General features: G+C 44.6%; 5 protein-coding genes across 7 annotated transcripts in view; 3 read left to right on the top strand and 2 right to left on the bottom strand.

Annotated features, from left to right (window-relative positions):
* The window catches only part of LOC109754662 (uncharacterized), a 4,848-nt gene extending 1,608 nt beyond the window's left edge, over positions 1–3,240 (top strand). Inside the window, exons 1-4 of one of the 2 annotated variants that reach the window (XM_040392867.3) lie at positions 210–986; positions 1,512–1,997; positions 2,446–2,607; positions 2,724–3,240. In XM_040392867.3, coding sequence (XP_040248801.1) covers positions 741–986; positions 1,512–1,997; positions 2,446–2,607; positions 2,724–2,819 — 990 coding nt within the window. In that variant the 5' untranslated portion in view covers positions 210–740 and the 3' untranslated portion in view covers positions 2,820–3,240. Of the gene's footprint in view, positions 1–209; positions 987–1,511; positions 1,998–2,445; positions 2,608–2,723 lie in introns of those variants that run through there. The other variant, XM_020313574.3, reaches the window with a different exon arrangement.
* Positions 3,241–27,229: 23,989 nt separating this feature from the next.
* On the top strand, positions 27,230–32,712 carry LOC109754661 (heat shock 70 kDa protein BIP4-like). The gene is made up of 4 exons (XM_073499839.1): positions 27,230–27,365; positions 27,658–27,929; positions 28,062–28,967; positions 31,535–32,712. Exons 1-4 carry the CDS (start codon positions 27,230–27,232, stop codon positions 31,772–31,774), a joined length of 1,554 nt encoding a protein of 517 aa, XP_073355940.1. The 3' UTR covers positions 31,775–32,712.
* Positions 32,713–35,000: 2,288 nt separating this feature from the next.
* On the bottom strand, positions 35,001–35,585 carry LOC109754657 (endo-1,4-beta-xylanase 2-like). Its single transcript, XM_020313572.1, has one exon. The coding sequence runs from the start codon at positions 35,583–35,585 to the stop codon at positions 35,001–35,003; it is 585 nt and encodes a 194-aa protein (XP_020169161.1).
* Positions 35,586–42,800: 7,215 nt separating this feature from the next.
* LOC109754656 (uncharacterized) lies at positions 42,801–51,459 on the top strand. Its single transcript, XM_073506565.1, has 15 exons — positions 42,801–43,041; positions 43,728–43,880; positions 43,981–44,092; positions 44,181–44,263; positions 44,392–44,455; positions 44,559–44,676; positions 45,132–45,286; positions 45,405–45,491; positions 47,147–47,426; positions 47,546–47,680; positions 47,800–47,837; positions 47,984–48,034; positions 50,417–50,584; positions 50,676–50,788; positions 51,049–51,459. Exons 2-15 carry the CDS (start codon positions 43,762–43,764, stop codon positions 51,170–51,172), a joined length of 1,647 nt encoding a protein of 548 aa, XP_073362666.1. The 5' UTR covers positions 42,801–43,041; positions 43,728–43,761; the 3' UTR covers positions 51,173–51,459.
* An 800-nt stretch (positions 51,460–52,259) lies between these two features.
* LOC109754650 (uncharacterized) lies at positions 52,260–56,500 on the bottom strand. 2 transcript variants are annotated; one of them, XM_020313564.4, is made up of 4 exons: positions 55,740–56,500; positions 53,626–54,132; positions 52,856–53,017; positions 52,260–52,730 (listed from the first exon to the last, which is right to left on the bottom strand). In XM_020313564.4, exons 1-4 carry the CDS (start codon positions 56,037–56,039, stop codon positions 52,635–52,637), a joined length of 1,065 nt encoding a protein of 354 aa, XP_020169153.1. In that variant the 5' UTR covers positions 56,040–56,500; the 3' UTR covers positions 52,260–52,634. The 2 variants fall into 2 exon arrangements, with proteins under 2 accessions (XP_020169153.1, XP_020169154.1); XM_020313565.4 differs by having other exon boundaries at positions 52,856–53,014; positions 55,740–56,489.
* Positions 56,501–70,739: the final 14,239 nt, after the last annotated feature.

The following is a 70,739-nucleotide window of genomic DNA, read 5'->3' as shown; positions in this document are numbered from 1 at the left end:
TTAGCGGCGTATAAACAGCCAACTAGTTAGGTGGAAGGCAGCGGGGTTGTGATTTTCTTTAAACATTGCTTATATATAATATATATATGGAAAATAAGAGAGGGCTAAGGTAATTTACTCGAGATTAATCGAGGATGAATTACAATTGATATTAGTGGATGGAATAGATAGATAAACATCATGGGTGTATGCCAGTATTATATATAAGAGTGTGTTCTCTTATTTCTTTTTATTTGACCATAATGAGAGTGTATGCCTGGTTGGCTGAAATGCACTCAGAAACAATCGAGTGCTTCTTGTCCTTCTAGTATCATGCTATAAGAGGAATTACCAAGGGCATGATCGTAATGGGATGCGATATTGCTAGCTGCTGACGGTAAGTTTTTTTTTTTTGAGTGGCAGAAGAGTGAGTGAATGTGAAATGTAGAACCGGAGGGGCCCATATGGTTGCTTCCTCTTGCTTGTTGTCTACCAGCCCAGCCCAGCCCAGCCCAGCACCAAGATAGAGACACCAGCGTGGCTTTTCTTTCCTTTTTGTCTCTTTCTTCCTCCTCCCTCCCCCCGCCGCTCTTTCTTCTTCTCCTCCTCGTATATAGCAAGAAATCCTTCCTGCGGCGGCCTTTCCAATCTCTCCCTCCTCCAACAAGCCAAGAAGCAGAAGAAGAGATCCTTCCATCCCTTGTTCCTCCTCCAACAAGCCAAGAAGCAGAGATCCAGCAGAGAAGAAGAAGAAGAAGAAGATGCTTGCCCACGCGGGCGCGGGCTTGAGCTTCTCCGCCTACTCTTCTCCGCTGCCGGGGCCGGGCTACTCATACTCCCCCACACTCTTCTCCCACCCCCACCCAGACCACTCCTCCACCTCTGTCTCCGCTGCTCCGGCGCAACCGCCGCCAGCACTGCCGCTCCTGCTGCATCAACAACATCAAGCCGCCGCTGCTGTTGCTGCACCCGACGACGCCGCCAACATCTGCCACCACCTCGTGATCGTGAGTACCACTACCTTTTCGCCTGCTATCTTTGCACCAATAAGCTAATTAAGCTAGCTAGCTCCTCTAAGCAATCTCCTGCATCAGAATCAGATCACACCAACCCACTGCAGCTGGGTCTTGCTTCTTGTTGCTGCAATTCAGTTTTCGAGATCAAATAAAAGGTGCTCGCTTTCTTTCCCCCTTCTTGTTTCCGAGCCCCTCCTCCGATATCGATCGACGGCCTCGGCTCTGCTGTCAGGGGTCACTGCTTTCCCAGATAGCAGTTGGTCATGTTGCCTCCCAACTTTGAATCTTCTTCTTCTCACACAAAGGCCAGCCAGGTCACTGCTTTCTTTAGCTGCCAATTTGGTAGGAGTCACTTCTTCCTTTCTACTGAATGAATGGATGAATCAGAATTCAGAAATAACTAGTTACCCAGTTCAGTTTCCCTAATAATTAAGTGTTTGTAGTAGGATTAAATAATTAAGTTGACTTCTCTGCTCTAATATTTTGTTTCATGTATGGACAAAAAATAATCAACAGGGAGACATGGGGCAGCCATCCCTGATATCAGAGTATGACCTGGGAGCAGAAGGCGACCTGTTCAAGGCTCCGGAGCCCATACTCGAGGAACCGCTGCTCGCCCTCGACCCGGTCGCCGCCGCCATCTCGATCATGTCCGGCAGCGACAACGCCATGAACAACACCGTCAAGGCCTCGGACATGAGCCTGAGTGAGGCGCTGTACAAGTGCGAGAAGGAGCTCATGGAGGAGTCGGCCATCGAGGAGACGATATCCGAACTGCTGGACGTCAAGATCCCCATGCTGCAGGTCGAGGACGTCCTCGGGGAGCTCAGGGCCTCTGCCGATGGATGCTTGCTCCAGAAGAGCGTCAGCCTTGACTCGGCCGACTGGATGAACGGGTCGGCGGTGACGCCCAACTTCTTCGACTTCCAAGGGCTTGACTTCGAAGCGGCGTTCGGGCTCCGGCGAGTCTACAGCGAGGGTGACATTCACCTTTGTGACATGGTGATGATAATTTCCTTTCTCTCCCTGTTCCACTGCACAACACAACACAACACAACACATCACCTAAGTGAGCACAGCTGTCATAAAAAGAGACGGCATTGGACAAAAACCTCACTGATATAGTAGTGTAGTGCTTTGCTCAACATGAAAAGGCCGTTCCGTTCCATTATATAAATAAAAGCTATGAAAGCTATAAATAACAGCTAGCTAGTGATGTGATCCCAGAGGTTGCTAATTCTGCTCAAAGCCACCTTTCCCTTAACTAGATCATCATGTAACTAGATCAACTTTTATCAGGTAGGATCATCATGTAACTAGATCCCAGCTTGCCATGTTATCCCGATATAATATATAGGTAGGATCATCATGTAACTAGATCAACTTTTTAATAGGGGGACTGCAAGCCTAAGATTACTTATTAGGATCTTTTTACCTCTTTTTTTGACAGAGGCTTGGTGCCAATACCCCTGGAGCTGGGATCGCGGCAAATGTGCAGGCATCTGGTGAGAGGCTTGTGACCATCAGTGACCTGAAAAGGGAGCAAAGGAGACAGAAGCTCAACAGGTACAGGGAGAAGAAGATCCAGAGGAACTTTGGCAGAAAGATCAAGGTACGTACACAAACTAATCTCTCTTCCTTTTCTTCCTGTACTAATACACAAGTAAAATAAACAAGAAGGGTGGTAGATCAGAGAGTGATACATGTTTTCGATTCTGTGTGTTGCAGTATGCTTGCAGGAAGGCTCTGGCAGACAGCCAGCCGAGGGTGCGAGGGAGGTTCGCCAAGATGGACGATGGCTACATGCTCAAGCCAAGGAAGTAGACAGCCACCGAGGTTGTTGCGAAGCTGATGAGGAAGTTAGACAAGGTTGTTGCAGGAAGCTGATGAGCGCGTTGAGGTGCAGGGCGTAGGCTTCAAGCATGTTATGTTTGGTGTTCCTTCTCCCCCAACAGCGGCAGCGAACCATTCAGTTGCAAGGTCGCCTTCGCTGTTATACTCGAGAGCTCTGCAAGTACTAAGAGGCGTCTCTCTGATGGCCAAGATCTTGTCTTCAACATGAACAAGACTAGTACTTAGACTCTGAGAGTATAGAGTTTCCTAGTGTTGAGGATAGGAGTGTCTCGTAAAAGAGTTTGCACTGAGAAAGGCGAGCCAAAGTACTTTACTTTTTCCGTATCCCGAAACTGTCGTTCTCTAGCCTCTTTGGAACAGAGCTTTACTTAATACATGAAATTTATCCTCATCTCCGTTGCCATATATAGGAGTCTCCATTGCCATCTTACTAAATATCTCTAGTAAGCCTTCTTTCCTAGGGATCCATTCATCTCTTTGGATTTCGATCTTTTTTTTTTGTTACCAATTCTCCAATTGAGGCCTCTCTTTAAAAGTTGGAGCCCAAATTCAATACCTCTCCAAAGTAGGGAGGCGTCGGCTTGATGCCCTACAAGTGCATAGAGTTTAGTTGTAGCTTTTTCTAATTAAGAGTATTGATCCCATAGAGAGCACATGAATCAGTCTTTGTCTCTTAGAGGGTTTAAATAGCAATACCTGCAAGTTAAAAGCAATCCAAAGTAAAGTGGAAACAGATAGAAGTATTCGTTGATTGTAGTGAACATCAAAGTAAACTTGCAAAACTAAAGCGAAGTAACGCAGGACATGAGTGAAGGTTGTTGAAATCGATAGGACTAAAGCGTTCCTCGGGAGTCCCAATTCCTCACTAGTATGTGTCTACAAGACTGTTTTTTTCTTTCAAAAAGGGGGTTTGCCCCGGCCTCTACATCAGAACGATGCATACAGCCATATTATTGATAATCAAAAGGGCCAACATAAGTCTTGAGGTCTCAAACAAAAGGAAAAAATGCTCACAAAGAGCATGAATGCAAAAACAGGATTTTCACAACCGGCAGGCAAAACATAAGATAGGAAACTAAACACCTATCCTATTACATGACCGCCATCCAAACCGGTTGAAGATAGCCCGTGCTACCGTCTCCCATCGGATAGATCCAGTAACCATATGCTCCCTGGCCTCCGTCGGAGTGAGTAGCGACCACATACGGATGAGTGTAGTGGCCCGGAAAATAACCTGCAAGAAATGAATATTTGTTGTTCTGTTAAAAACCAAGTCGTTTCTGTAGTTCCAAACTGCCCATAATAAAGCACATACTCCTACACGGATATGTCTCGCTGTTTCTGCATCAATCCCATCTAGCCACGTCTCAAATAACATGTTGATAGAATTCGGAGGAGTAATATTAAAAGCTATGTGGACCGACCTTCACAATTTTTTTGCCAATGGATAGTCAAGAAAGAGGTGTTTGATTGATTCATCACTATCACAGAAACTACATCTTTTAGATCCAGTCCAGTTGTGTTTCGCCAAATTGTCCTTAGTTAGAATGACTTCTTTGTGGACAAACCACATCAACACTTTGATTTTGAAAGGCACTTTGACTTTCCAAACATGTTTCGAATGAGGAATAGCGCTAGTGTTGATAATATCCAAATACATGGATTTAACCGAAAACTCACCATTCTTAGCTAGTTTCCAGCGCAACTGATCAGGCTGTTGAAAAAGGTGGACATCCATCGATCTTCTCACAAGATGCAGCCATGCTTCCCAACGGTTTCCCGCTAGCGTCCTCCTGAATTGAATATTAAGAGGATTGGACTGTAATACTGTTGCAACGTAAGCGTCTCTTCGCTGAACAATATTATAGAGAGAAGGATATTGGAGTGCAAGGGGCGTCTCCCCTAGCCATGTATCCTCCCAGAATTATGTAGCCGTGGGTGAGCTCACGGAAGGGTGGAAGACGCTAGGAGAGTACACGCCAACGCTTAAATCATCCGAAACTCAATTTTGCAAGCCATTTTTGGCCTCCAAAATGTTGCCGAAACAGACGAAGTGGGTCACAAAGGGATACGAATTTTCATTACGGTTGTTTTGGCAGGTTGTGGACCTCAAACGGAGTTCGTATGACCAGATTGTGGCCGTTTTACTGATAAAACTCAACTGGATTTCAGCACCGGGGGAACACCGTGAGTCCAGCTTCCAAGGTAAGTTGATCGCGCGGGACAGCCATCTTTACCCACTCGGAATGGCCTATTATTTTCCGTGTATACGAATATAGCGCAGAAGAGCTGCTATGCACATTTTCGTCCAAGAACGAGGCATCTTCTTGCCCAAACATGCGGGTGGAAGCGGGATCGGTGATGGTGCATGTAAAACTTCATTTTTTGGGGTTTTGGTGCGCTGAAGAGCCTCCTCCTTCTATCCAGACTGACATGTAGGCCTTTTGGCGCGTAAATGCAATCATGTCGCACTGTTCTGTACGTTATTGTCCCAATATGTGTCCGTGGGTGAGCTCACGGAAGGGTGGAAGACGCTAGGAGAGTACACGCCAACGCTTAAATCATCCGAAACTCAATTTTGCAAGCCATTTTTGGCCTCCAAAATGTTGCCGAAGCAAACGAAGTGGGTCACATAGGGATATGACTTTTCGTTGCGGTTGTTTTGGCAGGTTGTGGACCTCAAACGGAGTTCGTATGACCAGATTGTGGCCGTTTTACTGATAAAACTCAACTGGATTTCAGCACCGGGGGAACACCGTGAGTCCAGCTTCCAAGGTAAGTTGATCGCGCGGGACAGCCATCTTTACCCACTCGGAATGGCCTATTATTTTCCGTGTATACGAATATAGCGCGGAAGAGCTGCTGTGCACATTTTCGTCCAAGAACGAGGCATCTTCTTGCCCAAACATGCGGGTGGAAGCGGGATCGGTGATGGTGCATGTAAAACTTCATTTTTGGGGGTTTTGGTGTGCCGAAGAGCCTCCTCTTTCTATCCAGACTGACATGTAGGCCTTTTGGCGCGCAAATGCGATCATGTAGCATTGTTCTGTATGTTATTTTCCAAATATGTATCCGTGGGTGAGCTCACGGAAGGGTGGAAGACGCTAGTAGAGTACACGCCAACGCTTAAATCATCCGAAACTCAATTTTGCAAGCCGTTTTTGGCCTCCAAAATGTTGACGAAGTGGGTCACGGAGGGATACATGACATGCATGTAAGGGCCTGGGCGAGGTGCTGTACGAGTGCGAGGGGGAAGGAGGTCATGGACCTGGACGTCCCCGGAGAGGTCAGGGCGTCTCCGGCAGGTGCTGCCGGTGCCGGCGAATGCTCGCTGCAGAAGAGCGTCAGCTCGGCTCCGGGTGCTTCAACTTGGCGGACCCGGACCACACACCACGAAGCACGCAGCACACACCGGAGCACATATCCGGCGCCTTGACACCACACAACTAGGCACGAGCACCGTCCGGTCCTGCCCAGACACGGGCGCGAGGGGACGGTGCTTGGTGGTGGTGACAGTCGACCTGAAAGCGTGCAAGGTAGCGGAATCTGTCTCCGACGATGGCATGGCCCGCGGCTCTGTCTTCCTTCCTTGTTTGATTTTTGTGCCAGTTTCCGGATCAGGGCGGCACCAATTCTTGGCTTACGTGTACAACCTAGAGCAAAAGCCGGCTACCTGGCTGATTTTGCTCTGCAGTTTAACGGTGGTGAGCGGCAGAGGGTAGAGGAAGCTCGCCAGTGAGTTTCGGTCGGTAGGAGATCAACGAACGACATCGGCAGGCCGCGTCGAGATCCTCCAAGGACATGACATGCCCTCTCAAACGACGTCCACCAGGAGGTGGAGCGCATTAGCTGAAACCTGAAACTGCAGACTGTAGGTAGGTAGGTTGGTTCAATTAGGATTGAGGCAAGCAGCTGAATTAACTAGACAAGGTTGGTTCCTGTCAACTCGCCGGTGTCCGGTGATGTCCTTCTTGGCCGGCCGTCAGCAGGCGCATACTCCGGCTCCGGGCCTACTGACGTGAGTACGTGCTGTTAACACCCAGGCACGCTGTTAATTCAACTTACAGCTTCTGCTTGGTTCAGGTTTCCAAAGTGAATGCATGCGTTCAATCATGCATGAATGATTGATTTATATGCTTGCAGTTGGTTCAAATACGTACTTGGGACGGAGATCTTGGGCATGGAGCCGTCGCGGGGCTGCAGCAAGACCCTGCTGGCCAAGAGCTGCACTGACTAAAATGGGATCCGGGAATAGGAGATTACTCCCTCAGTAAACTGACTAATATAAGAGCGTCCCGTTTAGATTACTATTTTTAGTTATCTAAACACTCTTATATTAGTTTACAGAGGGACTACTTGTTATATTAATGGCCAGCCTAGAAGGCTAGAACACATCTCAACGGACAATGTATGTCGTGTGTGCACAATAGAACAGGTGAACATATCTACACACATAGCACAAGTGTCAGGCATAAGCTGTTGCACATTCAGTAAACACTGTCGTATCTTACATTCTTAAGAAGTTGATCCCCACTACTACCAATTCTCTTAACGTGCACACTGTCCACATCAGCTTCATGGCACGTCAGCGTTCAGTTTCCTATTTTGCGCGTCCACCTCAGCAAAGTTACCACGTCACTGCCTTTTTTTTCTTCAAAACAACCTTTCAGTAGCTTACCTTATGAAAAGAAGAAGAAACGTTGTAGCTCCCCACTACTGCAGCCCCGTCTCCTCAATTCCCTGCATGGCCCACCAACTAATTTCGTGCCTCTCTTAATCGTAGACAACAGATCCTCTATTCCTCTTCGTCTTCATCTTATCCACCGAAAACTGATGGAAGAGGTAACAGATAGATCTGATCCTCCTTTTAAGAAACCAATCTCCTCTATTCCTGTAGCCTTCACCACAGCTACCGCCCCTGCCAGAATTTATTCCTGAATAGGACCGCAAGATGATGCAACCATGCCGCCGGCATCGGTGGGCATGAAGTTCATAGCTCCCGCGAGTTCATCAGGTCAGGTCAGGTCATACTCTGATATGTTTTGATGAGTGGGCAGACGTGTAAATAAGAGGTGGCACGTATATATCTTATCGACTATCGCTGCATCCATGTCCAATTTATTCTTCTATTCTACCACCCGATGTCAACCAATTTAGCTACTTTTCAGTCAGCTGATTTTTCATTTTTGGGTCAGTCGATTTTTCGCCCGTTGATTTTGTTATGTGATTCGTTCTGTACCATGAGTTGTTTCGGTTGTGTAAAAATTGACCGAACCTTGAAGTTGGTCAGTCGTATCGTTATTGGGCCGAGGCCTCGACCCCGATATCCTATTCCTTCGCTTGTTTAGCTGCAGCCCAGTCCGTAGAGAAAAGTCGCTCTCTCTGTCGTCTCTTCTTCTGCTTCACTCCTCTTCTCCTCTCTTATCCACTCTCTTCGCTGCTCTTTGCCCCCATTGCCCCCCACCTTTGACCGTGGAGGCTTTGTGCTTCATTGCCCCCCCCCCCCAATTCATTTCTTTTTTCTGTATGTTTCAGTTGCTATTTTAAGTCATTCATTTGTTGTTTCTGTTGATATCTATTTTGCAGGGATTTCGAGGTGTCACTGGTTAGGGTTTTCTATGCTTGCTGTGAGGTGTGCTAGGGGAGGCTTTAGGTATGTGTTCTTCCATTTCTTTTTTGCTTTTGATTTCTCCCTATGATTTATAGATCTTGGTTAGGTATACAAGAAGCTTTGAGAACAGTCGTTGAAATCACTAGCCTGAAGACTGAACCAACATTGATTTTGTTTAAGGAATAAAACTGCAGTCCCTTCTCTTAATCAAGTGTGTTCTGATGCATGGTTCAGTTCTCTTTTGTCAATTTCTATCTGACTTAAGGCGTTTAGCTTTTGAATTGACATATTCTGCAACTTTGTAACCGATTGTCTGAAGCTAGCATTGGCTGCAACTAGGATACTGACATGTACAATTGTCAGCCTCGTCAATGTTAAACTGTTTGCACTTGACAGATTTCAACCAAATGGTTGTACAACTAGATTCATAGTTAAGCCTGAATTTAGGTGGGTTTTGTTTGACTCTGAAAGTGCCATTTGGTCACTTGGTGTGGTATCTCAACTCTTCTATTTGAGGATAAATACCATTATTCATCTCAAAATGATATAAACTTGGTGTGGCGTCTTTTTTTTGTTAGTTGTGTTGGTGTGCAATTTTCATGTCATTTGATTAGTTTTATGTTTAGTTTTCCCAAGGGTTTATGTCCCAAGGTCTTGAAGATATCAACAGTGACAAGAGCCCAGCTTCGAGTTCCTTTTGTTCATCGGACATCGTGGTGTTCTATGTAGTCCCCACTACACTCCTGGTGGTGATGCTAGTGGATCTGCTGGTGATGCTGGTGGATTTGGTGATGCTGGTGCTGCTGCGGCTTCCTGCTCTGTTTGAAGCGTATGGTTCAAGCTCGGTCTTAAGACATATTGGGTCTGCTTTTGGAACTGTATGCCTTATAGGCAGCTAGTACGATGTCGTCTTTAGATTTTGTAGTAGTTTGTCCCATGTTGTCAAGTTGAACTGTCACCTCTTAGTTACCTAGGTTGAATTTGCTTTTGCAATCTAGTTGTGTAATGTTTGCGACCACTACTGAATATCATTGAAATTAGTGGCAAAACTTTGGTCTGTCATTTTATTATTTGGCTATTATAAATTTTTTTTGTAGGCTATGTAGTGGTCATCTTCTTTGTTTTTAATTTGAAAAGTTGGGGTACTCTGTCCCTATCTTTGTCAATTTGAACTTGTGATATTTCCTTGTGTTTATTTCAAACTTCTACAACTGTGATTTTGAGCTTGCTGATATTGTTTTGTTGCAGGTCACAGTGCCTTCTTCCAATCTTTGAAGATAAGTTGGAATTCAAGGTAGAAAATATTTTGTGGAATGCCACTTCCTATAGGTATTTTGGTCGTTTATAGTTTCTTAAAATTCATATTTTTTGCAATGCTCATTACTGATTGTCTTCATAGTTACTTCCCATAGTAATGTTAACGTTCCTTCTTTGTTTTCTCCCATGTCTCTTTTCTGACATCTGTGCAACATGTAATGTTATGATAGTGCCACAACCTGAGCAAGTGATTTTCCCTTGGCGACAACTTTCTCCACTAATCCTTTTCGCTAGTTATCTATTTGTACAACTCTTTGGACCTGCAAATGCAATATTCAGACTTCTTAGTTTTATAATTTTGTTTTTCAAAATTATTATATTCCAACCATAGCAATGGTTTTTCATGTTGATAGCAACTTTAGCATGCAAATCTAATTCCTTACATTATAGTCATTGTTGATGCTTACCTTGTGTTTTTGTTGGTTGTATCATGAGAATGAACTTGCTGATATTCCTGTTGTGTAATTTTTGGCACCTACATAAGCAATTTCAGATTATTAGTTAATTTTTGGGTAATTTAAACTAGAGTTTTCAAACTTCTGCCTCTGCATCCATTTTTATTCAGTGTTCCTCACCTTGTTGACAGTATGGTCTGCTCCACCATGAAGTTGTTGTTGCTCATAATGAAGTTGTGCAACTTCTGTAGGTTGCATATGCAATTATCTTTTTAATATCTTGATAGACATGAAAGCATAGTACTAATTGATGCAATGATAGCATAATGACTTCCATGGTGTCGCGGCGGCGCTGTTCCTTCTGATTTTGAATCTCTGTATCCTGCAAATGCAATTTCGATATAATTAGTGTCATCATGTGGAAGTTAATCGTAATGCTAATGGCTGGCAGCCATGACAACCAAAACAGTGGCTATTGCAATTGTCTGCTGACGCAACAGTGGTGTCTGTCAGCAAGATTTTATACCCTGTTCATCTCCTTGTTGATAATATGTTTTGCTACTTCATGTTGGTGTTGTTGCTGATACTTATTCTGTGCAACTTCTTTATCGTGCATCAGCAATTAATATAACCAGATTCATTAGCAATATGTTTTTCCATAGTTATAATAGCTGGATACTGTAATAGGAATGGTTGCTACGGCAACAAAATTTGTGTCTACACTTATGTTTATGATTTCGATTTTTATCTTCAGGAAGGGTAATAGGCTTCCCAAAATTCATTCATCTATAGAAAAACTTCATTCTATTCTTTCTTTTGCATTTGGAAGGGTAATAGGCTTCCCAAAATTCATTCAACTATAGAAAAACTTCATTCTATTCTATCTTTTGCATTGGGAAGGGTAACATGCTTCCCAAAATTAATTCCTCTATAAAAACTTAATTCTATTATGTCATTTGCTTTTGCATTTTATCTTTATCTATTGATTTTAGTTTATGTTTTGTTTATGCTTAGTTTCTTCAAACTACGTAGTAGGTTCCGACTTTGATGAAGTACCTGTTATGTTGTCCTTGATGAGGAATGCTTCAGGAGGATGGTGAGTTGTATTAATCATTTCTTTTATAGTTTGACTTATTTTGTAGATATTAATCTATGTGTATGTGTTTACTTAGCCACTACATTTTTTCATGGCTAATATGAAACCTGTGTATTTTAGGTGTTGTTCCCCATCCTATGTCTCGATTGTCTTTGTAATTAGTTATATAGATGGAACTACAATTTGTCTTTCCATGATCTAAATCCAGTTGATATTGATCAATTATGCAAGTATAATTATAATCGTGAATACAGTGAGGTACTCTGTATTACATATAGCTTGAATTCTTTTGTACATATCAATGTATCTACTTCCAATAAAACCTAAATCAGCATATCAACAAGGCTAATATGAATCTTGCTGTTGTAAAATGTGTGCAAGTTTAGTATGATGAACATGCAATTTTTAATTGTAGTCTTTGAATTTATGAATTAGGCTTTTGCTGTAATTATAGTTGTACTCATAGTCATGCTCATGCATTTTATTACTTGCAGTAATGAGAATGCAATAATTAGGTTTAGGTAGATTTTTGCAAGTACATCGATCCTTTCTCTTTTGAAGTTGTTTTCTATATTTCTTGGGTTTTTTTTTTTGCGTTGACTTGTTCTTGTTATGGTTATCTCTCTGAATATGCAAATTTAATTCCAACATAGACAACTTCTTTAGGGAGCTGTACTGCTGTGACAACTTCTTTAGCCCTAGATGTGATAGTTATATTTATGTATGTATGTATGCATGCTTGTATTTATAGTTCTTGCGTGTTGCTGTTGAAGAACAAGTGGAAGTTTAGTTCTCTGAATATGCAAATTTAAAATTCTGCCATGAGGGTGTTGTTCTGATTTTACTTGTAGTTAAATAATTTCTAGCACAAGCAGGTCAAGATGTTGTAGTATGCATGCTCATAGTATAGTTCTTCTATATTGCTACTCAATAACAACTGCAAGCTTAGTTTTCTGAATATGTAAATTTAGTCAGTTCATGGATATTTTAGATTCTGGCTTCAGGGAGGTGTTCAGCCTTAACTGTAGTTTAACAATTTTTCTAGTATAACTAGGTGATTTTTATACATATCTATGCATGCTCACACTACACTTCTTTGTATGTTGCTTTTGATCAACAACTGCAAGTTTCCCCGCAAAAAAAAACAACTGCAAGTTTAGTTTTCTGATTGTGCAAATTCAGTATGTGCATGCAATTTTTAGATTATGCCTGCAGGTAGGTGTTCTGCCTTGACTATAGTTAAACATTTTGTAGTACAAATAGGTGAAAATGGTCAAAATGTTGTGGTTATCTTTTTGTACATATGTATGTGTGCTAGCACTATACTTTATTGTATGTTACTTTTGGTCAAAAACTGCAAATTTAGTTATCTGAATATGCAAATTCAGTATATGCATGGAAATTTTAGATTCTGATTTCAGGATGGTGTTCTGCTTTAACTGTAGTTAAACAATTTGTAGTACAACTAGGTGAAGATCTTGTGGTTATCTTTTTGTACATATGTATGCATGCTAGCACTATACTTCTTTGTATGTTGCTTTTGGTCAACAACTGCAAGTTTAGTTCTCTGAATATGCAAATTCAATTCCTTCTTGGAATTTTTAAATTCTGCCTTTAGGGAGGTGTTCTGTTTTTAAATTCTGAATATGTCAGGTCGTCACATAAGATGCAGCAGCAAAATCAAAACACAGAAGGCAGAAGATGGCAAGAGAATTTTCAAGATATCAACATCAAAATCAAAACACCGAATTGTTAGGTTGTCACATATTGTTAGGCCCTTTTTTTGGGCTGGACAGAAGGCAGAAGAGGGCAAGAGAATTTTTTCAGCCAGTTTGGCTGTTGGGCTGATCGACTGACCCTAACTTTGGGTCAGTCCGTTTTCTTCTGTCCTCTTTTCTTTTCCTTTGTTGTAGTAATCGACTGACCACATTCTACAATCAGTCAATTGACCTGTAGCCGCTCCCATGTCAACTGACTTTTCGACGGACGGCAAGTCCCTCTCGTGCTCGTGCTACCACCACTTCAGAGCAGAGCAGAGCAGATACCGGTTCTCAAAAAGAAAAGAAAAGAAAAAGCGGAGCATGTACCATTTCAGAGCAGAGCAGAGTATATACCATTTCATTCGCCGAGGATAATCAAATCTCCTGCTGGGTCCGATAAGCTGTCTTCCCTTGAGCAAGTGCGTTAGCCCGTGGAAGCTTCACCGGCATGCATGGAGCACCGCTCCGGTTCATCTCAAAACCACGGGAATTTTCCTAGACAAATTATGTCAGTGAAAACAAAGGCTCGTGGTAAACCGGTATATATGCCCCTGCCCTGCAACCTGGCCAGCTACATGCAACGCCTGAGAGCATCTCCAACAAGCGCGTCAATTAAGCCGCGCGCTGGAAAAAAAACATTTTATAGCACACGCGGGACCCTAACCGGCGCTCCAGCGGCCGCGCAAAAATCACGGGCGTGGTAAAGTTGGTTCAGCGCGCTGAGCGAATCGGCGCGTGTGATGTATTTGCTGTATCCGCTCGCGCGCACTGGAATCTCATCCTCCACGCGCTGGCGCCTCCGCACGCACCTTCCCATTCACTCCGGCGACCCGTCGGTGCTTCCCTCGCCTATACCCAGCGTGCCGCCGCCGCTTTCTCCACCTTCTCTCCTCGCCGCCGCCCCTCGAGCGCCGCCGCTGCCATTGACGAACTGCGGCCCGCGACCGTTTGCAGCTCGCCGTCCACAAGGTGTTTGACAAAACGCTTGCAAGGTATATATTGCTAACATTTTATATATTTGTAGATTGGTGCATGTTCTTTGTAGTTTGAAATTAGTTTAAGTTTAACTTTGTAGATGAGTTCATCCCATGATTCTTCCGATGAAGAATTTGATCTTCATGAGGAGGAGGATGTCACAATGATCCTAGCTATGCACGTCAATAAAACCCGAAACACGGTGGATCGATTATCGGTCGTCAAAAATTATGGAGGGATAGGATCGATACCCATAACAGATTGACGAGGCACTATTTTGTGGAGAGTCCCACATACCCCGAGTCCTACTTTCGGCGCCGTTTTAGAATGAGCATCGAGTTGTTCAAACACATTGCGGAGAAAATGGCGAGCCATGCATGATCGATTTTTTCAGCGAAGGAGGAATGCCGCCGAAGAACTCGGGCATAGCACCTTTCAAAAGGTGACATCCGCTTTGGGTATGTCGGCATACGGTATTTCAGCGAATCTAGTTGATGACCACTTGGCCATGGGTGAGAGTCAAGCCATCATGTGTGTCAAGCGCTTTGCAGTCGGGATTGTACAAGTGTTTGGTCCGGAATATTTGAGAGCTCCCAATGCTGAAGACACTGCAAGGCTTTTGGAGATGAACAAATCCCGCGGGTTCCCAGGTATTCTTGGCTCAATAGATTGCATGCATTGGAGTTGGAAGAACTGTCCTAAGGCATGGCATGGACAATTCCACGGTCAGAAAAAAGGTTCCACTATAATCCTTCAAGCGGTGGCCGATAAAGAGACTTGGATTTGGCATGCTTTTTTCGGAATGCCTGAATCTTTGAATGAAAATAATGTTCTTCAATGATCACCACTCATAAATAAGATTGCAAATGGTGAAACTCCACTGGTGGAGTTTGTAGCAAATGGTCATACATACAACTATGACTACTATCTCGCGAACGGCATCTACCAAAGGTGGCAAACATTTGTGAAGCCATTGTCCAAACCACAAGGTAACAAATATCTTGATTTTCACAATGCTCAGGCGTCGGCTAGGAAAGATGTGGAGAGAGCTTTTGAGATTTTGTAAACCCAATTTGCTATTGTAAGAGGATCGGCTTGGTTTTGGGATTAAAAGATCCTTTGGTACATCATGAACGTTTGTGTGATCATGCATAACATGATCACCGAGAATGATCGTGGGCAAGATTTAGACTGTTCTCAGTATGAGTTGATGGGACAACCTGTGCGAGTGTGGAGGAGGGCTGCAAGGGTGGCCCACTTTATTGCCTTCTATCATGCCATTCGACATGCCGAAACGCATGATGACCTTAAAAAGGATCTAATCGAGGAGTGGTGGTCATGGAATGGACGACAAAACTGGTTTGATGGTGTATGTTTGTCGTACACTATTTGTTGCATTGTTCGTGAAATATTTGTTGTATTGGAAAGTAAACTATTTGTTTGACCTGTAATAATAATGGAAAAACATTGTTAATTTATTTTATGTGTGTTTGATCTTGTTAGTTCTATGTTGAATAAAAATGTTGTTTCCGCGATGTAATTTAGCGCGCTTGCTGGACACTTCTGCGGCGCGCAATATATAGCGCTTCTGCTAAACCAAAACACCTACCAAGCACGCAAAAACGCTAATTCGGCGCTGCAAAAAAAATTATTTAGCGCACACTGCGTCTGTTAGAGATGCTCTGATCAAAGAAACAGAGTCTGCTACTCTGATCCGAATCCAATGCAAAAAAAAGTCAAGCATAACCATGTTTTGCTGTGGTTATTATACTAGTGTGAAGATCAAAACAGAGGTTGATCGAAAAATGCCTACGCATGAAAGTGGCCCAGTCGAGGGCTGAATTTGACCGAAACAAGGGCACTTCTTCAGTACTCCCTCCGTTTCATAATGTAAGACATTTTTTGACATTACACTAAAGTTAAAAAAAGTCTTATATTATGGAACAAAGGGAGTAGTAAACATCTCTATGAGCTCCTTCGCCAGTACTACATCCTTGCCCATCTGATAACGCAGTTATAAGAACATTACGAAATGAGAAAAATCCACATTTCAATCATGGATTAACCACTCGATTTAATTTTACAATCCTCATTTTTGAAACCGGTTGTATTGCAGCCTCAGCTTCATCCGCCTCCAACAGCTGAAGAAGTGAAGAAGGAGATGAAGAAAGAGCCAGTGCGCCGCTCCATCCGCCTCCAACAGCTGAAGAAGTGAAGAAGGAGATGAAGATGTCTGCAGCTGAAGAAGGGAGAAGTGAAGAAGATGTAGTTAGGTATGCTAATCTATATATTGGCATATAAGTTAACAACTATTTTGAGATGCTGCTGTTATAAGTTATGGCCTATGTTGAACTGAAGTTAGCTATGTTGAACTGATGTTATCTAAGTTATGGCCTATGTTGCTATGTTGAACTGAAGATGTTGGCCTAAGTCATGTTGCTGTGTTGAACTGAAGTAGTTTATGGCCTATGTTGCAGTGTTGCTATCAGTTGTGTCTTGCCTCTTTTCTGCCCATGTTGTGCCCATGTGCACACATCCAAAAATAGAATGTACCAGCTCCTGTACTACCTGAAGATCCCTGGGCCCCTTCCAAATAAAGTAGTCTGAACTGAATTTAACTTAACTGAAATTTGCATGCATTATTCAGTTAACTGGAATTTGCTTGATCTGAATTTTGCTTACAGTTAAGTTAACTGAAATTTTCTTGCATTATTCAGTTAACTATCTGAATTCTGGTACAATGCACAATTTCAGTTCTCTAAAAATCTATTTCATCATCATCACAAATTCAATTCTCTGAAAAACAATTTCAGTTCATCATTTCTTCATTTGTCACTACTACATCAACATTTCTCAGCACACTAAAAACACCCTACTTGAACACCCTAACAATGATAGCTATCAGAATGGCAAATAGGCCAACATACACAAGAGCTCCAAAACAAAAAATCTTATCACAAAATTGCTCTCTTTCCTTCTGCATCTTCACAATTGCTCTCTTTTCAACTTCAAGTACTTTAATCCTGGCCTCCAACTCCAGATTCTTCATGGCTAGATCCTTAATCACTGACTTGGCTCTGCCATCCCTTTCCCCAGCCCACTCCTGAAAAAATGATGAGCAATTCAAGTCAAGGCCTTGTACTAAGTCAAGAACTGCAGTTCATTATTCCTAGGATTTCTGTACTTACCTTCTTGCCACCGAAGTCAAGAACTGCAGTGACTCTGGCGCTAGGTTCTCCAGGCCCGCCGCCGCCCAGGAACCCGTCGGCGTCGACGCCTACTCCATGGGATTGTAAGCCACCGCTCTGCTTCTCGCCGCCGCCGCCAGGATTGGACGCTCTCATTCTCTCGCCGTCAGGATTTGGACAGGGGAAAGGGGAAAATAGGAGAGAGCTAGGGATTTGGACAGGGATAAAGTGACAAGGGAAACAGGGACCGCGGGTATCATTTTCACAAATGTTGAGGGTTTTCCACAAAACAGCCAGGCCGACCAGGTGTGCCACGCAGCAGCCAGCTGGGTGCCAATTGTCCGGCTCTGATTGGCTATGGACTAAACCATCACATTGTTTGCAAGTTTGTGGATGAGTTGATCACCTTTTGCAAGTTTATGGACTAAACCATCACATCCAATGCAAGTTTCTGGGTCTCTAGTGCTCTTGCCTCTTGCTTTTACCAGTAGCTGGCAAGAAGTTGTCCCATTCTGGAGGGCTGGCAAGGAGGGAGCGGCTGGTCTATGGGCGGGGTGTTGCAGGTGTTGTGGAGAGGGGGATGCAGGAGGTTGGACAATGTGGGGAGAGGGCGCCGGTTTTCAGGGGTAAACCATGGAAAGAAAATCAGGGCAAGTGAGGGGATGAAACGACATCGGTCAAGGGCAAGATTTGGTAGTGGCCTTGGTTTTCAGCCTGACGAGACCATAAAATTACAATAAGAGAAATAAAAAGATAAACAACTTTCTCAAAGACACGTGCAAGGAACTTTGCCCAAGTAGGAAAGAACAAAGCCGAAAATGGATGGGGAGGTTTTTCAAGTTACAACTACTACTACTTAGAGAACGACGTTCATTTAGTCAAGAAAACCACCAACCCCAGACAACTGACAAACAGATGCAGTAGAACTGGAAAAACATATAAGCTTTAAGCCTCAATGTCACGGTAACATCCATCCCACCAAAACAAGCTCGAGAGAAATTACACAGCATCATGCTTAGCAAATCACAAGGCCCATGTCCAAAAAGAGATGGAACTTCATCAAATAAAAGCCTCACAAAACCACCAAGGACACAGCCAAATACCAAGCAGCATAGTCGTCTGTCACCCTAGTCCTCATCGTCATATCAACAATGTACTCGTGGTGCTTCTTTGTAATGATCTTCACCACTTCGAGAGGTGTGAACCCATCGGTCAAGAGCACGCCCAAAGCAATGGAAGATGGCTACCAGAAGATAAGGGATGGAGCAAAGTTGTTTAACTTCAACGCATACTCAACCAAGCACTGATTCTGCTTCACAGACGATGCCCTCAGGACCTCAACCTCCAAAGATAGATGGCATAGAAAATTGACCACTCCCAGCATGTCATCAGAGGTCTCGTCAAAAGCTTCGGACACCTTCGTGTCGACAGTTCTCTTGATCTCAGAGACACCCTCGTCAAACTTGTCACCAACGGTCTCCACACCTTGGGACAGATTCGCGAGTGATCTATTAATCTTGTCATCACGGAACAACTTGAGGTATTGCAAGTCTTGCTCTTCAACCAGGACGGCTTTGCGGCGAAAATCCTGAACATAGCCACCACGCTACTGTGGGAATTCGAACGACAACGAAATAACATCGGAACCAGGAGTTGTTTCAGACTTCTACAAGGTACACAAACAACACTGAGACAACTTAGAAGTATGATCAATAAATTAATCAGTAAGTCAAAACAAACTAGCAAGGAACAAAACAATACAAGACAGGCACCCAAGTTTCCTTACATCTCCAAATTAGGGAACATACACGAGCAACTACCATACAACATCTACAAACTACCATAAATCATCTACAAACAAACTTATAGCTAGGTTACTACCATAGTTTAAAACAGGTCCAGCAACCAAAGCCAGTAACAAAACAAACTATCTCGGACAGAACTACAAAAATGCTAGCATGCATTACTGATCTGCACCTCATTATTAACATAACAAAGAGATTACAACCCACGATCAGGTTTTACATCTACAAGTATACAAATTGCAGTGCATAAGATTTATTGATTTCAGTAACTATATAGCAATCAAAACAGGATTAAGGGACCAAATCTAACGCTCTGCTGAATCAAAAGCATCACTATTAACAATCCCATACTCAAAACAAAGGCAACAAACAAGGAGAGCTTTCAAAACTGTAACACTGATAGATCATGCCAAGTAACCAGCAACGTACAGACATAAACAAAGAACAATAACTAAATGAAACATATTGTGCCAATGCATAGCAGATACCATTTAACAAGGAAACAAAAATAAGGTCACAGTAACAATAAATACAAGCTACAGGAATACTTGGTACTATCAGATTCAAGACACTTATATGCCTCTGATTTTGCATGAAATGCACAGGTGATTAAACTCAACCAATAAATCCATAAAGCAATTAGCAATAATACAGGCTTTGAGAAAAAATTAAACTATTAGTACTGGATAAAAGAACTGACATCATCATTCACACTGTATTGATGGGGAACCAGTTCGGCTCCATCACTCTGATTGGCATCAAGGTGGGGAAACTCCTGATGTAAGCGACTGACTTCATCGTACACAGCCTTGGACAGCCTGCACAGAACATCACACAATTAAAAGCCAGTTGTATTAGAAAACAACAGAAATCACTGGATTGTAATGATTCCGATTCCAGACTGTACAGACCTCTCCCCATAAACTGCAGAAAGATTTGGGTCCAAATTCTTCACATTAAGTTCATTACCACAACGAGGGTTTGCACGCCTCGGGCACTGGGAGACCACAGAGTGGGGCTGGAGAACTGTTACACATACAAGTTAAAGTATGTTATCAAGACAGTTGAGACTCCAGGAAAGCTTGCACAGAATCATAGGAGATATGCAACTGCAAACAGAGTATAACAAGGTATACATCAGGTGCCCGACTATTTAGGATGCTACAAACAATGCTGAATCCTGTGTTTGCTAATGGAAACCATATGCATGTCCTAACTATTAATGCCGTTTCACCATCAAAGGCCACAAGACAGCTAACAAATCCTACATCTTAGTAAAGAATGATAGGAAGCAGCAGGCTAAAAAATTGAAAGAAGGATATTCACATTTAGACAACAACCTTGTAAATTCAGAGGGGCAGGAATGTGAATCAGTCTGAATAATATTGGATATTGACAAGTAGACAGATTAGTGTAGGACTATGTAAACCACCAGACAAACAATCACAACAGCAAGTTGAAATACTGAGGTCAAAAATTTAAGGACAACTACTCAGCTACATAAATCAATGATCTTATATTTAAGTAAAGCTTGCAAAACTCAGGCACTACTTGGAACATTTCGAGTGGTAAACCATTTAGATTTTTAATTGCGCGGTCCACTGAAATGTAACAAATTTAAGCTATTGAACAACCTAGAATAATAGAGCTTTGTTGATGATTCACTTGGCATGGGCCAAATCAAAGGCTGAAATGTAACAAATTTAAGCAATTCAACAACCTAGAATAACAGAGCTTTGTTGATGATTCACTTGGCAGGGGCCAAATCAAAGGCTGAAATGTAACAAATTTAAACTATTCACCAACCTAGAATAACAGAGCTTTGTTGATGATTCACTTGGCATGGGACAAATCAAAGGAATAATTGTAACAAATTTAAACTATTCAACAACCTAGAATAACAGAGCTTTGTTGATGATTCACTTGGCAGCGGCCAAATCAAAGGCTGAAATGTAACAAATTTACTATTCAACAACCTAGAATAACAGAGCTTTGTTGATGATTCACTTGGTAGGGGCCAAATCATACTAGAACTTTTTGTTCTTGGAATTTATTGCAACAAACCGTACTAGAACTACTGCTAGTAGTAAGGACTAGTCCAATTTAGTTAGTTTGTATTACTACGATATACGATATATAGTACTCAGGTCAGATGGTTCTAAGAACACACTCCGAGGAAGCAGATCATGTATGAACGGACAAACACAACATGGATGGTTCTAAGAAAAGAAGCAAGCATAGCACCTGGGCCGCCCACGGTCACTACAAGCTCTTTGTCCTACATGGCTGCGAACAAGTACACCTGACCTACGTCATGCACACGTCAGGCCCGCCTGCCATAGAAACAACGCTGCATCCCTGTTCACGACCAGACTTAGGCGGGCGCCGGGCTGGTCCAAACATATTATGGACCCCGGCAAAATACAATTACATATATTTTTGTACTAATTTTTTATACTCTTCTATACATATTATTTTGCTAGACTACAACCTAAAAGAGTATGATGTTATGCCCTTAGTTAGCATAATTAATCACACAACAATATTCTAATTGTTAATTATTGTATTCCTTGTCATATGGTTGTAACATACATCAGTAAAAAATATGCTAAACTAAGTTATGTCTCTTAGCAAAAGTTATTTTTGATGATTGCATAAATTATATAGTGTATACAAATTGCACGGGTGTGTGAATCTATCTTTATTTTAATATCTTTAAATATAATGATAGAGCTTCCTAAAGTATATTTTCTATAAAAAAATCTTAAAAGTGCTTTCTAGTGTATTATTAGTCAAGTATATTTGAAGAAAATTATGGAGTATAAATTGAGTAGTTGGCAACTGAATCTTGGAAATTAAGCTCGGTAATAAATTGACAATATGTGTGTTCTCATTACTTGATACTTGATACTAAAGTAGCACCGCTTATAATAATTGAAAGCGCGGGTTTACTCCTGGAGGGGGGTGAATGGGATATTTAGAAATTCGTCAAACTCTGATGAATTTGACAAAGATCAGAGAAGAATTAGAAATAGTGGCGAAACTAAATCATCACCGAGAAATAAAACATGCATACAAGATAGATGCAGGTGAAGAACATGCAATCATATAGGGACCAAGCCCTAACAAATTGACTCGATTACATGACAAATTTCATCCATCCCCATCTACCTCCAGTATGCCTACAATGGAATTAATCACTCTCGGTGGTGAGCATCATGAGGTTGTCGATGAAGAGGGGTTGTTGATGACAACGGCGAGGAATCCCCCTCTCCAGTGCCCCCGAACGGACTTCAGATCAACCCTCCCAATGAAGAACATGAAGTGGTGGCGGCTTCGTATCGTAAAATGCGATAATTCCTTCTCTCCAATTTTTTTCTTGGGAAGACGGTACTTATGGACTTAGAAGTAGGGCAGACGGGGACCTGTGGGACCCACAAGCTTAGACGATGCACCCGAGGGTGGGCGCCCCCTGAGCTTGTGGCTCACATGTGCTTCCCCCGGGTAAGTTCTTGCGCCAGTATTTTTATTAATTCCAAAATAATTCTCTGTAAAGTTTCGCCCAATTCCAAGAACTTTTAATTCTCCATAAAAATAACACCAAAGTAGATCTGCTAAAAACAACGTCAGCCCGGGTTAGTTTCATTCAAATCATGCAATTTAGAGTCCAAAATAAGAGCAAAAGTGTTTCGAAAAGTAGATACATTGAGGGAGATGGTCTTCAAGGACTCATCGTCATCGAAGAGCAAGAAGACGACGAAGACTTTGAAACCGTTCTTGGCATGATTTTCAATGATGGTATTCGGCGGCCTAGGAGAGGATCACAGTTTGGCCGCATAAAAATCAACTGTAATAGTGGCAAGGGCTATACCAAGATCATGAGAGACTACTTTGATCCAAATCCAACCTATCCGGAGAAGTACTTTCGCCGGCGCTTTCAGATGCACACAAGTTTTTTCCGACCATTGCAAAAGCCGTTGAGAAGTATGATGATTGGTTCAAGCTTTGAAGAAATGCATGTAGAGAGATAAGTGCAAGCCCTCTGATGAAGTGCATTGCAGTTGTTTGAGTCTTGGCATATGGGTGTTCGGCCGATGCAATTGATGACTACGTCCGCATTGGTGAAGACACAATCTTGGAGGCCGTTCAAAGGTTCACTAAAGCAGTGATCGATGTTTTTGGACTGGAGTACTTGAGAGCACCCAACGAGGAAGACACCCAGAGGCTGATGACAGAGAGTAAAACAAGAGGATGGCCAAGGGTGATTGGATCACTTGACTGTATGCACTAGACAGGGAAGAATTGTCAGTACAAAGGCCACTGCAACAATCCAACGATCATTCTTGACACAGTTGCAATGAAGGATCTTTGGATATGACATTGATTATTTGGATTTCCTGGCTCTCGCAATGACTTGAATGTGCTGTCGGGATCACCACTGTTTTCTAGGCTTATTACAGGGATGCTCATGCTTGCAACTATTTCGTCAATGGGGACAACTACTCGATGGGTTACTACCTAGCGGATGGCACTATCCTCCATGGGCCACATTAGTCAAAACAATTCCGCGTCCAAATGGTAGCAAAAATATTCAATTTGCCCAATGTCAAGAAGCGGCTAGGAAAGATGTAGAGAGACCTTTTGATGTGCTTCAAAAGCACTTTGCAATTGTTCGTGGCCGTGCCGAGCACTAGGTCTTCAAGGTTTTATGGAAGATCATGACGTGTTGCATCATATTGTATAACATGATCATTGAAGATGAGAGAGCTATGCCTACATCACCAACGGGACTCTTGTTGAGCCAGACTATGTTCCAAATAGAATGCAGGCATTCCTTGAAGGGCATCGCAGGATTGAGAACCAACAAGTTCATATTCAGCTCCAAAAAGATCTTATTGAGCATCACTGGCATATTCATAGCACTTCGCAGTTGTGCTTTTACATGTTATTTGCTACATTAAAACCATTCCGTGTGTTTAAATTTGAATAATTTGGCTTATAAACTATATTCGTGATTTGCTTGAACATTCATATTTTATTTTTAGTTTTTATATAGTATGTGCTTATATGTAGTTGCAATGTAAACTAGAGTTGCATAATATGTTAGAAAAAAAATTATACTCCGTTATATTTAGGGAATCGGTTAGGTCCGACCAAGCTATGTGTGCTAATATGTACCAAAAATTGATAGGCCGGGGAGCTTTACTTGGCCGGATCCTCCTCTAAAATAGAGCATCGGCGGAGAGAGAGGGATGGAAACCCAACCCAAAAAAATAGAAAAATAATAATCATGTGGCGTGGTGGTTGGATTATTTGCGCCGCAGCCGCAAGCGAACCACTAACGAGTGACCACGTACCGGGACCAGAGGAAAGCAGGGGAAGCAGAGCCGAGGAAAGCAGGGGAGATGCAAGAGGTGAAATATAATATTGTACTAGGACAAGTTATATAAAAAGTCACCCTCTGCTAGCTGTCGCCGCTGCCGGAGCTCGCCGACGTTGCTGCCAGCTGCACGATTACCGGGCCGTTGATGAATGGCTTGGTCTCCTCCCGGAAGCTGCATCGGGGGGCAAGAGACCTGCCTCCGATACTGTTTGTGAACTGCACCGGCGTCAGGTACGGTAAGCTTCATACTGATTTAACCAGGCAGTGTGCACACCCTGTGGTCAAAATGCCACAACAGGTAGAGTTTCAAAATCTGTTTTCAGCACAAAAAGCTCAATGCTGATTTTCCATAACAAGACAAAACCAGACAGTTTTCAACCAGTTTTTATCTCGTGAAATTCCTAAGCTCAACCTTTCAAAGTTTGAAGCTTGAGATACATCTAAGAAGTATCAAAACAGAATTACATCCATCCTGGGTACGTGGCATATAGCATTCAAGGCCAAAAGCTAACGACCACCTCACCAATTTGACCAAAAACCGGCAAAACTTCTGGACAGAAATTGCCTAACCGTTGGCAGCTCCGTTTTGCGGTCTAAGTTTACATGGTCAATACTATCATCAATGCATATGCAAATGTGGTACATAGAGAATTTTCATTAACTCAAGCTAAATGAAACAAATTAAGTTCTCATATTCTACTTATAAGGCTGGTCATAGTGGGGAGTAATTTATACTAGTGTCATGCATATGACACTAGTCTAAGTTACTACCTTCATAGTGCAAAGTAACATAATAGTAGTGTCATATGGTGCTTCATTTATTAGCTCATAGACTCATTTTGCCTCGGGAAACGCTATGTTACAGTAACATATTATGTTACCACAAGCACCTCTTTCCTCATTAAATACTTGCCACATAAGCAAAATTGTCTTGGGATGTGTTAAGTTACTACCTAAGTTACCCCCACTATGGCTAGCCTAATACAAAGTGACACTCACTGACATGCATTCAAGAATGGCCCAAGAGCTACTAGGTACAAGGAGACAACAGGAGTGGCCCAAGAGGTGACTGGACTATACACAAACACTAATCAACAGCAAGGTGTTTGATTAATGGTGAGAGCAACGCACAAGTCCATTGGGCCTGATCTTTGGCTGAGAGTGATCATCCCCTATGGTGATCACCGTAGCAAAGCTTCAGCTCAATTGGATGAAGATAGCTAGCACTTCCTTTCCAAAGTGCCAAACTGGCCAGAAAATGAAATGGAAGTTGCACTCACATGGAGTGTTGGATTCAGCTCAAATTTGGTGGAGGGTGATGATTTGGGCGTAGGAAGGCACTGTAAGAAAAGTTCATACCATATGGATAAATAAAAAAGATACTTCCTTCACAATGCTTCCCACTGGACCGTAACGGAAAATGTTTGAGAGAAGTTGGGTAAATTAAATAATCCCAAATTATGTGGAGGGAGGTTATATTGGTAGGAGAATGTCCTGGTAAAATTTCAGAAATTATGGAGGAATATAAAATATAGTTGTTTTACAAACTGAAATTATGACCAGAAGCAAAGATTGGACGGTGTGCTCACCATGAGCATGAAATCTTGAATATTTTTTACATATCCAAGGTCCATATGGTCCAAAGGAATTATGAGAATTTTGTGGGAATTTTGGGAGTGACACAAATATAGGTTGCCTCACAACCTAGGGCAAACAGGGTTATTCCTTTAATAAAAAAAGAATATTCCCAAGAAATAAAGATTAGGGTTGGGTTAGGATGGAAATGACATGACCTTGGGAAAAATTTAAGGGTGATGAATCACTTGGAAGAGGATACATAGAGAGATGATCTTCTCAAGTTTCAAGACCACAGAGCCACACAAAAACAAGTCCGGATCAAAAATCTAAAGAAAAAGAAAAGAAAAGAAAAGAAAAGGGTCAAAAACTGAGATGTCACAAACCTACCCCCTTGCAAAAATCTCGTCCTCGTAGTCGATTGCCATAAGAAAAGGAAGCACCTTAACATATATAGGCTGAATGACTGTCAGGATAAAGTTAATTTGTGCAACTTAGCAGCAGCGATCCACCTACTGCAGCAGAAGCTCATTTGTTTCCCTTCTGCAAGGGAATATACTGATAACAAAGTTTTGTACGCATGAATCAAGCGGGCCTTGCTGAGTGTATTGTTAGGGCTGCACAAGCCTGTCATCCATGTATTCAACCTGTGCTTTATCAGAGGTAAGTTTTGTAGTTAAACGGTGAAATGCCTGACGCAGTGACGCTATCTTGACCTTTGATCGCGTGACTGCATTAGGCTGTTTTCAGCATCATCTTGACAGGCGGAAGCACATTGTTCCCTTGCATACGAATCTTTTCTCATCCGATTCTGTACGACAAGAGACATGCTTGATTCAATCTGATGTGGCCCACAAGCCCAGATCAGTCTTATCGTACACAACTTTGGATGAATTTCATCGTACGTGTAGCAACACTCTTGTTCCCTCGGCTCGCTGAAAGATGATAACGCTCATCGCCTGCAAAAGAAAAAAAAAAAAGAAAGATGATAACGCTCATGTGCTGCGCGAATGGCATTAACGGTTCTGCTACTTTGCGCAGCCCAATTCTTTGGTGTCTGGAGAGGAGCCCTCGCAGCCGTCCGATCGTAAGATCCAACGGCTCAGATCGGCTCGCACGCGCTCCCGAGGAACACACCGCGTCGGAGGCCGCCTCCGATTCGTCCACGTCACGCCCTTGCTGTAGGCCTCCCTTCGCGCCATAAATAGTACCTCGTCCTGCAACGTATTGTACTTGGAGCTAGCTTCGACAAGAGATCGATCGATCGCCGGCGCCATGGCTCGCGCGACCAAGTTGCTGCTCGGGCTGCTGCTCCTCGCCGCCGCGCCAACTCCCTCGGCTGCCAAGGAGAAGGGGTCCGGCAACGGCGGGCCGGTGATCGGCATCGACCTGGCCACAACCTACTCGTGTCGTGTGTGGCCGCGTGGAGATCATCGCCAACGACCAGGGCAACCGCATCACCCCCTCCTGGGTCGCCTTCACCGACTCCTGTCTGGCGAGCGCCTCATCGGCTAGGCCGCCAAGAACCAGGCCGCCGCCAACCCTCTCCGCACCGTCTACGATGCCAAGCGCCTCATCTGCAGGCAGTTCGGCGACGCCGAGGTGCAGCGGGACATGAAGCTGCTGCCGTTCAAGGTGATGGACAAGAACGGCAAGCCGCACGTCGAGGTGGAGGTGAAGGCCGGCGACGTGCCAGCGCTCAGCCAGGATGAAGGAGACAGCCGAGGCGTATCTCGGCGACAAGGTCCGGGACGCCGTGATCACCATCCCGGCCTACTTCAACGATGCGCAGCGCCAGGCCACCAAGGACGCCGGCCTCAACGTCGTCCGCCTCATCAACGAGCCCACTGCCGCCGCCATCGCCTACGGCCTCGACAAGGTGGCCGACGGGAAGGAGCGGAACGTGCTCGTGTTCGACCTCGGCGGCGGCACCTTCGACGTGAGCGTGCTCGCGCTCGACGGCGGCGTCTTCGAGGTCCTCGCTACTAACGGCGACACCCATCTCGGAGGCGAGGACTTCGACCAGCGCGTCATGGACCACTTCATCCGGCTCGTCAAGCGGAAGCACGGCGTCGACATCTCAGGCGACGCGCGCGCGCTCGGCAAGCTCCGCCGCGAGTGTGAGCGCGCCAAGCGGGCGCTCAGCACCCAGCTCCAGGTCCGCGTGGAGGTCGAGTCGCTGGCCGACGGCTTCGACCTGTCGGAGCCGCTCACCCGGGCCCGCTTCGAGGAGCTCAACGCCGACCTCTTCCGCAAGGTCATGGCGCACGTCAAGAAGGCCATGGCGGACGCCGGGCTGGCCAAGGGCGACGTCGACGAGGTGGTGCTGGTCGGCGGCAGCACCAGGATCCCCAAGGTGCAGCAGCTCCTCCGTGACTACTTCGGCGGCAAGGAGCCCCACAAGGGCGTCAACCCCGACGAGGCCGTGGCCTACGGCGCGGCCGTGCAGGGCGGCATCGTGCGCGGCGACGCCAGGGAGGTTGTGGTGCTGGACGTGACGCCGCTGACGCTCGGCATCGAGACGGCCGGTGGAGTGATGGCGAGCGTGATCCCCCGGAACATGCCAATCCCGACCAAGAGAACCAAGATGTTCACCACCTACGAGGACAGGCAGACGACGGTGACCATCACGGTGTTCGAGGGCGAGCGGAGCATGACCAAGGACAACAGGCTGCTGGGCAAGTTCGACCTGACCGGGATCGCGCCGGCGCCAAGGGGCACGCCGCAGATCGAGGTGACCCTGGAGGTGGACGTGAACGGCATCCTGCACGTGGGGGCAGCGGACAAGGGCACCGGCAGGTCGAAGAAGATCGGGATCAGCAGCGCCGGCCGTAGCATCAGCCAGGAGGAGATCGAGCGCATGGTGCAAGAGGCGGAGGACTTCGCTGAGGAGGACAGGAAGGTGAGGGACAAGGTGGACGCACGGAACCAGCTGGAGTCCTACGTTTACAGCGCCCGGACGACGGCCGACGGCGAGCTGGGGGCCAAGATGGACGGCGGCGACAGGGAGAAGGTGAGGGAGGCTGCGAGGGAGGCCAGCGAGTGGCTAGAGGCCAACCCGGACGCCGACAAGGACGACTACGCGGAGAAGCTAAGGAGCTGGAGGATGTCTGCAGCCCCGCCTTCGCCGACGCCTACAGGAGCACAGACGGTGGTCATGACGACGCCGGCGAGGAGGACAACGATCACGACGAGCTTTAGAATTTTTTTTTGTCTTAGCTTAGTATATGCACGATTTAGACTTGAACTACGCACTTACTGACTGACGAACGACCAAGGTCATAAATCTTGTGCGTTGTTTGGCTTGTTGATATTATTAATGCATCATGAATTGTTTGCCTAGATAGATATGAATTTTACAGGAAGAAGTTCGATTTTCCAGTAGATATAAATCATCCAATTTTATGCTTAAAAACTGCAACATCCACGGATGGTTTACAGAGAGTTTAGTAGCCTTCCAAAACCATAGTTTTTAAAACCGCCGCGACCAGAAATAATAATAATCAGATTCGAGGTCTAGTCTGGTTTTTAAAAAACCAGCAAATATCAAGAGAATTGTGTGAAAACTAGGAATCAAACATTTGACCCTGAGCCACCGCATGTTTAAAAATTCACTACCACTGGGCTAGCTACAACATTTCATTTAATAATGGGCTCCGATCAATAATATGTGTATTCATTCGATGTAATTTTGTTTTACAAAAATGACTTAAATATGCTCGTTTTTTGTCGCTATTGACCAATTGAATTGGCGGGCCAATCAGTAAAAACCTAAACTGATAGCCTCACTGGTTTGATTACCGGTCTGGTTTTCTCATTAACCCCCTCCCCGCTCCCACAATTTCACTGGGCGGCCCCCTTCCCCTTTTCTTATCCAACCAAATCTCGACATGTCATCTCGCCCGTAGTCCGTTAGAAATCCTCTCTAGATGTAGATCTCTATGCTTACTTAGTAGTTACTAGTACACAATTTTTTTTAGAACTTGACTCTTAATTATAAGCAACAAAGATACGTAGAGTAACTGAGGCTTTCAAACGGACTACGGACGAGATTACATTATGCCGAATACAATCCGAAGAAGAGCATCTACAACTCGACTATGCAAATCCTCCCCCTAAACGTCCGGCAGATGCGCCCACGGACAACGTCGGCCGGCTCCTCATTTGTCCTCCCGGGCAATCATACTCCCCATATGCAAACCCACATATTCATGCAAATCCATGCACGTCTATCATATAACGTAAAATCATCATCAATTCACTAATTCGACAAGACAAAATAAACCACAATTCAACAATTCAACACATGGTGAAATTAAATTAAATAATTCATACATAGATAAGCGATACACGAATCAATCAAATGCCTCTGTCGCTGCGTTCATTGATCCTCTTCTTCATGTTAATCAATTAGTCTTGCCTTCATCTTCCAAAATTCTAATGTCATGCAATATGATCCTCGACTCCTCTGTTTGTCCCGCAAGCCTCAGTTTATCTCTTGCAAGAACAATTCCTTGCAATGTCGCCGCCTATTCAAGCTCCCATTTTGCATATTTCTCTTGGTTTTCAAGTCTATCTTCTCCCTCCTAATGTTCAACTTCTCTTTCACCCTCTCTCGGTCGAACCCCATCCTCTCCCTTTGCATATCTATGAAGTGCTTCCTTGACGGAAAAATGTCTGTCCATGTGGCGGACATTTTGCTTGCTGCGCCATCACGAGCGGCCCTTTCCTTCTCCCACTTGTTTTCCATCACCTACCTATTCCTCTTTGGCATGGTAGCTTGTACGTCTACCCCTCCACTTTGCTCTTCTTCACCATCCAATCCAATAGATTGATTGGAGCTAGAGCCATCATTTTTCTTCATCTTCTAGGGTCCGTTCTTGAGCTCCTCAATAACGGTTTGCCACTTTGGTTTCCCATTCAATTTCAACCAGCAATCCAATAGATTGAATGGCTTCTTCTCATTTGTTGGTAAAAACTGGCTGCCAAAGTTTGTTGGCGCTCCCTTGGATGGTGGACCATCTATGTTGCGTTGAGCCCTCATTGTTGGTGGTATGGATACGGTGCGACTCCTCATAGTGGTTTTGCTCATGGTAGAGTTTGTGGATTTTTCGCCAATATTTGCGCCTTTTTGCTCGGCTCCACATATTGGGCCCATGCTTCTCGCAACCAAGATTCAATCAACAATATATCTTCAAAGGTTGTGAATGTTGGACCTCTTGGCTTGACTACCTTCTTATTTTTAGTGTGATGTTTTCCCAACTTGAAAGATAGGGGAATTGGTATCCCCCAAGTAAAAAATGCATAGGCTATTGACCATGATTAATCATGTTTAGCATGAATTAATCCTACAATATGCATATGCATCGCAATTAAACTACCATCCCTAGATTAGTCCAATGGTATGTGCAACAAATGAAGCATACAATGCAAATTTCATATGCGGCAAAGAATGTACCGGTCTTGGTCGGACATATTGTCGAACAACAGTGGGCATGCCCATCGCCGGCGTTGCCCAATGTTGCTGGCTGCCTTTGGAGTTGCAGTGACTTGTACACTATCTCCTTGATGTTGGAAAAGACATCCAGGATGCCTAACTACTGGGAGGCCGAAATTTACTCGGGTTGGGTCGACAGGTTCTTCCTTCCAACGTCGACAACGAACAGAATAGTGGCAGTAGCCAGAACATACACGCCCAAGTCCATTTCCTCATTATCGGCCATCTCTGCACTGGCCCTCTCCTCAGCTGCCTTCTCTCGCTTCCCGCTCGCGATGCTTCCTACGCCGCTCCCTCTGGGCAACCTGCCACCTTGCAACTGACCCCCACGGACTCCGCTGATGCATCATCCATGCCGAAGGCGGGGGTCGGGGTACTCGACAACGGCATCTACGACTGTGGATGATGGACGAAGGGGGCAACACATACGAGCGCAAGGGTGAAGGAGGGTGACAAATTGGATGTGGGAAATAAAGGACAGAAGCGGGAGAAGTGCGGTCGATTTGGTGGCCTTGGTCAATTTTGAGAGGATTTGAGATGTTTCTAGAGTTGCATCATCGTTCATTTTCGGTCATTGTCTATCGCCGAAAAGTATTCGGTGGCGTAGACTGGGCCAACAAACATTCAGTCCAGAAGCAATGACTAGAGCAAGAGCATTTATAGGAACTGAATAATGTTCCGTTGACAAAGTAGCACGATCAGACCGAGTTGCTTCCCTCTTATGTCCTGCTATGCCATCCTTTTAACTCTTGGGCACAATGATCTCACTGATTGTTCCATCAGCACGACCCTTGGCACGCCATGATTAGATCAGCCACGGTTTGTTCCTGCGTTTCCGTCATGAACAAATTGTTGAGCAGAGTTTTCTGAAGTCAAGGACTGATAGCCACCAGAATCTTGAGGAGTGCATGAGCGAACTTGGCCTACAATGATCAGTGAATTCATCTTGTTGTTATTATTGCTTTATTATCAGTGAGTCATGGCCTGCAATGTTTGCTTTTATGGACAGCCCAAAATGAAAAGAAAAAAAGAAAGAAAAATGGGGTTCCAACTACACTGATTACATATAGTAATCAATAATGAATGGATTGGCGATGGTGATGAAGCAATGCAATCCATACACAAAGTTGATGATCCATGGAAAAAGGCAACGCTCAAACATTACTCCCTCCGTTCCTAAATATAAGTCTTTGTAGAGATTCCACTATAAAATACATACAGAGCAAAATGCTAGAACGAAGGGAGTAGAATGCTGGCACAATGCGCGCAATTAAACAAGCACGCTCCATCTCACCAACACGCAGGCCTATAAAAACATATTTTAAGACAAGTAACAAAATTCTCAATAGCAAACAGTAAGCTTCATACTAATTTAACCAAGCAGTGTGCACACCCTGTGTTCAAAATGCCACAACAGGTAGAATTAGGGATTTGAGCATGAGGAATGGGGAAAAGGGAGCAGGTAGGGAGGAGGAAGAAGACTAGAATTGTTGATATAAAAAAGACTAGAATTGTTTTCTCATTTCTTTCGTATCGAACAAGTTGCTCGCTGGGGCTTATAACAACGCCCTGTCTGCGGGTCCCACAGGACAGACGACTTACATAGTCCACCCGTAGAAACACGGGACCTAATCCTCACTAGGCATCGAATTACTCTGTTCTCCTTCGTCAGTTAGCCTTGCTGCTCCCTCCTCGTCGTTAGGCTGGTTGTCACTGGCAGGAGCTGTGACAGTATGTTTTTCTGTCTCCACCTGACAATTATACTTTCATGCTCAGGATAACTCTCTTGTGGACCATGAGATTCATCACCACTGCTGCTAGCACCCCCATCATCAACAACAGTCCCAGAATCCTCAGTATCTGATCATGATCTTCTTTTCCTTTAATCCAAGGATCAACACGGAGATGATATGCAGAAGGTGCAATGTTCCCAAACAATGTGCTGTCACTTGGGTGCGACCGTGCAAGTCAGAAAGGTTCAGAGTTTTAGAGTACAAAAACCTACCGAGACACACCAGTCATTTGGGTGCCACCGTGCAACACAAGACGGCTTCGAGGTTGAGTCAAGTGGAGTTGGTCACAGGTTCATGTCCACCACGAGCGGCAGGGACGAAGCTAGAAAAAATGGTCACTGGGGTCAACCAATGCCTACTATAGCACATGCTATGGTGTGACTCACGCCGAGAGCAATATAAAGAGGAAAACCCAAAATTATGCCCAGTATAACACAATAGAAATAACATACAAGGGTAACATGAAGAGCGAAGATATGCAACGAGCCAATTATATAACTGGTATCATAATAATAGGATTGTCATACCAAGTACTGGTTCCGCAAAGTCATAAAATTGTTTGTTTTACATATTCAGGAAAAATGAGCAAAAAAGATGACTTCTAACATTTCCATTTGTAACTTCCTCAAAAGGATGAACAAAAGTAATATATCACATTCACAACAATGGTGTGTAAGAAATAATATAGAGAATAAATAGCATTAACAAAAAGTTACAGTGATGTGAGACTCTCATTTTATAACTTGCCTTCTCGATCTCCCATCTTCTTAAATAGATTAATTACGGTGTCATTTGTAATGGTAGTAAATATATCTTTCTCCACATAGCAAATCAAGCAATCACTCATGAACTGGTCACCCATTTTGTTGCAGAAAACACTCTTCACAATATTCATTACTGAAAAGCATCTCTCCACTGACGCCGTGGCAACCAACAAAATTAGCACCAGCTTTAGAAGTTGATACACCAAAGGAAAAGCAAGATACTTCTTAGTGTCCATCAACTGTTTAGCAAGATCCACAATGCCATCCAAATTGGCAAATCTTTGGTCCTCTCAGACATTGTTAATGTAAATCTGAAGTTCGTGTGCAAGATCCATCAATTTTGATGAATAGAAATCCTCGGGATAAAACTCCGCTAGTTTCAACAAACTCTCCAAGTTAAAAAGCAGCGAAAGAGTTTTTTGGATTGAAAGAAGCCATGTGAATAAGCAATGCAAAATTTACTTCATTGAATCTGTCATCAAACTCTCTAAGTTGCCAATCAATAACAGTGTTAAGACACTCTATTTGATAATTATGCAGGTTTGTTATATTGGTTCTTTTTCGTGTATTATGTCGATTGACTAGAATTTACCGATGTTATAAGCTGAGACTATGAATCATTGGACATTAGCTGCTGGGTTGGGGTTAACTAATTTTTTGGGCTGGGGTCAAATGCAGTTTTGATGGACGTAGTTAGCTTCAAATACTCAAAGGCATTGGGGTCAACTGACCCCAGCGTCCATACTAGAGCTTCGTCGGCGCGCCCCCTTTGTACATGCCGAACGCGCGCCTGGCCTTCCCGCCGGCACGGGCCGCTAGCTCCACCAAGTACTTGCCGTCCAACCCCCTCAACTTGAAGTGCCCGTTGGCGTCCACCATCCCGCGCACCACGAACCTGTTCCCGGCCGCCTCGCTGAGAGCACCGTCAGCGTTGACGAGATGCCCGTGGGAGCGCCACATGTGGCCCTCCTGTATGAACCCCCACAGCATGGTCACCTCCACGTCCGGGTGCACGAATGCCTCCTGCGGCACCACCTGGTCATCGGGTGCACCGCCTCGTCCGCCGCCGACGCGTCCAGCTCCATGATCCACACGGGGAGCTGGAGCTCCATCGCCGCCAGCTTGTCGAGCGTGTCGCGGATGACATCACCCACCAGGTACGTCACATGGCCCAGCACCCCGGTCCTGCCCACAGCCACGTCGCGCTTCTGCGCGCCCGTGACCAACACCGTGTACTTCGCCTGTGTCGCTTTCGGGGCGTTGTCGTGCTCCACGTTGTAGTCGTTCATGAACAGTGCGGGCGCCGCCGTCTCCTGGAACAAGTGCTCGTCGATGGTGTCGCCCAGCCGCTGCCGGAAGAAGGCGCCACGCCATGGAGCATCCTGTTGTTCACCTCGTAGGGACACCACGGAGGCCTTGAGCTGCTCGTTGTTGAGTGCGCGGATCCACGGCTGCACCGAGTTCTCCATGGCACAGAAGATGCAGCGGCCGCACACGGGCTTGTGCCGGTCGCAAAAGTCGAAGAGCTCGTTAGCGTCGGCGGCGGTGTAGCTCACCTGCCCCTGCACCGGCTCCATGTAATACCACTTGAGCTCGTTCCCCAGCACTTACCAAGTCGAAGTGCTTGGTGAAGAAGTCCAAGGACGCCGGGTTCTAGATGGACTACTTGCTAATGGATGACTAGCGTCGCCGGTTGAACTTGAGCACAACATCACGCTTGCGCACCTGAAGGCAGCCACCACATAGGAGTTTCAAACATCTGTAGCGCGCGTCATGTTGCTCTTGTTCATGTCATTACTGTGACTAAGTTGAAAAGAAGTCAATGAACAGCGCAGCCACCTCGATGGTGAGATCGTTTCCTTGAACAAAGTGCTTGCACAGATTGCTCCTCGCGAACCGAGTGAGTCGAACACAAACAGGTCCGTCGATCGATTGCTATTGTTCATGTCATTGGCATACGCCAGCCCGTGCGAGCTTGCGATTTGCACCAAAATCAAAGAAAGTGTAGGCACACGCAAGCCGGTGGAACCCACCCACTCATGACTAGACTGGGGCGGACGCCGGGCTTGTCACGTCTAGAGCTGGTCCAAACATATTATGGACCCCGGGGCGAAATACAACTACATATATTTTTGTACTAAACTTTTATATTCTTCTATACATATTATTTCGTTAGACTAGAACCTATAAGAGCATGATGGTATGCCCTTAGTTGGCATATTTAAGGCTAGTTCTTCTGTGCGGCTTAAAAAATAAGCTGCCTCTTCCCATCTTAAAAAATAATCCACCTATGTTGAGACTTCTAAATTAGTTATGTCATAACTAATTTAGAAGCCCCAATGCATAAGAGAAATGGCTTAAGAGAAAAGCTGGAGAGAAGGCGGCTTATTATTTAAGCTGCCAAAAGAATTGGGCCTTAATCACACCACAATACTGCTAATTGTTAATTATTGTATTCCATGTCATACGGTTGTAAAGAATTGGGTCTTTTAACAAAAGTGCTTTTTGATGATTGCATAAATTATATAGTGTATACAAATTGCACCGGTGTGTGAACCTGTCTTTATTTTAATATCTTTAAATATCATGACAGAGCTTCCTAAAGCATATTGTCTAGAAAAATCTTAAAGTGCTTTCTAGTGTATTATATTTGAAGCTTCCTAAAGTATATTTGAAGAAAATTATAGAGTATAATTGAGTAGTTGGCAGCTGAATCTTGGAAATTAAGCTCAGTAATAAATTGACAATATGTGTGTGGTCTTTACTTGATACTTGATACTAAAGTACCATCGCTTATAATAATTGAAAGCGCAGGTTTACTCCTAGAGGAGGGGTGAATGGGAGATTTTTTGAAATTCGTCAAACTCTGATGAATTTGACGAAGATTAGAGTGAAGAATTAGAAATAGGGGCAAAACTAAATCATCATCGAGAAATAAAACATGCATGCAAGATAGATGCACATGAAGAACATGCAATTATACAGAGATAAAGCCCTAACAAATTGACTCGATTGCACGACAAATTTCATCCATCCCCATTAACCTATAGTATGTCTACAATGAAATTACTCACCCCCGGTGGTGAGCATCATGAGGTTGTCGATGAAGAGGGTTTTTTGATGATGACAGCGATGAATCCCCCTCTCCAGAGCCCTGAACGGATTCCAGATCAGCCCTCCCGATGAAGAACAGGACGTGCCGGCAGCTCCGTATCGTAAAACATGATAATTCCTTCTCTCTGATTTTTTTCTCGGGACGATGGTACTTATGGACTTGGATGTAGGGCAAACGGGGACCTGTGAGACCCACAAGCTCAAACGGGGACCTGATTTCCGTTAAGGAAGGGCATGGAACACTTTCCTAGGAAAAAAATTAAATTACCTTATGAATCCATTATGAGAGCCACTTATGGATTGCATACCAAAGATGGCAATACCTAGATCTATTCTTATTTTTATGCCTAGCTAGGGGCGTTAAACAATAGCGCTTGTTGGGAGCCAACACAATTTTATTTTTGTTCCTTGCTTTTTGTTCCTGTTTAGTAATAAATAATTCATCTAGCCTCTGGTTAGATGTGGTTTTATGTTTTAGTTAGTGTTTGTGCCAAGTAAAACCTATAGGATCTTCTTGGGTGATAATTATTTGATGTTGCTGAAAAAGACAGAAACTTTCTGCTCACGAAAACAATTGTTAAAAATCACCAGAAAGTGATAAAATACTGATTCCAATTGCAGTAGATTAATAATCAAATTATATAGGCCTTCCTATTTTGGTAGAATTTTTGTAGTTCCAGAAGTTTGCGTTTCATACAGATTACTACAGACTGTTCTGTTTTTGACTGATTCTGTTTTTCGCGTGTTGTTGGCTAGTATCGGGGGGTATGAACCATAGGCTGCCCCCAGGGGCCGAACTAGCGCCGGCTCGCCCCCAGGGCGCAGTTTTTCGGCGCCTTGGGGGGCCGAACGGCTGGAGATGCTCTTATTCTCATCTCTTCCAGTGGCAGCTAGGATTTGAGCACCAGTGGTGAGCTTAATAAAGCATCCATCAACACCTGTTGTTGCAACCAAAGAACAATTTGAACTTCTATAAAGCACTACTAAACTATATATTTAAGTCACTAAAAAGAACTATAAAGCATTACTAAACTGTATTGGCATAGTTAACAATGAACTAAAAAGCTTGTGATGTACAAATAACAATGATTTCATCAGCAGTGTTAATGGGATAACTAACCAATGAATGGTCTGCATCCATTGAGAAATCCCTCCCTTGCTCCATTTATGCAGAAGAACATAGCATGAAACCTTGGTCCTGGATGTGGTATTTTTGTAGTTGGTTTTGGAGTAACTGTTGTAACTACAACTCTACTACCAGGGTTTGTATCCATGATGGTCTGAGCATAATCCCTAAGCCTGGGATACTGCTTCTTGTGCTCTCCTAGCACAGCTTCTACAGCAAGGTTTTTGGCCCTATAAGCCATGTGCCTTGGCACATCAACACCATACTTCTCATTCCAGTTGTCAATCAGAGTGTGTATGCTAGTGGTTGGATCAGACCTGAACAATGACTCATAGGTCTTTGCAAGCCACTTGGCACTAATCCTTGATGTCTCAGTGCTACTAGGGCAAGTGTGCTCCAGCCTTATTTTCTTAATAGCAAAAGTCTTCTCCCCTTTGATAACTGCAGCAAGTATGCAAAACTGGCAGTGCTCTTGCTTACAACAGGCAATGATCCTTTGGTCTGAATTTCTGTGATACCTGAAGTTTCTGGCCTGTGTGATGTGCAAGCTCAACAAAGCATCTCTGAATTGTTGCTGATCCTTAAAGCACATGTACAGACATAACTGCTGATGTGGTTGCTCAAGTTTGTCATTGTACCAGATCCTTGGTTTCCTTTTCTTGGCCATACTCTTCCTCCCTTTAGGTAGAACAAATGGCAGTGGCTCATTTCCATCATCTTCATCCTCAAAAAGCAACCCTTCATCTTCTTCATCTGATGAAGGAATGAAATCAGGTCTCACCTCCTCCAACACACTTGAATGTGACCTAGTAGTAGGGCCTCTCCTAACTACCAGCTTCTTCCTCCTTTTGCAGGTTTTTGCATTGCTGCTTCTTCTGTTGCAACAACATTGGCCTGATCCTCCTTCTCCTGCTCCTCCTCCTCCTCCTCCTCCATCTCAAACAAATCCCCAACCTCAGTGTCACCCTCATAATGTACTTGTTCCTCTTCTGAATCCTCATCTGAATCTTCATCTGAATATTGATCTTCAACTTCTTGCTCTGCTAGTTTATTCCCCTCAATTATCTCTGTGTCTTCACATATCCTGTACTTGTCCATGCAGAAAGGATTGTTATCACTGTCATATGCATCCTCACGGTCATCACTGTTATTATGTTCCTCCTCTAGCAGTGCCTCTTCCTCCATTACAGCTTTGAGCTTCCCCTTACTGAAATTTCTGCTCTCTTGTGTGCACTGACTATGAAAAACAGCACCTTCTTTATCAACAACAAGAACTGCAGGCTCACTGAGATCATACACTAAAGGTGGTTCATACAATATAGTTGCTAAATCTTCTTCTCTCCTCTGACAGACATTGTTGTACTTTGATCTCACTAAATCTTCTTCTATTTGACATACAAAAGGTGTTGTTGCCCTCACTAGCAAATTCAGAACTAAACTATGCTCATATTCCTTCTTAAGTTGCTGCAGTTTGACGTTTGCGTCAATCAGTTCTAACCCATGCTCTCTTTCCTCTCCACTGCCTAAATTCTTCATGTGGTACAGTTCATCAGAGAAGGAATAACCTTGTGTGTGCATCAGTGCATATAAGTTCAGAAATGTCACATCTGAGCTGCATATCTTCCTATCCAGATTATGTTGTGCATCAAAATGAATCCGAACATCCCAAACAGCATCATCCAAACTACAAGTGACAGCACAAATTCACACTATCATGAGCAACTAACCCTAGCCCCCTGTTTTGAAATATACAGAAAGAAGGAGAGAAGGGAGGGACTTACAGCACGCCGCCAGCTGCTCCACTGGTCCACTGATGGCTACTGCTAGGGTTGGCCACCCATATCTCTGCCAGCCTCACCCTATCCTCCATGGACATCGCCGCCTCCTCCTCCAAATCCTCGTCGTCTGCGCTGGAGTAGTACGAACTGGAGCCGTCGACGTCGTCCAGCCCTAAGTGGTCATCGCTCCCGAGGTCGGGAAGGTCTCCGTACCCGCCCGCACCGTCGTCGCCGCCGGGAGTCGCCGCCGCCATCGCCTGAGAGGGGAGAGGGAGACGAGGGAGAGGGGAGAGGAAACTAGGGTTCATCCCGTCCTGGTTCGACCCGACCCAGCTACATGGTGCGACCAAGCCGTGCTGGAACGAGTGATCGAGCGGGTAGGCCACCGTGGCACCTGCCACATGGGCCCGGTCGGTCAGATACGTGGTCAATACGCGCTTATACGGCCGTCATACCGTCTTGCAACACTTAGGCTTAGAATTGGTACTGCATGGCAAAAAAAAATGACTAGTGATACTGACTCGTTACGACGTGCCGAAGTGTGGTAGTTCCTTGCAATTAACTCCAATGCATGGAATTCATTCTTGTCTCCACTGCCATAGATAGGAGTCTCCATTGCCACGGATAAGACATCTGATATCGTTCTCTAAGGTACGCCTCCATCTGTTCTTTTTTTTAGCCAAAGTACTAGTTGCATCTCTCCACCCAAAACTCTAATTTTTGGGGTTGCTGCTATGTCTCTTCGGTATCGCTCAGTCCACCATGATTTTTTGTTTTGTTAAATCAATGTCGATTGAGTGTGACGTTGGCTTTCCTATGTTGTATTTATCTCATTCAAAAATAGAAAACAAGAAAAAAAAATGCTGCGATTCGGTGCCAAGGTGCATCTCCGCCTAAGTGTAAACAGTAAATTTTAATAAAGTACCAAAAACATCAAAAGAATTGAAACTTTTGCAATCCAAGACGCTCGAATGTGCGTTGTACGTGCCAAAATGTGTGGTGTTTAAACATTCGAGGAGTTCGTGGCAAAAAAGACAAAAAATGGTTGTGAAAGAAACTTTGATAAAGAAAACTATTTTGACCTGATTGATTTTCCTAGAGGTCCTGGAATATCCCAACACTGCAGAAATTTGCACTCTCCTTGTACACCTGAACAGCTTTGATGCCAGAAAAATTCAGATATTTTTAAATTATTCTACTACTTTTCTTGAATTTACTCTTCATCATAGGTAGATGAGCCCGGGCTCAGACGTGAATTATCAAAAAAAAACATCAATTTTTCAAGTCTGTTGGGCTTGGACTGATGGTGGCATTGCTCCAGGTGCGGGTATGAGGCTTTAACAGAAAACGTCTCCTTGTCTCAAAAAAAAAAAAAAAACAGAAAACGTCTCCAGAACGGGGCCATGTACTACTAATTGTAAGTAACGGGCCATGGTATAGTCCACACCCCATCATCCGCACACAATTGTTATATATCCCCTATTGTGACGTGAAGGAGCTCTCGCCTATGGCGATGCCATATGGGCCGTCGCTCATTAGTGAGGAAACATGTTGTTAAAAATTGAATGCACAATTTTTTCACATTTCATGATCATTTTTAAATATTGTCATCAACAATTTTTTTAACGTGTAAGCATTCTTGAATATTTTCATGAACAATTTTGTAAATGTGTGAACACTTTTTAATGGTAAGAAAAACTTTCTTCGAATGTGATGAGCAACTTTTAAAACGGTGAATATTTAGTGAACCATATTTACGCTACAAATATTTTCCTTAAATTTCATGAACAATTATTTAAATGGTCAACATTTATTTGACTATCAACTTTTTTCTAAAAATAGTGAAAAAACACAAAAAAGAGTAGATGGGATGACAATGGAGACGATGTATGGCTACCTCGTGCAATGGATGACAATAGTTTCTAATCTGTATTCATGGTGGAGTACCTCATGCAAGAGATTACGATGAAGACGATGTATGGCTACCGGGAGCATGTTTCGAGGAGAGTAGATGGGATGGCTAACTCCTATCCTAGCCCTACCTTATATAGACGACATGGGCTAGGGCCATGGACCCTAGATGTCGTCTAACCCTCGTTGGCCATACCGCAAGAATTATGCGCACTATCATGTTCCCGGTCGCCCTCCCCTTAGACACATATTGATCGCTCCAAGCTGTCGTTAGGGGTGGATTCCGATCCTATCTCGATGGAGTTTTGTTCTCGCTAGGGCAGTCGCCGTAGTGGACAGAAGCCCTAAAGGGGATGATGCTATTTATCCTTTCATTTTGTAATACACACACAATGTTGAGATGGAGAAGTATGTGGTGGATTGGCCGCTCTTCACCTTCGGTGACTCATAGATTCCACGGGCGTGTCTACTCCAGCACAAAGAGAAAAAGAAAAACATGTGGTCCGTTTTGGAGAGGCGCGGGGCACGGCCAGCTCTATTAGTTGTAATGGGAATGTTGAATTTTTGTATTGACCTGACTACAATCGGGTCGAAAAGATAGTCTAAGCCTTCTTGAAGAAATCCTTTTTTTTTTTGTAGCTGAGAAGCCCCATGATTAAACCTTATGGTGTGTCTACATGCTACATGTTTATGTAATGTAATGTGTGTTGTAGTGGGTGTTTGTTTTGGAGAAGGAATGGATCCCTTCCCTTGGCGCGAGGGAGAAACGTAACCTAAAGTATTATTATTAGCAAGTGGTTTGCTTGGGCCAGGCCAGGCGAGCGTGAGCCCAATACAAAAGGTACACGGTTCCGGTCCGGAACGGAACGTGGTCGCGCTGGAGTCCGACCTGACCTGGCATCATCCATCGTCTTCTTCCTCTGTCTCTCCCACCAGCCCAGCTTTCCCCTTCCTTCCTTGCGCACCAATCCATCTGTCGGCCGATCGATTCGCCGCCCCCCAGCCTCGGTTTCCCCGGCGGCCACGCAATCCAGATCGCCGCCCGCCGCGCCGCTCAAGTGAAGGGCCAGGCTCCTCTGTTCCCTTCTCCCCACCTCAGCTCAGGTTCGTTCGGTCCCTTCCTTCCTCGCTCGATCTCCACGGACCTCGACCTAGCACTCGTTATCGACATGTATCATCCACATGAGACGCTGCTGCTCTATAGGCCGCAGCCCCACTAGGAATTAGTATCCATTATTAGACTGATAGTAGATTTCAGCCATGATTTAGGCCTTGTCTCTTTTTTCAAAAATCAATCTGTCAGCCGACCGTCTTAATTCAGCCACTGCACAACTAGCCAGGTTTGTCTTGCTTTCTTATTATCAAATCAACTGGCCTACTCTTTGTTCACTTCACATGACAAATACCTGCTACTTTCCTTTGTTCAGATCACTGCTCTACTCTAGGCCCAGCACCAGCACCAGCACCAGCGATTCTAAAAATGAACAGCACCCAAACACAAGCACGTTAGTAATCTGAGGCTTTCAATGGATGCCTCTACTATATTACCACGCTTCCTTTTTGCACACAAAAGATAGTGGAATACCTCTACTCAACTGCCTGATTGCTTTCAGTTCAGTACCAACTTGTCTTACCACTCGTTGCACTGCTATATGAGATAAACAAACTATGCATCTAACAGATGCTTGTACTGGATACATACTCTAAAGGTAGTAGTATTTAGCAAACCACTTCGCTGTCTAAATCGTCTTATGATTCTTAATTCTACGCTACATTGTACCATTAAACAGACTATGCGATTTCTTCTAGCACCTGCGTCGTTGGATGGATGATGTTTACGGTATAATAGAGGTCTTCCCGCAGCACTTCACGCCCAACAAAGACCCCATGGACGCTGCCGAAGGTCTGTCCACAAGTAAGAGCAACATGGATCCTTCACCAAGGTGATGATACTGATGGCTGTCAAAGACTTTTGAAATTCTCAGCCTCCTTCTTTAATGCTGGGTGTACTGACACGCTTGCTGTTTTTGCCAATATGAGCAGTCCGCGTAGGCGTTCTTGGACCCCGAAACGAGTCAAGGGACCTGCGTCGCTTCTGCAACTCTTGTCTATTCCTCGCATTAGGTGGTCTTCCAGCAACGAGGATGACGACAAGGTTATGATGTTTACCAGTACAGGAATTATATAATATATGGCCTCTGTTTCTGATAATGCTAATACTTTCCGTTGCTATGACTTATCAGATCGAGTTGACCAGAGCTGAAGTAGAATCATTACGAAGTGAAATCGCCGATGCCGATGATAGAGAGTCCCAGTTAAAAGCCCGGTATGGTGAAATGCCCCTTCAATATTTAGCCTCGACGTTTGTGTGGATTTTCACCTGAACCAAAGTGTCTGTCTATATTAAGTGTTCTTTTCTCCATCAGATGTGATTCATACAGTTTAGCATTGCAGGTTAGAGAATATCGACGAAGTCTTGAGATATGCGCGCCTTTCTGGGTACCTCCATATTAGAAGTGTAAGTAAGAAACCAGTGCACTTTTGTTTGCCCCAAATAGCTTCATTGGTCTGACAACTGTTCAATAGACTGATGACTCTAAATGATCTCTTGCCGCATGCAGAGATGGACTCAACTTCCTGGGGAGCCGCCTATCATAGACGATGCCGATGTGGATGACTGGCTTCCCCGCTTTGTTGTCCTACAAGGACAGTGTTTATACTACTATCTGAAGTCTACAGGTAAGATAAAGCTTTTGACATGCTGGTCATCCAATCACAGATGAACACGCAGAACTGCTGCTCTTTCTTGCCATGCTGAACCTGAATTCGAGTAATCCAATTACAGATGAATACACATCATACTTGCTCACTAGACATTAAAAACCTCATTTCTCTTGGTGACGTGTTCTTTGTCATACTGAACCTGAATCACATTTCTCTTGGTGACGTGTTCTTTGTCATATTGAACCTGAAGCACATTTCTCCTTGGCGTCGTGTTCTTTGTCATGCTGAACCTGAATCACATTTCTCTTGGTGTCGTGTTCTTTGTCATGCCGGACCTGAACCACATTTCTCTTGGTGACGTGTTCTTTGTCATACTGAACCTGAATCACATTTCTCTTGGCGTCGTGTTCTTTGTCGTGCTGAACCTGAACTTGAGTCTGAGGATGGTGAACTCTGCGATGCATTTTCAGACCTGAGCCCGCAGGAATCGACGCTGCTGCGCGACGTGGTGGAGGTAGGTCAGCTCCCCAACTTTGTGCCGGAGGACGGGAAAACGAGATACGCCTTCTTCATACTGACCCGGCAGGGCCTGAGGTTCGAGTGCTCGAGCAGCTGTGAGATACAGGTGAGCGAGACGCGGGTTCCCCTAACCGAAACTTGGATCTTAAGAAGGGAATTTATCTACCCCATGCACGAAGTGATATACCAAGTTTTTGTTGTTGTGTGGTTTTGTGGCGTGGCAGGTGGATTCGTGGGTAAGGGCCGTAAGAAGCGACTGCAAACTGGCAGAGGCAGGTGCCGAGGCGAAGAGCAAGACGAGCGGTGGATGGTGATCCAATGTAAGTGTGTGCAGGAAACATGTAGTAGCTGTAAGCTAAACAGAAGGGCCTTGCTTGAGTCTGTACTGTAGAGGCTGTAGGAGTATATGCAGCTAGCTGTTGCTGGAGAGTGCAGATGTATGTATATAAATTTCAGAAGCGTGTAAGCAGCTGTAGGTGACGGGTTTGTTTTCGCAGGATGATTAACAGATCTGTTAATTTAGTGGGTGCTGGGCAGAATGAATAAGTTTCTATTGATGTTTTGCCTGTTGTTGCTGCATTTAATTTAGTGGGTGAGGTGTTGCGAGCGAAGATTGCAAGCAACTATAGCCAATGCAGTAAGCAGTGTACTCACTGAGCATAGCTGCTTAGTAGTGAGCACTAGATTTGAGTTGGAAGAGTAACAAAAAAAAGGGTGGAAGGAGTTTCTCTTTTGCAAGCATATGCGTTTTGGGGGGTGAAATTATGTGTGAAGTGAAACTGAATCCAGGAAGCCATGCTGATGATGTATTTATTTTAGATGATGGGGGTTTCTCTTTTTTTTTCTATTTAATTAATGGGCGCTTGAAGTTGGGGAGGTTTGATCCCCTTCCGGCTGCACGGCTTGGCGGCTCTCGGCAGCAGCGCCGGTAGGCCTCTGGGGCTCATCTCCGCGGCTCTTCTCCGGCATGGCGGCTCCTAGCAGCATCTCTCATGGGTGGCAGCCGCGATTGCTTCGTCGGCGGGCTTTGGTTCTTGACTCCAGCCCAACCTATGAGGAGGTAGTTGTGAAAGTGAGAAGTGTGTTACATTGGATTGACCTAAATGATGAGGTTAAACTTACTGGAAGGTATGATGTTGGAGTGGGGGTGACGTCTTCATTGAAGAGTACGCCTATCACCTTGGAATTGCATTGGAAAGTGTACAAGGATAAAGTAGAGCAATCGCAAGACAACTCGCTTGAATTATTTGCCACCAAGGTTGAGGTTCCTCTATTATAAATTGACTTGGACCGGCATGCCTTCTCCCCAATACATGATAATGGTAGGGTCAAGGTGTATGTCCCCAATTCTTATAGCCAACCACCAAGTAGCCAATCAAATGAAGCGGAGATGAATGATAGAGCCATAGTAATTCAAGACCAAGAGATTCATGCTATTGCTCATGTTGATGATGATGACGAGGATGCTTATGTGGAAGAAGATGATGATGACTCACTCGTCCAATGATAACGTGTTGTCGGTGGCCTTTGCTTTAGTGCCTTCCGAGTACGACGACAATTGAGAGTGGTTCATGGGGCATGTGAGGACCAAGGTGATTGGGAATATGGAGGTATGCATCATATCGAACTGGCACCATGGCATTCTCAAGGCCATAGAAGTTGTTATTCCGGGCCTCCCAAAACTTCACCACCGATGGTGCATGAGGCATTTTGTTGCAAACTTTAACCGGGCATACAAGAGCAAGGAGTTTTGTAAATTCAACGAAAGCTCGAAAGTGTGCACAATCAACATAAGATCAAAACAAACCATGCTAAACTATGGCCACCGGAGGGAGGGAGGGGCAAAAGAGTAACTAACCAAGAATAACAAGACAGCCCTACCTACGTGTCGTGCGCCACTCACTTCAAGGAAGGGAAGGGAAGGGATGGGAGGGAAGGGAGGGCATCAGATTCAGATCTGATCTGAGGCAAAGCAAAGCAAAACCAACCAATTCCTTCCTTGCTCGTCTGCCTGCCTACTGTAGGGGGACTACATAACCACCCATCACTAGCAACAAATTTCTCCCTCCCACTATCTCTCACAACTCACAAGCAAGCAAGGAAGAAAGGTTCTCCTCAGGCCGCCAGGATGAGCTCCTCCTCCTCCTCCAAGCTCTTCCACTCCGCCTGCAAGGCCGCCAGGTCCTTCCTCGCCTCCTCCCCCGCCTCCGCCTCCGCCCCGCGCGCCGCCTCCTCCGTCCTCGCAGGTCTGTCACTCCGCTCCACCAGATCCGATCGAATTGTTGAATCCAATCGACCGCCATTCCATACGATCCATATCACATCAGATCAGATTCTAATATCCATTTCGATTTCTCTTGTGCAGACGGGAGGAACGCCGCGCTCGCCACCCTCGCCAACCTCGGCCGGAACTCCACCCTCCCCGCCGCATACGCCCACCACACCAACGCCGCCGCCTCCTCCCACGGCTACGCATGGATCGCCGCCATCCCCGCCGCCGGTCAGTCCATCCTCTCTCTCTTCTCTCTAACAATTACAATTACAGATAGATTCATAGATCGATAAGGCCTACTAACCCTGCATTCCAATCCTAACCTTCCCTTGGTTACATACAAACAGTGTACATGCTCCAGGATCAGGAGGTGCATGCCGCCGAGGTACCCACCCCCCGCCCTTTCTTCTTCTCCTCCTCTATGTATTGTATTGTATTGTATTCTACTGTATTCCCCTTGAATCGATTTAAATGCAACGCGAATTTAATCCTCACAATATCCATCCACGTATCTGTATGCTATGCCTGCAGATGGAACGCACCTTCATCGCCATCAAGCCTGACGGCGTCCAGAGAGGCCTCGTGAGTACCCAACCTGTACCCATCACCTCTCTCTATCTATTCTACACACATCCCTCTCATCTCATCTCATCTGCTCTGTTATCAACCATATTGGCACCGCAATTTTCATACTATGTAGACTCTGACTGTTTGTGCATCGCCGCTCCCTGGTTATGTTTTTATGCTCCTACAGTTGCAGTTGAGGCCTCAGTCGACGCCTTGTGCGGTTATGCCATGTCCGTAGATACACGCATACAGCTATACATCAGTCGAATCGCGATTCCATTTCGTCGACTAGACACGCTCGCCTATTCTATTCCCGCCCACACACGACATACATTGTCGTTCACATCTGTTCTAGGCTAACCATTAACAATCTAATCTCCTGCTCTTGGATCCCATTTGGTTCTATATTATGCTCCCTCCGTTTAAGAATACACGGTGCATCGGTTTTCGTGAAAGTCAAACATATGAATGTTTGACCAAGATTATATAGAATAAAATATCAACACATCTACAATAGAAAATAAATAAGATATGAAAATGCTTTTCATGATGGATATCATGATACAAATTTGGTATTATTGTAGATATTCATACTTTTTCTAATAACTCGGTGAAACCTGGACATGTTTGACTTCTGAAAAAACTAATACACCTTATATATTGGAATGGATGGAGTATAATAATAGTGGCACTCCACCTAACTAGGATTTTTTTTTGGGGGGGTTTGGAAACAAACCTTACTCTTCTATAATAGTAGAGGCCCCGTGAGTACCAACCAATCAGTTCAGCATGTATGCCCCTGGCCCTGCCTGTGGTCGTACTTGACGTCTTGTGCCATTTCGTACTCCCTCTGTATCAAAATATAAGACTTTTTTTTTTGACACTATGACAGTGTCAAAAACATCTTATATTTTGATATGGAGGAAGTACATTTTTTTGACACTATGACAGTGTCAAAAACATCTTATATTTTGATACGTTAGAAGTACATAATACATATATACTAGTACAGATCCGTCATTGACAACACATATTCTATTTTTCCGTGCACCGACATTGTCCTTTAGATCTCTTCTCAGCTAACCATTAACAACTAATCCCATACACTTGGTTCCCATTTGCATTTTTTTTGGTATTACTTCGGTTGCATCGATAAGTAGGCGTGCAGGATGCATTAGCCTATTATGCTTCAAAAGCATGGTCTGGTATTAGTGCTAGGCTTGCTTCTAGTTACAGTTGGGCTGATATGCAAATCCACCTAAAATCAAAAAAATATATGCAGCCCATCACTAAAACCAAATATATGTAGCCCATATATGAATAGGTCAATTGAATCGTAGACCCATTCCTGGACTTGAAATGCTAACATATTCTGTTTCGTGCACCGACAGCATTTCTTGAGATCTGTTATAGACCACCATTAACAACTAATGTTGTACCTAGCCTTGGATCCTTTTGGATCTATCTGTATATTATATAATAATAAAGGCACACCACCTAGCTAGGAGCCTAGGACAAGCTTGGGGGTTTGGAGAGAAACCTTACTATTCTATCTTGTTGGACCCTGGCGGCCTTTCCTTATTTCGGTAGCATCGGTAGTAGGGGGCCACTAGCCCATTATGCTTCACAAACAAGGTTTGGTAATAAGGCTAGGCATGCTTCTAGTTACAGTCAGGCTGATGTGCAAATCCAGTTCCACCATTCAGCCCATCATAATTCCTTAAATCCAAAATGCAAAAATACACAGCCCATCAGATTCCCAAACGTGCAGCCCATCACAATCCCTTAAAACCAAACTGCGCACAGTCCATCACAATCCCAAAATTCACAGCCCATCACAATCCTTTTAAACCAAAATGCACAGCCCATCACAATCCCTTGAAACCAAACTGCGCACAGCCCATCACAATCCCTTGAAACCAAACTGCGCACAGCCCATCACAATCCCTTAAAACCAAACTGCGCACAGCCCATCACAATCCCTTAAAACCAAACTGCGCACAGCCCATCACAATCCCTTTAAACAAAACTGCGCACAGCCCATCACAATCCCTTAAAACCAAAATACATAGCCCATGCCCATCACAATCCTGTAAGACCAAAATATGCAGTCCATCGCAAGTTTTCTACTGTTTAGTGTTCTCCCCCATGTCAGGTGTTCGGGTAGAAGATGTTGCTGTTATGCAGTGAGGGTCGCAGTTTGTTTCAAACCTCTTTTATCCTTTGCCGTAGCGCCGTTAGCCAACAAGGGCTGTGACATTTGGTTTCATTCTAAGAACAGAGCCAGGGAAATACCCCTGATTTTCAGGATACAAAAAGTGTTCTCTCCATATACATGTCTTTAATTTCCTACTGTATCATGATGGATGTCTCTGTATCTTTTCTCTTTGGCAACAGATTTCTGAGATAGTGTCCCGATTCGAGAGAAAAGGGTACAAGCTTGTTGCCATCAAGCTGGTGGTTCCATCCAAGCAGTTTGCCGAGAAGCACTACCATGATCTCAAGGAAAGACCTTTCTTCAGTGGACTGTGCGACTTCCTCAGCTCCGGTCCCGTGCTTGCCATGGTAATCAAATCCCCCCATCTTTTGTCCGTACACAAATAACCCTGTGTTTGCCGCCAACTTTCAGTTTATTAATCTGTTCCATATTCTGAAGGTATGGGAAGGAGAGGGCGTTATCAAGTACGGGAGGAAGCTGATCGGTGCCACGGACCCATCGAAATCTGAGCCAGGAACCATCAGGGGTGACCTTGCTGTTGTTGTTGGGAGGTATGCTTCATTCTCTCTTCAGTAGGCCCAGCTAGCTATGATCCATTATTTGCACTCATTCAGAAAAGTGTGTCCATGCATCTAATCATCCATCATTTGCACTCATCACTGCTTAGTTTCAGTCTTTTAGAATAGACAAGACTGAAACAAAAAAAGAAAGACCTGATGTAGGTTCGATTCCGCATTTCTTGAATGCCATCATGCACTCCCAGAATAATTCCTTTGTGCTCACATTCTTCATTCCGTCGTCTGAACGTCAGAAACATCATCCACGGGAGCGATGGCCCGGAGACGGCCAAGGACGAGATCGCACTCTGGTTCCAGCCCAAGGAGCTGGTCTCTTACACCAGCAACGAGGAGAAGTGGATCTACGGTGTGAACTAAGCGCTGCATCGTCTTCAGAAGAGCCAAAGAAGCTCCAGTCCCTTTCCGTAATCGCCTCTAGACCATGGCAGAGTGCAATAACACCGCGACCCGGGCGACCTTTCAGTCGGTGTCGCCCTTGCCCTTGTCTTGTTCTGATGCAATAAGGCCCGAAGAAATCTAAAGAGTTTGTTTGTACCTTTGAATATTATAGAGCGTGCACCGAGCAATCGTGATGTTCAAATCAAACCGTCGCCTTCAGGCGCTTGATTTTGATGGATGTTTGTTTGTTTTCATGTGTCCTCCAATTCAGGCCTACATTCTCTGCATTTTTGCACTGTCACTGTAGCCGGATGTCCATTTTAATTTCGTTTTCGTTCCTTGGTGTGAGATGCTTTTTGGGGGGCTTAGAGGATGGGGGCCAAATGTTGTTTACTCGACTGCTTTCACCTTTCGAAGTCGCAATTTTCGCCCTTGTTTCTTAAAATTGTGACATCAAGTCTATACTTGCATAAACGCTAATAAATTATCGCTGATAAACAGATATACAACGATACAATCTAGATAGATAGTTCTGGGCATGCTTGTTGAGGTGGGTTTTTTTTAAAACGGAGGTAAAAGATTTGCCTGTATATTAATTAAGAAAGAGAGAAGAAGAGTTTGTGTTACAAATGCACCCCTTATTAATAAATACAACAAAGGAATTACTCTCCCAGCATGATTGTCCCTAGTTCATTAGCGACGGATTATGATAGCCCTGTCCCACCCAAATTTGCCTGTTTAATTGTTTGTTGGACCAACTTTTATGTATTTTGGCTGATTTTCTGTAGATGTTATAAAATAGGCGCGTCACGATGATAGTCCCACAATCATAAAACTGATGTTAGAAAGTTGAGAAAGCTTGTCTGTCGACATAAAAGGACATAGTTTTGGGTTGAAAGTTGGGGCCTTGAGACTGATAGGCCAGTTTGTTTTGGCTGAAGACACAAGAGAAAACTCTCTTCTTGTTGAAAGCAAGCACTTCACCAACCATCATCGTCACAAGAGTACTACTACTAGGATTATTCATAGCAACAACAACATTATTACATGGCGGCAGGCAAGCAAGAGACAAGAGAGGGGCCTGGGTTTTATTTATTTAGCACCAACTTCAAGTTCAAGCCTTTGTACACAGAAGAGGAGCCTGGCTCTCCACTCTCTTGCACCACACCACAGGGAGGAGGGCCATCATATTATTATCACTACTACTAGTACAAACGAACGCAGAAAAGATAGAATGAAAATGTCACCCGAAGGAACGGAACAGATTTGATGGAGCGACTGAAATGAATTCCGACGGGCGGCGCAGCGCGGCACGGCAGCCATGACCCTAGAAGCTTCTAGACGCCAACAAAGCCACTGGCAGCAGCTTAATTCCCTCCTTGCAACAACCTTTGTCTTCCCTCCTCATCGGCTTCGCGGCGGCCTCCATGCATGGCCCCGTCTACTTCCTGGGCTTGAGCATGTCGCCGTCGTCCATCTTGGCGAACCTCCCTCGCACCCTCGGCTGGCTGTCAGCCAGAGCCTTCCTGCAAGCATACTGCAAAAACAGAAGCGAAACACATGCATCACTATCTCATCTTCTTCCATGTTCTTGCTGAATTTCCTGTGTACTACGTAGCTAGTAGAAGAAGAAAAGGAAGAGAGATTAGTTTGTGTACGTACCTTGATCTTTCTGCCAAAGTTCCTCTGAATCTTCTTCTTCCTGTACCTGTTGAGCTTCTGCTTCCTCTCCTCGCTTTTCAGGTCGCTGATGGTCACAAGCCTCTCACCAGATGCCTGCACATTTGCCGCGATCCCAGGCCGAGGGGTATTGGCACCAAGCTTCTGTCAAAAAAAGGTAAAAATATTAGCCTTGCAAATTGCATATCCTCATACAAAAATTGAACTTATTCCTACCTAAACACATGACCAGGAAGAAAACACATTGCTAGTATCTCGCGTGTCGAAAAAACTAAGAAACTCGAAAGACACCACACAGCAAGTAGCTATGCTAGTGGTGAGTGTGCAGGGTAGGTATATATGCGCTCTACTGTCAGCTAAAGCATTGAGGAGGCCGTTAAGGGAAAGGTGGCTTTGGGCAGAATTAGTAACCTCTGAGATCACATGCCTCTCCTTCCTTCATATCATACTAGCTTTTATCTTCTATAGTATAACCTTTTCATGTCGAGCAAATCACACCATTGATTTTAGTACATGTACAGTGACAAGTTTTTGTCCAATGCCATGAGAAAGCGACGCCTTTTAGGTTTGTCTTGTGCACTCATCGTGTCTTTTGTCGACAGCTGTGCTCACTTGGAGACACAAAGGTGAAAGGTCGATCAGTGGTGCTTGTCACAGCAATAATTCCATTTCCATCTCCATCTAGTGTTGTGTTTGTGTGGTGCAACAGGGAGAGAGAGAGAAAGGAGATGATCATCATGCTAGTATCATACCTGAATGTCACCCTCGCTGTAGGCTCGCCGGAGCCCGAAGGCGGCCTCGAAGTCGAGCCCTTGGAAGTCGAGGAAGTTGGGCCTCACCGCCGACCCGTTCATCCAGTCGCCCGAGCTGAGGCACCCGGAGCTGACGCTCTTCTGGAGCGAGCACTCGCCGGTGCCGGCGGCAACTGTCGATGATGAGGAGGCCCTGAGCTCCCCGGGGACGTCCTCGACCTGCAGCATGGGGATCTTGACGTCCAGCAGCTCGGAAATGGTCTCCTCGATGGCCGACTTCTCCATGAGCTCCTTCTCGCACTCGTACAGCACCTCGCTCAGCCCCATGTCGGAGACCTTGATGCTGTCGTCCATGGCGTTGTCCCCGCCGGACATCATCGAGATGGCGGCGGCGACCGGGTCGAGGGCCAGCAGCGGCTCCTCGATTATGGGCTCCGGAGCCTTGAACAGGTCGCCTTCTGCTCCCAGGTCATACTCTGATATCAGGGATGGCTGCCCCATGTCTCCCTGTTGATTATTTTTTTCCATACATGAAACAAAATATTTAGTCCTACTAGAAACACTTAATTTCTGGCACCCAGAATGAATCAAAGCAGCTACTCAATTTCTGCAAATAACAATGAACTGAACAACAGTGGCAATTCAGTCATTCAGTAAAAAACATAAAAAGGAAGAAGAGTGGAACGGAAGAAGAGAACTAAACAGCAGGGCAATTCATTCATTCAGTAAATAAAATGAAATAAAAAGAAGAAGAGTGAAAATAAAAAGGCAAGTGGTAGCAGTAGAGAATTGTTTTGATGAGTGGGGAGTAGCATCTATGGCCGCATGCATGTACTATTTGCTGTTGTATTCTAGTGTGGGTGCACATGTGAACTGACGCCAAGTCCCTGTCATGCTTTGCTATTGCTACCACCACACCACATGAGAGCAGGGCAGAGCAGAGAAGAGCATATGCCGCCGCCCATGGACAGGACAGGACAGGACAGTGGCATCTCCTCCAATTTGGCCAACCTAATTCCATCCCTCTCTTCAATTTGGCAGGGCAGCTAAAGCCTAAAGGTGAGCGAGTTAAAAAATATCTGAGCCCCTCCTTGTGACCTGGCAGCTAAAGCCTTTGTGTGAGAAGAAGAAGATTCAAAGCTGTAGCCAACATGAGCAAGTGTTATCTGGGATATTTCTTTACATAAAATAAAAGCATTGAGCTAGGGTCATGAGGATTTATGACATGGTGCTGATAAATTAGGCAAAAATTAGGTGTTTGATGGATGGCTACTTTTTGTATGGCAGTGTTGCTGGACGTTGACGTATGAATACTGTACTAGTAGTAATTACTATGTTATATCAAGACATGGTAAGCAATCTTTATCTATCAGTAGCTAAAAATGTGCTTGCAGCTTGTGTGTGTGACAGTGTGATTGATGCATGTTGATGACAGGAAGTAAAGTAGGAGTAGCACTTTGTACATACATAGATAGATATTATATCTGCAACAAGAAAAGTAAAGTAAAGGAAACAAGGATGGAGGAACCAATGAGTGGTTAACTAAAGGTGGGCAGTAAGTATTGGAGATGTTATCATTCCCTTGTTAATTAGTGGATGGGTACTATTTAAAATGGGAGATGGATCTAATCTAAAGGGAGGGAGGTTGTTTCCAGTCTAGCCCTTTCATTTCATTGCTCGTCCATATAATACTGGAGAGTTGATAGTCTTTGCTCCAACAGGCCGTCGATGTAAACAAGAAGGCGGAAGGAAAGAAAGCGACATTATAATTTGTCTCCACGGAGAGGAACCGAGTGGAGAAGAGAAGAATTGGCGGCGGCGGCCTTACAAGTGGAAGTGGTGCAGCAACCAATTTGAGAGACCACCTTCTAATTGATGTCCAAAATTGAATTGCAGCCAAGAAGCAGAATCAGAATACAGAAAAAATACAAGTTACTGCTGTGCTAAAAGCAAAGCCTTTTTTCTTTTCTTTTGTTGATGCAACAGAATAGTACTCCGTACTAGAAACAACCGATCTGATGCAGGAGAGGAGAGGAGAGGAGAGGAGATTGGTGCAGTGCAGTGCAGTGGCATGTATGCAAATAAGATCAAGATGGCAGGGGAACGGTACTCACGAGGTGGTGGTACATGGCGTCGTCGTCGTCGTCGTTGGATGCAGTAGCAACAGCGGCGGCGGCTTGATGCTGATGCTGATGTTGATGTTGTTGGTGCAGGAGAGGGAGAGGGAGAGGCAGAGGTGGCGGCGGCGGTTGCGCCGGAGCAGCGGAGGATGGTGGAGAGGAGAAGGAGGAGTGGTCGGGGTGTGGGTGGGACAAGACTGTGGGGGAAGAAGAGTATGAGTAGGAGTAGGAGTAGGCCGGCCCCGGCGGCGAAGAAGAGTAGGCGGAGAAGCTGAAGCCGGCGTCGGCGAACATCTTGTTTGTGTAGGAAGAAAGGAAGGACGGATGGATCTGTGGATGGGTGGGTTGTTGTCTGTGTAGGCCGGCGGGGAGGGGAGGGTGGCTGGACCTGGACCTGGACCTAGCTGCTCACTTTCTTCCCCACTCTATATCTCTCTGCCTCTTCTCTATGTATGAGATGAGTAGGTTGTGGAGGGGAGGGTGAATGAAGGAATGGAATGGGGTTGGGAGAGATTGGAAAGGATGGAGGCCTCCGCAGGCGGGATTTATAGGCAGGAGCAGGGGAAGAAGAAAGAGCGGCGGGCGGGCGGAGGAGGAAGAAGAAAGGGACAAAGAAAAGAAAAGCCACGGTGGTGTCTCCATCCATCACATCACAAGTTCACAACGCCAACGCCAACGCCAACGCGGTGCTGCTGGTGCTGGGCTTGGGCTGGCTCTTGCCGCTGGTAAACAACTAGGATGCTCACACTTACTCTTATCTCTCTATCTATCTATGTAAACTTCTTCTTCTTCAATCAGTGAGCCAGGCCAGAACAGCCAGTCACATGGATGGATGGATGGATGGACACTCTCTCTCTCTCCCCACTGCCCGTACACTGCCTGCTACAGTGTTTACTAGTCCTCTCTTCGGTCTTTTTTACTCTGTACACTAGGTTTGTCTCAAGTCAAACTCGCCAAAGCTTAACCAAGTTTACACAAAAAAATTATCAACATTCACATAACAACAAACCAATATCATTAGATCCATCTTGGATTATATTTTCATGTTAGATATTTATCACGTATTATAGATGTTCACATTTTTTTAATATAAATTTGATCAAACTAAGTAAAGTTTGACTTTAGACAACAAATCTAATACGCAGAGTAAAAAACACCAGAGGGAGTACTAGTACTACCAGCCAGCAAAAAAAAAAAGCCTACTCCATTCCTACGCTGCCACCCACCCATGTTCCTTCCTTCGTTTTTTGTTTCTTTGTTTCTTTGTTTCTTTTGCAGGTGAATTTGTTTGTCTGTTTTACCTTTACTTTCTTTTGCATTCAACACAAGTGAAACAGACCAACGAATGAACACTAGTACATAAGAATCATCTAAACGCTCTTATGTTTCTTTCTAGTAACCGCTAAAACGTCATATATTATCGTACCAGGGAATAATGCACATGCATGGATCTACTACTGCCGCTAACCAGTTTCCATCCACTCCACTCCACCAATCATTCCATTTCTTCTTCTTCTACTTCTACTTCTACTGCTTCCTCTTCCTCCTCCTCCTCTTTGTGACGATGGATCCATCCATCGCCATCTACCCGTCCTAATCACCAACCTCATATACTAGCTAATAAACTAGCTTAGCTAGTATCTTGCGTCAAAACCAAAATCTAATTACTTAATCCCAATGACGGTGAAGGCACAAGACGACATCACACACTCCCAACAAAGTTCAATTTGTTTCTTTGGCTCATAGCATCGACCTGCAGCTGGCTGGCTGGCTCCTATATATGCTGACTTCCGGGCATCCTTTGTTTTCTTTCACCACGCTGCCTCCTTGCTAATTCACCCAAGTTGCATGTACCCGCGACGATGGCCATGGGCATTCCTCTCGCTCACTTCAATCCTGATTAGTCCTCGCGTAATTAAATTAACTTCGTTTTGTTATAATGTATTGTCTATATGTTATTACAAATAAGTAACTCGCGTTAAAAGTCTCTCCCCCTCCACCACCACATCATATCGCGTCATGGGTAAAGACATCGCCTTACTTCTTTCCATATCATCGCTGTTCCTTCCTCCTTCATGTACACTGGCCCGCAACTAGCCATCTCGCATCGCCATTTCAATCGCCCACTTGGTAATTCCTCTTACACCATGACACTAGAAGAATAAGAAGCACTCAGGTTGTTTTTGGACCGACGGAATACATTGGTTCACACAATGTACACCCTCATTATGATCAAATAAAAGGAAATAAAAGAATACACTCCTATGTAATGGCATACACCCACGATATCCATCCACTCACATTAATTGGAATTCATCCTCGATTAATCCGTCAACTAAATTATCTTCACCTTCCCTGTATTGTCCATATATTTCATAGAAGCAACATTTAAAGAAAATTACAACCCGCCCCCTTCCATCTAGCTAACTAGCTGATTGCCTAGCTATTTATACGCCGCCAAGCCCTTTACTCATCCGTTTTTGTCGTTCACTTTCGACTTATTTACGTGTGCCTCAGATGACCATCCATCCAGGGGCGGATACAAGCCCAAGGCACGCCGAGGTGTGGCGGCCACGTGCTCGTACACACTATTTTTAACCTGAGCACGCAAATTACAACCCGTTACCTTCCACCTAGCTAGTTGGTCGATTGGTTGCCTGTTTATATGCCACCAAACCCTTTACTCATTCATTTTTGTCGTTCATTTCATCTTATTTGCGTGTCTTGGGTGATCATCCATCCAGGGGCAGCCTTGGCACCAACCTACACTTAGGCCAACCTTAACCCTATCTATCTCCTAAGCGAAACCGCCTTCCCACATCGTTGCATCCTATTTGTTACCGTTATGGACATCACCTTGATTCCTATATTTCTCTGCAAGCTACGGCGGATTGATCTGTGGTATCCTCCCACAACATTCATTGGAATCCCTCCCTCCTTCGTCTAGACCCACCCGCAGCTAGCGGTAACACATCTCCATTTTGATCACACACTTGGTTATCCGTCTTAGCATGGCAGATGGAAAGAAGCGCTCGGTTGTTTTCTTCCGAAATCAACCATGTGCCTTGTAGCCAATCAGACAACATCGTGGTCAAACAAAAAGAAGGAAAGAATATACTCTTATATATATAATGGCATCCACCCAGGCAAATATTTATTGCTTAAGTCCTTGCCGACTAATTTTATATTAGCACTCTTTGTTTCATTGGCCATGTTAATGATAGCCTAATTATTTTCGCAAAAATATGATAGCTTAATTAATTAATTAGCACTATTGGGCCCTTGTTGCTTACTCTGGGGTATCTCCTTTTGCTATTCATGGTTGAGTACCATGCAGTTGACCTATACTACATAAACATAAATTATTTCATGCATACTAGTCTGGTGCAACACCAGAGCAAATATCAACAAAAACACGACAAAAAGGAAAATGCATTGCCCCTGGCTGAAATGACTTAAATCAATTCCAGCAGAGATAGAGACACTACACGAGAATCGATTGAGCCGTCATCATATTGACGGAGACGTCAATGATATTTTTTTAATACCAACTTCTATAGTTTTAATGAACAACTTGTTACCAGTAAATGACTCTTTCGACTGTAGCCACTGATATCAACGGGCACGTTAAATTGTTTTTACTAATCGATATCACTGTCATATGTCATCTCTAATCAGATATATATGTTACCTAAGGTGCATGATGTAGATGCATGGCTCCTTTATTCCTTCCTCCCGGTATAGTATAAACGAACAAAACAAAAGTAAACCATGAGCTAGCAGCTAATTCCTTCCTAATCTCAAAATAATAAAAGTAACTGAACGTCATCAGACAGGCATCATCTATCGCCAAGTCATGCGTCCACCCATCAAGTTGCACTGTTTGAGGATGTATATGTTACTCCATCCAAGGCACCTAATCATCATCTTGTTGGCCAAAATAACATTCATGTCACGATTGTAGAAGTGACCAGAGATATTTTTTAATATTAAATAGAGTATGATTAGTTGGGAATGAGCCGAACTATCTATAGTGTATGGTCGATTTTGGTAGCTAGTTAGTTTTCTGTATAGGGTGAGAACATGGGCATTGTCACTATATATGCATTAAATTAAGAATAATTGTGGGTTGGTGCGTTTTTTGTGTGTGAAAGAAGTCATAACAGATATACTAGTTTTTTTTTTTTTTTTTTTTTTTGCGGAAAACAGATATACTAGTTTAATTTGCAAAACAACATCACTTTTAAAAAGATGTTTCACAAACTCTACGCACTCGCATATCTGAATTAGAACAACTTCTCCACACTACTGCAAAACTGATAACATCTATTGAAAGCTCATGCGTACAAAATAATTGTGGACTTGTTTTTACTTGTTGTAATTTTATTTATATCATTCTGATTATTTAACTAAAACAAAGTTCAACTCATAATGTACATAGAACATGGATCGGAACATTGAATGTACAAAGTAGAGTGCCGGTTAACCAAAGCGTACATTGATCAAATCTTTGGATCCATGACAGGCGCCATGATGGATATGCGGAGGAAACCGCCCACCAAACGGAGTATGCTCCGTCCATGTCGTGACTGTGAAAATATCATGATTTTTAAGAACCACCGGCAAGTCAAGTCGAAGCACAATTGATTAGAAGGGGTTTCATGGAGGGCTATATGCATTATTGGACAAAGCACAACTCAATTGACACAATGGAGCAAGAGCAAGATAACACATGCGCCAACCGTTGAACTATATGTATATATTAAATCCGTAAAGGCACCTAACCATGGTCTTGTTGGGCAAAATAACATGCATGCCACAATGGTTTAAGTGATCGGAGATATTCTTTAATACTTAAAATAGAGTATGATTAGTTAGGAATGAGCCAAACTAGCTAGTATTATATGGTCGAATTTGGTAGCTAGTTAATTTTCCATATAGGGCGAGAGCCCGATGCATGTAATTTACGAAGATATGTTTTTTTTTATGTAAATAGAGTACGATTATAACAGGAATGAGCCAAACTAGTGTCTGATCGCGTTTGGTAGCTAGTTAATTTTCCAAACATGGTGAGGACGTACTGTCTTTGGCATTATATGTGGATTGATTGAGAAGATCTTGGAGGTTGGTGCGTGTTTATGGGAAGGAACTCACAATAGCTTAATTTGCGTTCTTTTATCTTTTCAACAATGTCGTTTTACAAACAAACTCTTAGTCTTAGAGCCGGCTAACATTTCTGAATTAGAACAAATTAAATTCTGCAGCTCACATTAATTACTGAAATCGAAATTCCCTCTTCACGCGGCGGCGGCGGCGACCGGCCGTGCACGAGTGGCCGGACCAGATTCTTGGGAATTAAAGGCAGACATCAATCCGGTTGGTTGGCAACACAAATTGTCTTGCAAAAAGGAGACGCGTGATGTAGAGTTCAAAGTACAGTATGCTTGCTTTTTGCAAAAACAAAAAGGAAAAAAGAACATGCCTGTACACAGCTTGCAGCATGTTATTCACTTGGGAATATGCATCCATCCTGTCCTCCTCCAACATTTGAATTCATCGATCACGCGGCTTTCAACAGTTTGTTCGGATTCCATATGTGCATCACCCTACCTATCAATCTATCTAGCTAGAGGCCACTCGCAGACCCATGGCGAAAACGACCCAAATAATACTTTCTATATATGTGGCTTGAAAAAAACACATATTTGTATAGCTGGCCAGCATGTATTTTTGGTAAATGAATGAGGCCTGCAACATGTGATAAACAAGGAAAATGTTTATTAAACGGTTGTTCTAGATCATGTGTGAGCAAATTAAGGCCAGCAGATGGGACTGCTCCAGCTGATTAATTATAGTAGGGCCTTTTGTGTGATGAGTCTATGACATGTTCATGCATGCAAGCATGTATGTATGATTTGTACATGCATGCATGTACAACTGTAGTGCAATTTTGTGCACAATATGAAGAAAACAAAAAGGCAGCACGAGCGAGTTGGATTCTATTTGTTGGCAAGGGATCTCAAGGAGAGAGGTGAGTGAGTGAGTGATTGAGTGGGAATCTTTGTGTGGTGGTGGGCACTCACTCTAGTGGCGCCTTCTTCACTCCAATTTTATTTTCTCTCTCTGTCTCTGTGTTGTCTTCACACACACAAGCTAGGTACCAACAAGCTAGTGGCTAGCTAGCAACAAAACAAGAGGCCATGGCCGGGTCTCCCTCTCAGCTTGTCAATTTGTGAGTGTGATGTGCAGTGCATGGCCTTTTCACACATGCCAACTGCTGACGCTGGCTACCTCTAGCTGCAACTTGCTTGCTTGCACCAATAATCGGCGGGGTGGGCCCCACATGTCATCTTCCTTATACGAAGGTCCCCTTTTGCTTACTTTTTAATCTTGTTGGTAAAACACACAAAGTCTCCTTTACTTACTGGCAGCTTGCATCAAGCATCTGCTACATGCTGGCTTTGGTTGACAGCTTAGTTAGGTTATCATTTCATGGGGGTCATATGTAGTATGATAGGTACTTGAGCTTGGGATAATTGCATTAGCTAATTAATTTAATCCCAGTGTGTGTGTGTGTGTGTGTGTGTGTGTGTGTGTGTGTGTGTGTGTGTGTGTGTGTGCTAAAGCGCTTGCACATCTAGATGCACCATGCATGCATCGACCCATGAGAAGCACTGCACTCCTACACAAAGTCATCGCTAGCTACTGGCTAGAGGAAGCTTCATTATAAGTATTTCACTAGTTTCCAATCTCCATAAAGAAAAGAAAAGAAAGTGTTGAAGAGGAAAGGGAAGATGCACCCGGCCGGTTGGTTTTCTACTAGTGGAGACCCAACTTCTTTTGTAGAGGCACCCATTATGTCTTGTGCGTCTACACCTTTTAGAGGCAAACAATGGACAACCCTTGTTCCTTAACCGGCAAGGTTTTTCCTTTCTTTTGGTCAATTGCAACAACATCATTGGCCGGCCACTGGCTGTGTAATTAACCACCCATAACCAATTGCTATATATGGTAACACCTTTTTTGTTCCTTTGGAGGGCCTCTGGTAGTGAGATCAAATCGCCTAGGTCATTTATTCCATGCATCACCGCCGCTTCAGTGGCTAGTTTTTTTTAGCGACCGAGTCATTAATTAGTTCACAAATATGCTACCTATTCTCGTCGTATGTATCATAAAAGAGTGATGTTTTTGACATGTCTTCAGTCAAGATTTTAAAATTTTGAATGTTAATAGAGGACCCCTTGTATTGTGGAATTCTTGCCTCTTGAATGTACTCCCTCTGTCCCATAATATAAGCGCGTTTTCGACACTACACTAGTGTAAAAAACGCTCTTATATTATGGGACGGAGGGAGTAATTCTATAACTCTGGAATAAAACTCTCTTTACCCTCACAAAAAATATATCATGTTAATAATTCAGACCGGGAATTTGAAAAACATAGGCCTGAAGAGCAAATCACATACACTTATGAATATCCATTTTGAGAAAAAAGGTGCAATGACTAATATGTATATTACAAGATAATAATTGATATCATTAAAATCACTGTTCGATGGAGTATCAATTTTGTATCAAATAATCTGCATATATATGGTCGAACAAGGTACAATTTCGAAAAATATATGGTTTATATTTTGGTACGGGGTGTGTATAGTATAGTATAGGTGTGCATGACTATGTTTGATGTGGTATCTAGCTTTAGGACCGCCTTGGTATCTTTATGGTTGGGTGGAAGTATACATGTCAACCTTGTTCTTCCGATCGATGCATGCATGGTGGTCTAGCTAGCCATGAAATACAAGAAGCCAAACTAGGTGCCTAGCCACTGATAAAACAAAACAAAACAAAACAAACTAGCTGCCTAGGTGGGTGTACTCTACGTGTAGTACACGTAGAATCAAAATTCAGCCATAAATGAAACGATTTTTTTTTCATAAGTTTGAGCCACATGACTGGTGCATCAATCACCATCTACGTTCCAATGTACTAGCATAACACCAGTGTTGCCACTAAACTATAAAGCAATTGAAATTGCATTGGATTAGGAGTATATAATAACCAATGGGTTTGCAAAAAGTAATAAAGAAACTCAAACAAGCCCACCTGCGTATGTCATTGAAGCACCGATATGTACTTATAAAATAGTATATTTTTTCACTGAAAACATGAGTGAGGTGGCCACTTTGCATGTTTGATTGAGCTGGGTCTAGAGACAAGTTCTGCGTTTTGAGGCTCCCCACCTGCATTATTTTTTATTTTATTTTATTATCCAAAAAGGTCTGATGGGTTCTAGGTGGATGAATAACATTAAAATGAGGTGGAGAGTGAACTTTTTTAACTAAAATTGATAAGATAACCCAAATGATAAGTGACACACATGTGACACGAAGTAACACCGCCTCGACGTTTCTATAACTAAAATTGCCATCCGAAAAAAAACCCCAAAAAAACTGAAACTTGTCATCCAAACAAAAAGTTGTCACGCTTCACAACAAAAGTTGCGATCCTCGGATAGCTAAACTTACCATCAAAAAACGACAAAGCGAAATTGCTTCGTAGCATACGTTGGCACTTATCAGGATCAAAAGATAAAGACGGAGATCAAATGGTTAGGATTAATCAGCAAACTGTTGGTTGGATGTTACCTGGGGTTTGACTTTTTTTATTTGACCTGAAGAGTTTAACTAACTGGATTGCATACTGACCCGTGCATTGACCTGTAATATACTATACGTGGAGTAGTTGCAGTGCAGCTAGCCACAGATCGATCACACACGTGCGGTGCGTGTTGGGTTGTAGCGATGGATGGGTAGCCAAGTTGAAGTGTGCCGCCGCTTATACGCACCGTACGTCTCGACTCTGCTGCAGCTTTGGCTTGCTTTCATTTCATTTCTAGGGCATCTCCACCTAGAGCTTCTTCGATCCTTCCTGCTCGATCGCTTTCTTTCTTTCTTTCTTTCTTTCTCCCTCGTCTCTTTACAGTCTGGGATCGATCCATACATCCACGCATGGAGCTGCCTAGCTAGCTATGCTCATCGGTTCAGCTGCCTAAGCTCCATCGGCGCTGATATCGACTAGGTTGTTTCTTTTTAGCCGGCTACAACAAAACAAAGAAATAGGCTTTCAACCCCGCTTTATGACAGTAAAATGCACAGAACCATCACATTAGCGTCATAGCTCTCGTAAAACCAACACTTTACAAAACGTGACACTTTGCACCACAGTGAAGAATTGAGTGGCAAAAAACATTGAACGCAAAAATGATACCGTTTGGAAGTGGCCAATCACGCGCTGGACGACAGCGGGGGGCGGCGCGCCGTTAACGGCCGTTGACGCGGCTCGGTCGGAAGCGGCCATTCGAGCCCGCTCTCTCTCTCTCTCTCTCTCTCTCTCTCTCTCTCTCCTCACTCGCTCTCCTCCCCCCCGTCCCACCTCTCGAGCGGCATGGCAGCAGCTCGATTTGCAGAAGGCGGACTATGCATCAGCGATGAGGGGAAAGAGCTGGAAGAGCGGATGGGATGGGTGTCGGCATGGCAGGGAGCAGCCACGGCGAGGAGGAGGATTGTTACGGCAGCAGCTTGTTCCGTTCTTCGCCGGGAGCAGAGTCGTCGTCGGATGTCACCTATAGGGTGGTGGAGGAGCTACCCACTGCAAAAGCCCCCCCCCCCCCCCCCCCCCCTTGATCTACATTGAAATCTTGAGCTCTCCCATCCCAGAATGTTGCTGTTTCAAATTTGCAATGCTAGTTGTTTGATATTGTTAGTTCAGTTCTTATTAATTGTTAGTTGTTTGATGCTCCTACTGAATGTTGATGCCATATGTTCTAATGAATTCATTCAACTACCGAATGTTTCTGAAATATAGTTGAATGTTGCTGCAATATGTTTTACTGAATGTGTGTAGGTGTAATACTGAATTTTGTACTCAATCTGAACTAACTGAATGTTGCTGCCCCATTTTGGACAGAATGTTGTTTAGTACTGAATTTTTAGATAATGAACTAACTGAATGTAGCTTCCTCTGACAAAGTTTTTCCTAGTCGCCTTCCCGAAATCTGCGCGGGAATGGCATAAGTACTAGTTCTATGCTTTCGGGCTCGAAGGTGACCTCTTGGCCTTCGTCGATGAGCCCTCGAAGAAGCTGGGGTCCTGGGCTCCCCTCAACAACCTGTCGAAGAGCGCCTAGGAACTTTCTGACGCCACAACTCATCTGAAAGGCATCAAGGGAGAGCACATCCTCAGGACTTGGGTGTCGCGTCGTGTCCTCCCGTTCGTGGCCTGGGAGGTCCCGATGTATATGTACACATGGCAGGAGGAGCCGACGCGGGTGGCTAGGAATGAGCTCGCGCTAGTCGAGGTCAGGTGTCGCATCAGCATCCTCACCAGCCTGGAGCCGGAGAAGGCCCCCATGGAGGTCGTAGTGGAGCCCTTCCATGTGGGGAACCCGTCGTGCGATGTAAGCTATTCTTGACTCTCTTGTTTTCGTACTAAATTTTCACCTTCATCTTCCGGGTCTCTTCCTGTTTGTAGGGGTTGAAGGCCTTCACGGCTTACAAGTTGGAGTCCTTGCTACCGGGCTAGGATCTGGACCCGACTATGGCAAAGCTGCTGAAGCCGGTGCCATCGGAGGCCCCCAAAGCCGGCAAGGCCTCTTCCAAAAAGATGGAGAAGGCCACCATGGTTGCCATGGAGGAAGAGCCAGAAGTTGAGGCCTTCAGCGATGAAGACGAGACCGATGTGTCTCCTTGAGAGGAGGAAGGTAAAGCCGCCGCAACCTCCGCGTAGGAGGGAGATAACGTTGGCGACAGAAAGGAGGCCGCCGAGGAGGTGGAGTTCAGAGGAGAAGAGGACGTGGCGTTGTGCCCTCACCTACAACGACTAAAGAGAGGCCCGGTGAGAAGGCCTCCTGATGCGGAGCATCCTTCCATCATCCCCATGGATTCTACATCAACACATCAAGCCCGACGATGATCCATGATAAGAGCTAGAGCATGTGCTATGGAAACCGAGGTGAATTCCTTCCTACTTGACATGCCTATGGACACAAACGGAACTTGGGTGCTACCTCACCAAGATACTCTATGCCTCATTAGGTATGAAGAGGAACACCACCAAGCAGCTAGGGAACATCACCAAGTCCAAGGAGAAGTGCCCCAAGTCACAAAGGAGGAAGAAGGAGTCCACAAGAATCTGGACAGAAGGTCCCAGGCGACCCCGTGCGCACGGGCCCCCAAGACCCCGTGCCCACGGACTACACAGGGAGCTACGGCTGTAGCACCCCGTGTGCACGGGCGTGTACCGTGCTCACGGGCGTGTACCGTGCTCACGGGACCGCCGTGCGCACGGGCCCTACAGGATGGCCGGTTGATGCGGGCTGTTGGGCCTCCTCTTCGCATCCACTTCATCCCCTACCTACCCAAGCCTATATAATTCGTACCTAGGGTCATGTTTAGGGTTAGCAAAGACATAGATGAGAATTTGAGAGCTTTACTTCTTCTACCACCTCCATTGGAGATCAGGGCCTCTTTGGAGGAGATCCACTTGTGGATATCAAGGCCTCCATCTTGGAGAAGACTACCATCATCAAGACCTCATCTCCTAGGAGTGGGAAGAACTTATCCATTGTATATTTCCTTTGATTGTGTTTGTGAACTTGTGGATCTTGTGTTGCTATTCTAGTGGATGTGTAATTGGGTATTGTTGGAGTGATTTTCTCTTTGTGATTTCTCTCCGGAGCCCCAAATGGACTCCAGATCTGGCCTCCCGATGAAGAACAGGAGGTGACGGCGGCTCCGTCTCGTGGAACGCAATAATTCTTTCTCCTTGATTTTTTCTGGAATATGTGATTTTATAGCGTCGGTTTCAGGGTCTGTGGGGCCACCAGGTGGGGACAACCCACCTGGGCATGCCTGGAGGGGGGCGCGCCCTGGTGGGTTGCGCCCACCCAGGTGCCCCCTCCGGTGGTTCCTGGCACCATAAATTCTCTTTTATTGTGTAAAAAATCCTCGCAAAGTTTCATTCCATTCCGAGAAATTTTATTTCTACACAAAAACAACACCATGGTAGTTCTGCTGAAAACAGCCTCAGTTCGGCGTTAGTTTCATTCAAATCATGCAAATTAGAGTCCAAAACAAGAGGAAAGGCGTTAGAAAAAGTAGATACGTTGGAGACGTATAAGGGGCAGAGTGGAAAAGTGGACTAGGAGGGGTATTTGAGTGGTTCGGGGATGTTGGTGTCCTACGTGGCAGCGGTCTCCCCCCTACGCTTGCATATGGTTTGCGGGAAAATAGAGGTCCGGACCGGTCCGTCGACCGGCGGGGAACCATGTTGGATGGCAAAATGGGTCCGAACAACTCGGTGTGGATGAATGCAGACAACGTTGGAGTTGCCCTAACACACAACTGACGAATTTGTTGGGTAACGTAGCATGCAATTTCAAAAAAATTCCTACGATCATGGAAGATCTATCTAGGAGATGCATAGCAATGAGAGGGGGAGAGTGTGTCCACGTACCCTCGTAGACCGAAAGCGGAAGCGTTATGTTAACGCGGTTGATGTAGTCGAACGTCTTCACGATCCAACCGATCCAAGTACCGAACGTACGGTACCTCCGTGTTCAGCACACGTTCAGCTCGATGACGTCCCTCGAACTCTTGATCCAGTAGAGGGTCAAGGGAGAGTTCCGTCACCATGACGGTGTGGCGACGGTGTTGGTGATGTGATCTGCGCAGGGCTTCGCCTAAGCACTACGACGCTATGACCGGAGGAGTAAACCGTGGAGGGGGCCACTGCACACGGCTAAGAAACAGCTGTTGTGTCTTTGGGGTGCCCCCCTGCCCACGTATATAAAGGAGGGGGGAGGAGGAGGCCGGCCAGGGGGGGGCGCCAAGAGTGGGGAGTCCTACTAGGACTCCGTTCCTAGTAGGATTCGGCCCCCCCTTTCCTTCCAGCGGAGCGGGGGAAAGAGGAAAGGAGGGAGAAGGAGAAGGAAAGAGGGGGCCGCGCCCCCTCCCCTTGTCCAATTCAGATTGGGCAAGGGGGGGGGGCGCCACCTCCCGTGGCCTGCCTCCTCTCCTCCACTATGGCCCATTAGGCCCATTTACTTTTCCGGGGGGTTCCAGTAGCCTCCCGGTACTCTGAAAAATCCCCGAACCTTACCGGAACCATTTCGGTGTCCATATATAACCTTCCAATATATCAATCATTACCTCTCGACCATTTCGAGACTCCTCGTCATGTCCGTGATCTCATCCGGGACTCCGAACAGACTTCGGTCACCAAAACACATAACTCATAATACAAACAGTCATCGAACGTTAAGCGTGCGGACCCTACGGGTTTGAGAACTATGTAGACATGACCGAGACACATCTCCGGTCAATAACCAATAGCAGAACCTGGATGCTCATATTGTCTCCTACATATTCTACGAAGATCTTTATGGGTCAAACCGCATAATAACATACGTTGTTCCCTTTGTCATCGGTATGTTACTTGCCCGAGATTCAATCGTCGGTATCATCATACCTAGTTCAATCTCATTACCGGCAAGTCTCTTCACTCGTTCTGTAATGCATCATCCCGCAACTAACTCATTAGTCACATTGCTTGTAAGGCTTATAGTGATGTGCATTATCAAGAGGGCCCAGAGATACCTCTCCGATACACGGAGTGACAAATCCTAATCTTGATCTATGCCAACCCAACAAACACCTTCGGAGACACTTGTAGAGCATCTTTATAATCACCCAGTTACGGTGTGACGTTTGATAGTACACAAAGTGTTCCTCCGGTATTCGGGAGTTGCATAATCTCATAGTCATAGGAACATGTATAAGTCATGAAGAAAGCAATAGCAATAAAACTAAACTATCATTATGCTAAGCTAACGGGTGGGTCTTGTCCATCACATCATTCTCTAATGATGTGATCCCGTTCATCAAATGACAACACATGTCTATGGTTAGGAAACATAACCATCTTTGATCAACGAGCTAGTCAAGTAGAGGCATACTAGGGACACTCTCTTTTGTCTATGTATTCACACATATACTAAGTTTCCAGTTAATACAATTCTAGCATGAATAATAAAAATTTATCATGATATAAGGAAATATAAATAACAACTTTATTATTGCCTCTAGGGCATATTTCCTTCAGTCTCCCACTTGCACTAGAGTCAATAATCTTGATTACATAGTAATGATTCTTACACCCATGGAGTCTTGGTGCTGATCATGTTTTGCTCGTGGAAGAGGCTTAGTCAACGGGTCTGCAACATTCAGATCCATATGTATTTTCCAAATCTCTATGTCTCCTTCCTTGACTAGATCGCGGATGGAATTGAAGTATCTCTTGATGTGTTTGGTTCTCTTGTGAAATCTGGATTCCTTCACCAAGGCTATTGCTCCAGTATTGTCACAAAAGATTTTCATTGGACCCGATGCACTAGGTATTACACCTAGATCGGATATGAACTCCGTCATCCAGACTCCTTCATTTGCTGCTTCCGAAGCAGCTATGTACTCCGCTTCACACGTAGATCCCGCCACGACGCTCTGCTTGGAACTGCACCAACTAACAACTGCACCATTCAATATAAATACTTATCCGGTTTGCGACTTAGAGTCATCCGGATCAATGTCAAAGCTTGCATCGACGTAACCATTTACGACGAGCTCTTTGTCACCTACATAAACGAGAAACATATCCTTAGTCCTTTTCAGGTATTTCAGGATGTTCTTGACCGCTGTCCAGTGATCCACTCCTGGATTACTTTGGTACCTCCCTGCTATACTTATAGCAAGGTACACATCAGGTCTGGTACACATCATTGCATACATGATAGAACCTATGGCTGAGGCATAGGGAATGACTTTCATTTTCTCTATAACTTCTGCAGTGGTCGGGCATTGAGTCTTACTCAACTTCACACCTTGTAACACAGGTAAGAACCCTTTCTTTGGCTGATCCATTTTGAACTTCTTCAAAAC

The sequence above is a fragment of the Aegilops tauschii genome, chromosome 1 (genome assembly GCF_002575655.3).
Source record: "Aegilops tauschii subsp. strangulata cultivar AL8/78 chromosome 1, Aet v6.0, whole genome shotgun sequence".
Classification (NCBI taxonomy): Eukaryota; Viridiplantae; Streptophyta; class Magnoliopsida; order Poales; family Poaceae; genus Aegilops; species Aegilops tauschii.
Note: the sequence above shows the minus strand (reverse complement) of the source record. Positions and strands in the feature narration are given on the sequence as shown.

What these genes read in the sequence shown, in the direction of transcription:
- LOC109754661 (XM_073499839.1), top strand. Translation starts at nt 27,230, where the DNA reads ATGGCTCGCGCGACCAAGTTGCTGCTCGGGCTGCTGCTCCTCGCCGCC. An exon ending in GGCCACAACCTACTCGTGTC is followed by an intron (nt 27,366 to 27,657) that starts GTGTGTGGCCGC and finishes GCCAGCGCTCAG; the next exon opens with CCAGGATGAAGGAGACAGCC. An exon ending in TCGACGGCGGCGTCTTCGAG is followed by an intron (nt 27,930 to 28,061) that starts GTCCTCGCTACT and finishes GCGCTCGGCAAG; the next exon opens with CTCCGCCGCGAGTGTGAGCG.
- LOC109754657 (XM_020313572.1), bottom strand. Translation starts at nt 35,585, where the DNA reads ATGGAGCCGGTGCAGGGGCAGGTGAGCTACACCGCCGCCGACGCTAAC.
- LOC109754650 (XM_020313564.4), bottom strand. Translation starts at nt 56,039, where the DNA reads ATGTTCGCCGACGCCGGCTTCAGCTTCTCCGCCTACTCTTCTTCGCCG. An exon ending in ACGCCATGTACCACCACCTC is followed by an intron (nt 54,133 to 55,739) that starts GTGAGTACCGTT and finishes AATAATCAACAG; the next exon opens with GGAGACATGGGGCAGCCATC. An exon ending in ACTTTGGCAGAAAGATCAAG is followed by an intron (nt 52,731 to 52,855) that starts GTACGTACACAA and finishes CTGTTTTTGCAG; the next exon opens with TATGCTTGCAGGAAGGCTCT.
- LOC109754656 (XM_073506565.1), top strand. Translation starts at nt 43,762, where the DNA reads ATGGATGATGTTTACGGTATAATAGAGGTCTTCCCGCAGCACTTCACG. An exon ending in CGAGCAGCTGTGAGATACAG is followed by an intron (nt 45,287 to 45,404) that starts GTGAGCGAGACG and finishes GTGGCGTGGCAG; the next exon opens with GTGGATTCGTGGGTAAGGGC. An exon ending in CGCCGCCATCCCCGCCGCCG is followed by an intron (nt 47,681 to 47,799) that starts GTCAGTCCATCC and finishes ACATACAAACAG; the next exon opens with TGTACATGCTCCAGGATCAG.